The sequence below is a fragment of the Musca domestica genome, unplaced genomic scaffold (genome assembly GCF_030504385.1).
Source record: "Musca domestica strain aabys unplaced genomic scaffold, Musca_domestica.polishedcontigs.V.1.1 19, whole genome shotgun sequence".
Classification (NCBI taxonomy): domain Eukaryota; kingdom Metazoa; phylum Arthropoda; class Insecta; order Diptera; family Muscidae; genus Musca; species Musca domestica.
Window position 1 is genome coordinate 6,868,526 of NW_026712245.1, and position 62,997 is coordinate 6,931,522.

A 62,997-nucleotide genomic window follows, 5' to 3' on the forward strand; every position below is an offset into this window, starting at 1 on the left:
GTTCGGGGTAAAGCCATTGAATTTCAAAAATGTGCAAGAACTTACACCGCAACAGAAAGAAAATAGACTCAAAAGATCTATAGAGTTGCTTCGCTTGGCCGAAAGAAGTGAACGGCCGAATTTGGTTTTCTCCGCCTTCGATGAGAAAACATGTCCAGCAGTTTGTAAACAAACAAAATGATCGTGTTTACTTACCAAAGAGGTCAGCTGAAAATGTCCACTTTCGGTTTTCCACAAAAAAAAAAAAAAAAAAAATAAAATTATGGCGTTTGACTTTGTTGCAGTTTTTTTTTTATCTCACCCTGTACATACAAAGAGAACACAATAATCATCTAAATTATGGAGATTTATAATTCTTTTTATTGTCATTTCTTGTCTTGGGGTTTTTTGATCGTTTGGAACTTTTGCTACTTAAACGCGAATGATTTGTACAATTTTACAATTTGTTTTTGTTTTTTCTTGTTTGTTTGTTTAATAATAACAACAATAATAATAGTAATAATTTTTTAATAATTATAATAACAAATAAAAATAATTAACTTAATTAATTAAACAACAAAATCTAACACAACAATTACAAAAAACTTTAAGTATTTTTTTGTTAATTTTCTTTTCTTACATCTTAAATAGTACAAGAGATATAGGTTCTTTTGTTTTATTTTTATATATATATGGGTGTGGAGAGAAGGACTAATACAAAAAATGGAATGTAGTCTAGGGAATCGTTGTTGTTGCTGTTTTCTGTTTTGGAATTCGGTTCCTAATCTCTTGTGGAGATTTGGGGTGCTGCTTTTGGCTTGGCTTGCTTTTGTTTTTTTGGAGTTTATGCAGAGAATGTGGCGTGGGGGGAGGTGAGAAGTAAAGATAGTTGCTTTCTACAATTGCTAATGAGAATGAGATGGTGGTGGGGCTGGCCTGGCTAATCAGTTCAATTTCGAGCGGGTCAAACCAATTGCGTGGCAGCATCCATGCCAGATTGTATTTTAATCTCCGATTTCATGGGTTTTTCAATTAGAACTCTTTGGGCATTCTTATCGTTAGGTGTCTTAACTAAAAGATTCGTTGGTTTCGTTTGGTGGTGGTGGTGGTGGCCATAGCCAAAGCCCATGGAACGTTTCTTGCGTTCCCTTTCGAAATGTAGGCGTACATAGTGTATGGGTATATCGACACATTCACCGCCCACACCATCGGCATCCAAGTAAACACCACGCACCAAAATCGAATTGGAGCACTTGAGGGCGGCCAGAATCAGAAACGGAATGACATGGGTTAGCCAGTAACTCAAGATTAGATTATCTGTAAATAACAAAGTTTGTAAATTGAAATGAAATACCTATCTGGGAACACATCACACATACTCACCTGGATAAACATACACATCCAACAGATTCCATATGCCACGCCAGGCATTGACCGCCCCGAAAAACTCCGCAAAATAATACACATCGCAAAATATCAATTTGAAAATGCCATCTATACGCTTGCACACCCAACGGACAAAGGGATGCAGAACGAATGTAAAACCGACCGTAACATAACCCATTATCTACAAGGGAAATAGAGAGAGAGAAGGAGATAATCAATGATAAGCGTCTGGACATGTTTTTACTCCTTCTTACCAATGATGACCATGCCGATTTGGCCTTCTCGCCGGGATACACCGTTAAATCCATTATGCCCCACAGACCTCTCCATGCTATTACCACCAGTGTACCAATAACAAATATCGAAAATAATGTGTCCATAACATATAGGCCAGGTTGTTGAAAGCCCTGTTGGGGAACAAAATTCATATTCGATTAATAATTAGAGGGGAAATAGGATGTATATAAAAATGAGAAGAAAAAGAAAAACGAAAAACTGAATTGGATAGCTCTTTCAAGAAAGTCGAATAACTTACGATATCAAAAAATAAATAAAAACCCAGAAATCAATGATATATCAGATTTGAAATGTGTTCATGCACAAAAATAAACATTATAAATTATTGACATTTGGGCGCCACAAGAAGTCCTTGCCATGAATACTTAAACATAACCCCAAATAGAAATACCTCTGATTGATTTTGGATACCACACCTCAATCTTGATTCTTAGGAGCACTCAAGCCCAAAAAATATATATAACCTGTAGTAGCATCTGCGGCAACTGGTCGAAACTGGTCGAATCCCATTCAGATAAATTACCAGTCTGTTTTTCTTCTGACGATGTGACACCGCGGTTGGTCGCTATTGATTGAAGTCCTAACCAGATAGAAGTCAACTTTGTTTAATCTATTTAAACAATCTTTGCTCCATTGTTTCGTAAATCCCGATGAAAACTATAGTAGCTTCATCTAGTCAAAAAAACATTGTCCAAGGCTGTCAGGGGGATGCTGGAATCATAGCAAGTTTCAATCTCTACTCGAATTCGAGCAGAAGTACTCCTGTTAGCAAAAAAATATAAAACGCGCCTCACATAACACAAAAGAGAGTAAACTTACTCTTCGAGCACTCCCGCTCGCGAGTAAAAACAACTAATATGAATATCAGACAAGTAACAATATTGGGATTCCATACCTCAAGGTAACGTCGGAAAGTGGGAAGATTACAACCAACAAATGTTTCCAAGGCTGGCAGCTCTTTGGAGAACAATTCCAAAACGCTCTGCTAGAAGATACTAACATTAATGGGATGGAACACAGGTGGAAACGAAATGATTGTAACTCTTTCTGAGAGTTAAAGAAAAAGCGAACGGGAATTTTTGCTGTATAAAGCTGTGCTTTGATCCATGATTTAAAATACATAGAGAAAAGCTCTAAACTCTCAAGGGTATAGCGAGCTGCATATATTCTAATTGCAGGAGCACCAAAAAGTACCCTTCGCTTCGGTCGAACTTGGCATACAGTACAGGGTCACGCCAGTTTATATTTTAGGAACTAAAGTAAACTTTAGTCCTCATTGATTACATTTCTCTATCCATGAAGTTTGACAAATAGGATAACTCCAACGTCGAATACTGCAGGATGTGCCAAGATGCGGAAGAGAATGTGCCGTTTGAGTACATTTTATGCCACTGCCCCGCCTAATTAAGAGAGAGAGAGAGAGAGAGGGAAGAAAGAGAGTCTATGAATTATGGGTAAACACTCCATTCATGATCTCAGTGAGGATATGCATAATGATGGGAACTGTGCCTGGTAGGTCCATGCAGGAATTTGGCAAAATAGTGGGTAGGAACCACTGCACAATAAACACGTAAAAAAAGAGTAAGTTCGGCCCGGTCGAACTTTTAATACCCGCCACCAACTGGAACGAATTTGGAAATTTTCAAAAAATAAAATACGTTAAAAATTCTGTTAAAATCTTTAAAAAAACCGAATATATCCATTATATTGGGGTCTATACGAAGACCTGGACCTTTATAGGCAAATTTTGTCATAAGCCTTTACAACATTCAAAAAGGAAACTCGAAACAAAAAAATTCCGGTAAAGAATATAGCCGAATATAGGAAGGTACCGTTATATCGGGACTATATGAAGACCTGGACCTGCATAGACAATTTTCTGTCATTGACTGTAGTACCTATTAGGAAATTCAAATAGGAAATTTCAAACAATTTCGTTAAATGTTGTACCTAAAATCGTCAAAATACCGAATATAGGGAGGTACTGATATATGAGGCCAATACGAATACTTGGACCTGCACAGTCATAGAAAATTCGAAATATGAAACAACTCCGATGAACGTACAAATAACTAAAAGGGGGAGGGGGAGGGGGAGGGGATGGCTTCCATTGTATGTGGGCTATACGATATAGTGGACCTATACATTTTTCTTCCAGGGGGTAAAGTGCTTAAAAGAACTTGTAGTATGGATTTTTAGACAATTCCATTGAAAAATGTAGTGTCAAAATACTGAATATAGGGAGGTACCGTTATATGAGGGATATATATACTCTTATACTCTTTCGATGGATAAAGTACTCAGAATGAACTCCTTTTGTGAATTTTTAGTCAATTTCATTGAAAAATTTTGCTACAATCATCAAAATACCGAACTTGACCTGCCTGCAGACAAAAGACTGATCTGTGCAAAATTTTATAGACAGACGGACAGGGCTAAATCGTCTAAGAATTTTACGCTGATCAATTTGTCTACAATTATTATTTCGATGAGCTATACTATGTGTGGTCGAGGGTACAGAAATCGAACGTCAAGTTTTTTGCATATTTACGAGTAATTGTCTTCACATAGAACAATATATATTCTTCTTTTGGATGATCAGAAATAGGTTCATAGGAGAGACCATAAAGGTCTTCACAGTGAAAGCTCGGAAGATCTTCGTAGAGCTCTCCTTTTCCTCTGTCCCATGGACTAGTTGGCAGGTTGCCTTACTGACTGCTCACTGCCTATGCAACGGTTATTCAATGATGTGCTATTTTTTGTCACGTTTTTGCCTTGGTTCATAATTAATACCTCAAATATACTGGATGACGCAGCAGTTGTAGGAGGAGGAATGGGCCGGGGAAGTGTGTTTGTCGCCGTTCGATTTATTTGCAGTACTGCTTTATTGTTATTCTAAATTTTGATGGGCAAACGAAAACTCCTCTTGGAAAACTCGTACATCACCTAATATTTATTCAACATTAGTCTTCTTCGCATTAGAGGGGAAGGTAGGGTTTCTATAGGCAACTAAGGAGAACTACTTCGTCTTCTCATGGGTTACCTAGAATAGATAATATCGGAAGTCTGCGTAAAAGGTCTCAAAGGTCTCCCTTCTGATAGTAGACCTTAAGGTCTTCTCAAGTATGACATCGAATCGTTCAGAGGTCTTCACATACAAGACCAAGAAGCCCTAGGACGAGAGACCTAGAAGATCTTTGTACAGAACAATGGATGTTCTCCAAATAGGTTGTCCGAAAGGGGTTCATAAGGAAGACTCTAAGTGTTTCCAGAATACCAGAAAGGTCAGAAAAAAACCTGAAAGGCCTTTGTAGAGAAAATCTGCAAACTGTTTTTTAATATAAGACCTGGAAGATCTTCCAATAGAAGATCAGACAGATCAAAGTTAAAGTTTTCACATATCATAGTAACAACAAATATCCGATAGCCACTACTTACCGCAATCTTAAACATTGTCTCCACATCGAAATAATCACTCTTGTGATCCATTATCACCGAATACGGTGCAGCGCCCAGATTCCTCACCGTTCGTGTGGCAATCAGGAACAGTACCGCCACCGAGGTCACAATGCAAATGATTATCAACGAACTGGCACTGGTCAGCCAGTCGCAGAGGACCCATGACCCCCGCCACATGTTCACGCATACGATGCCGAACACAAAGGTGTAACAGCGTGAGATGACGTAGTACGTGAGACGATGTTTGTCCGGATGTATGTGATCGATGAAGAAGCGCTGCGTCAGCGTAAAGACAAAATGTCCAATGCCGCCAATGAGGAACGAGCAGAGGGCGGACAGCGGGATGTTTTGGGGAAATATCAGGACACCAATCAGTTCCCAGGTGCCGCGCCAATAGGCAATGACACAGGGCGCCACAACAAAGCAGGATAAGAGAACGTCTAGGGTTTCCAGGAGCAAATCATGGGAATTGCGTTCTTTCTTCTTTTTCGATGTGGCGGCTGGTAGTGGTAGTGATGTTGTTGTTACAGCTTGTGTTGTTGTCGACTGTGTTGGTGGCAATGCAGGTGTGGTGTGATGTGTCGGAACTATTTGAGCCTTCTGACAGCTGCTGGGCGGTGGCAGGCATGGCTCAGAATCTTCATTTTTACGATCGGCCTCATTGTGTAGCATCATAGTGATGGGGTATTGGTTCCCACTTGGGTCTTAAGAGAATATCTTGAATGGTTTCTTTTGCTGTTGTTGCTAGCTTAGAAAATATGGCAGCTCTGTGTGTGTGTGTGCGTGAGAGTGTTTCACAATCGGATTAAGCTTCAACCTTTAGCCTTGACCTTGAGCTTTATTTCCAAAACAAATATCATCTCAGGCCTGCATCATAGGGAAACATTTTCAGCGCTGATGGACCAACAAATGGCTGATAGGGCGGTGGTGGTGGTGGTGTTAAGGTGACCAGATTGTTTGTCGTAGTCGTTATCGTTGTTGTTGGCTTTTTCGACTGTATTTTGAGGCTAATTAGTGCCGATGCTGGGGGGTATTGGTCTTGTCAAATTCGCCTTGGGGACAATGAGAAATTTGCCGTTTCAAATGAGCAGCAGCCATACAACAACAGCAGCAGCAGCAACAACAATACTAATAATAACACAACAATAAATTTATGGCAATTATCAGGTACAATTATCACAAGGCGTTGTCGTTGACGTATGTTTTGCCTCAGTTCCTCCCCAGCAATAGTTGGTTTTGTTTTTGTTGGTCTCCTCTCCTTCTTACCTTTCACTTTTGGCCTCTCTCTTTCTCTCTCTCTCTCTCTGTCTCTGGATGAGGTGTAATTTTTACGTCATACTCATTACCACCTCCTTGCATCCATTCAATCTAATCCAATCTCTGATGTTGCAATCACTAATTTGCCGAGTCTCTTCTTCCCTCAGACTTGCTGGCTGACTGTCTCACTCTCGGCCCACTGTCTTCCTATGCAACAGTTATTCAATGATGTGCTAATTGTTGCCACGTTTTTGCCTTGTTTTATAATTAATTCCTCAAATATGGTTGGATGACAGAAAAATTGTGGATGGAGGAGGATATGGAGATGTATTTGTTGCTGTCTTATTTGCTTTGCATTTATTGTCGCTTATTTGTTGTTGTAAATTGTGATGGACAAACGATAATTCCTCTTTGTCAAACTGAGATATCACCAAAATCTGTATTCAAGATAAGCCAAGGGCTTTGCTATTCGTCAGGGGTTTAGTTTTATCGCTATTTGTTACATTTAGTTATGGGCCAATTATCTGATAATCTGCAAATAGAACAATGGAGTAAAACAAAACGATAACAAATTAAGATAATAATTTAATAAAGATATTGTAACAATTAAATCATTTATTTATAAATATTGACAAACAAACAAGTTGTTTTCGCAGAGGAAAGTATATGGGAAGTGAGAGGAGGTGATAATAGCTCAGTAACATGAAGTTCACAGACAGCGGGGTGGACGATATTAATAAATTATTGTACTCAGAGTGATTTTTAGGGTCAAAAAAGGGGATTTTTACAAAAAAAGGGAATATCGGAGGCACTTGTACGATGAGGACATTGCAAAACAATCACCAAATACGCAAAACTCTAGGAAAGTAGAAGTCACTGATTTAGCTTCATTCACTTTAAATTTAATCCATTATTAGGGAGAGGATAGTATCGGATGAATAGGTCCTTCGGATCATAACGATACATTGTTATACCCTCCAACAAAGTATATATACCCTCCATATTAAGTTTGTCATTCCGTTTGTAAGACCTCGGAATATACATTTTAGACCCCACAAAGTATATATATTCTTGATCAGCATAAAATTCTATGTCGATTTAGCATTGTCCGTTTTTTGTCCGTCTGTGGAAAACACTCTAGCTTCTGAACGAAATGAAGTAGGTTGATAAAATTTTACCCAAATGTATATTACGTCCGTAGGACTTTTGGTATTGAAAATGGGTGATGTAGGTCCACGCCTTCGTTTAGTCCCCCCATATAATGACATCTCCCGATATTCGGTATTTTGATGATTTTAGAGACAAAAATTCACCGGAACTGTTTCAAATTTGGTATTTCAAGTTTATAATCGATACTACAACCTATGACGGAAAATTGTCTATGAAGGTCTATGTCTTCGTATAGCACCAATATAACGATACCTTCCGATAATCGGTATTTTGAAGACATTATTCAGCGGAATTGTTTGAAATTTTGTATTTGAAAACCCTAATGGGAACTACAGCTTATGACAAAAAATTGCATATGTAGGTCCATAACTTCGTATAACCCCCATAGAACGACACCTCCCGATATTCGATATTTTGATGATATTAGCGACATTATTCAACGAAATCGTTTCAAATTTGGTATTTGAAGTTCGTAGTGGATACTACAGTCTATGACAGAAAATTATCTGTGCAGGTCCACCTTTTGGTATAGCCCCCATGTAATGGTAACTCCCTCTATTTGCGATTTTGATGATATTAGCGACATTATTCACCGGAATTCTTTCAAATTTCGTATTTGAAGTTCGGAATCGGTACTACAGCTTATTACTAAAAGTTACTTATTCAAGTCCACGTCTTCGTATAGCCCACGTTTATCATTAGGGCGGTATTTTTCGGCCAAATTTTCTTAAAATTTTCCAAGTTCCTTCCAAATGGTGGAGGGTATTAAAAGTTCGGCCCGGCCGAACTCAGCTGCTTTTTTACTTCATATAAGGCAAATTTTTTTATTTAAACACTTTGACCTTTTGTGAGATAGTTTCCAGAATGAGTGATCTAATTTTGCCCATATACGAACTTTAATATTACGATGTACTACATTTGGAGATATTTAGTTATAAGGCTAGCAGAGCTACAAACGAGGAAGTTTTGAAGCTTTATTTAACGGACAATATAAGCTATAAGTGTTAGGATTTTGAAGCTTCATTTGACGAACAAATTGAACTGTTAGCTTGGAAGTTTTGAAGCATAAACGGCGAGCTGAGTTATAAACGTAGATTTTTTTGAAGGACTAGTTGAACTATAAGCTGAGCTGTAAGAGGTGAATATATTAAGCTTTATTTGTAGGATTAGCTAAAGTAAAAACTTTAAAGATTTGAAGCCTGAGGAACTAGCTGAACTTGAAGCGTGAGCAATAAGCGTGAAAAAGTTGCAGAGCAATGAGCGTGAATTTTTTTAGATTTTTTAGATATAAACGCGAGAGTGTATTTGGAAGCTTTACTTATTTGACTATTTGAACTAAAAGCGTGGAGGTTTTGTAACTTTATTTGAAGGGCTAACTGAAATATTATCTAAAGGACTAGCTGGGCTATAAACCTGGAATTTTCGCAGATTTAGTTGCAGGACTTGGTACGTATTTTATTTGATTTATTTGGAACACTAAGTGATCTATAAGCGTGAAAGTTTTGAACATTTTTTAAAAAAAATACAGAACAGAAAGCGTGAAAGTTTTGAAGCTTTTTCTAAAGAACGAGCTGAGCTAAAAGCGATTTCGTGTCACTGCCTTTCATAAATTTATTTGAAGGGTTAGGATTAGGATTTAATTATTAGGATTTGGAGTTTTTTATACCCTCAGCCATATTGCTACAGAGAGTATATATCATTTGATACGGCCAAAACGTGCCTCATCGAAACAACGGTTTTAGACCCTAGGTCTCTTTGGACCAAATCCGTTTCAGGATATTTGTAGTCGATGTCCGTTTATCTGTCTATCTGGCTGGGTCGCTCTCATGATAACTCTTGAAGAGAGTTTCCGATTTGATCCAAACTTGGTATGTTGTAGTATTATTGTCACACTTAGATCGAGTTCGGAGATGAGCAATATCGGTCCTCTCCTTCTGGTACCTCCCACACAAAATGTCAAAATGTTCAAAGAAAATAATTTATTGCACAGAAAGAGAAAGGATAATCCGATTTTGCTCCAACTTTTCAAATCCTAATATTTTCATCAGTGCTAGGTCTGGTCTGCGAAAATGGACAATATCGTTCCACTTCATCCAGTACTTCCCTCACAAAGGGTCAAAATTTTGAATAATTATAACTCTTATAAAATGCGATATAAGTGTCCGATTATCTTAAAATTACATACATCTCAATGTTTTTATTAACCCAAGGTCCGGTGTGAAGATGGAATACATATTACCATTCCTTTTGGTACCTGTCCTACAAAGGGTCAAAGTTTAGAATATCCAAAACTATTATAAAATCCGAAATAAGCTTCAGGTTCTCTTCAAATTGCACACATCAAAATATTGTTATTAACGCAAAGTCTGGTGTTAAGATGGAATATATCTGTCCAATCCATCTGGTACCTCCCCCACAAAAGGTCGACATTTTGAATAACGTTAAAGCTCATACAACGCGAAATTAACATCCGATTCCATTCAGATTAGGCATTATAATTTCCATCAACACAAGATCTGTTATAAAGATGGTAGAGATCGGACCATTTAGTCTGGTACCTCCCCCACAAAGGGTCAAAATTTTGAATAACCAAAACGATCATAAAATCCTAAATTAGTTTCCGGTTTTCTTTAAATTACACACATCACAATATTGTTATTAACGCAAGGTCTGGTGTGAAGATGGAATATAACGGTCTACACCTTCTGGTACCTCACTCACAAAAGGTCAAAATTTTGGGTATCCATGAAGCTCATAAACCGTGGAATTAACTTCCGATTCCATTCAGACCTGGCACATCTCAATATTTCCATCCACGCAAGATCTGTTATAACGATTGTAGAGGTCGGGCCATTTTTTCTGGTACCTCCTTCACATAGGGTTCATAATTTTGAAAAAAAACAAAACGCTCAAAGAAAGCGAAATAAGCATCCAACTCTCTTCAACTTCCACACATCCACATATTTTTGATAACGCTAGATCTTTTGTGAAGATGACATACATCTGCCAACCCGTTCTGGGATCTCACCCACAAAGGGTCACAATTTCCAGTACTTATATCTGTCATAACTTTGCTATATCTAAATATTTCTTTTAGTCAGAAATCTGTCAGAATTTGTATTTTATCAAAACTTTTTATTTCGCATAAAATTGGATATAACAATTCGATTTACTTCAAATTTTTTACATACCAATATTTTGATCTGTATTAGATGAAGTATTAAAATGGAATAGTTCCCTATATCTGGCACCTCACGCATATTTCCATATTTTCCAAAAATTATCACATATCTCATATAAAACGAAGGAAGTATTAGATATTGGTCGATGGTTTGGCACGTTGTAATATTAATATAAGCCTTAGGTCAGATACGAATTGGTCAATATTGGCAACTGCTTCGGAACTTCCCCCATAAAGGGTCAACAGTTTGACCATCTGTCGGCAAAACCGAAATACTATTTTACGTGTTTTATTTCGTGATTACTGCAGAAGGCTATTCCGTAAAATTTTCCAAGTTCATACCTTTTTATAGTATTTTACCAAGTACTTGTTTTTAATAACCGGAAACCGGAAAGTGTATTTTAAAAATATTTTTAAAGCAACAGCATAATAAATTTTTTGATTTTTTTAAGATTTGTGTGTGAAAGACTAGCTGTGGGCCACTAACAAACCAATTAATTTTTACAACATATTTTTCAAGAATCCCTTTGAAAAATTACCTCAAATCGGTTCAAGTGTCTTAACCCGTCATCTTAGGTCGTCGAACAAATTAGTTTTCAAACTTGTGATTTCTGGAAAAAAAATTCTCCGAATAAAGAGCGAATAGACGATCAGCTGAGTTTTAACGCTGGCTATAACCTTTTAGATTTTCCTTAAAAAGCGTTTGCTTCAAGTTAATATTTTATGAGATTATTGTCTAACAATTGTATGGTCATCAGTCGTAATGGTCACAGATTTGTTGGATGATAGGAGGTAAGATACAGTGGTGTGAATGGTTAAAAACATGCACATCTTAATAATATCACCCTGCACCTGATCCAATTTAAAGTAACCATTTACATTACAATGGGCACTAAAAGAATGCATCATCAATATTGAGTACAAAACTCTGCAATTTCACAGTGCCCCGTCACATTGTCACACTTTATTTTTGTGAAGTGACGGCAAGAGCCATTGTTAAGTCGTTAAGTGTGTCCTCAAGTGTGTTGTTGTTGCTGCTGCTGTCTCTATATCATTTGTTTAATCAGACGAATTGTCCGGCCATTATTCCTCGAATGCAGGCAAACAGAGCAGCTCCGCCGTCGAATGTCATTTATCTCTCCGGCTAATCTGCAATGTTCATTTGTCAGATTTGTTCAATTCTTATCAACGGGGAAATATAATGGGAGAAATATTTCATATGCGGCGGACCATTCGAAACAAAAAAAATGCATCTCTTCTGGCCGTTTGCACTTGAAGTGATTTCGATTCGTTTCGACGACACCAGAGAAAATAAATAATTGGAAATGATGATAATTATTTTCTTACAAACAACAGTAACTGCAACTTCAACAACAACAATCATAATTATGTTAATCAAACAAAGGAAAAATTTGTTGCTGTTACTGTTGTTGTTTAATTAATACAGGCATTGCTTGTCTCTCTGAGTGCAGTACAAACGTACACATAAATTCATACATACATATGTGTGTTTGTGTGCTGTCAGTCTAATTATATCAGTTAAATTTTAAGCCAAAGAAATGCAGTTCGATGCAGTTTAAAGGCGAGTGGGCGAGATAATCGGTTAAGACAAAAAATGTGAATACGAAAATAACAATAAACAAAAAAAAGGGTTATAAGTGGACAGAGGATGATAACAACAAACAAACTTAAATATTTTATTAAAATTAGTTGTATTATTAATGCGCATAAAAAATCTGCCACACTTGGTTAATGGTTTTATTGTTTTTCATGAGAAAAATATATTTTAAAAAAATTTTTCAAGTTCAAATCTAATGGCTTATCAGAGCGGCAAATCAAGATATTTTTCAAATAAATTTGATGTACTAATGAAACCAGACATTTCAGTAGGTTTTAATAATTTTTTTGGAGTATAGTAGATTAAAAACGACTTTTTAAAGATTTTTTTTTGGGACTACCCATGTAACTGTTTAGGCTTATTTAAGCGTATTCTTTGAAGGACCGTCAGAGTTCATTTCTTGAATTTTTGAGTTACTATTTAAGTAAAAAAATGCGGATTGTTTCTAGTGAGGGTATATATCATTTGATACGGCCAAAATATGCCTACGAAATAACGGTTTTAGACTCTAGGTCTCTTTGGACCGAATCCGTTTCAGGACATTTGAAGTCGATCTGGGGATATCCGTCCTTCCGTCCGTCTGTCCGTCTGGCTGGCGCGCCCGATTACTCTCAAAGGCAGTATTCGATTTGATCCAAACTTGGTACATAGTAATATTACAGGGTGAGATAAAAAAAAATGCAACAAAGTCAAACGCCATAATTTTTAAATTTTATTGAATGAAAGCAAAAAAGGTCGGAAATTTTAGAATAAGTTTAAATTCGTTCGAATTGGTCACCTTTGGCACGAATTATGGCCTTCAAACGGCCAATGGAACCGTTACACGCTGCCCGAATTCCCGGCTAAGCGCTTTCTTGCTTTCCAAAATACTTCAGATACAATAGTCTAACGGATTGGTATCCGGAGATTTTGGTGGCAATTGTGCGCTGGAAATGAAGCGTGGAACCTCATTTTGTAACCATTCTTGGGTGGCGAGTGCTGAGTGTCATGGTGCTGAGAACTGATGGAATGTTCAAGGTCTGCGGCGAAAATGTTTGCGTGCCCAAGCCTTTAATACACCCTCCACAATATTTTCGCGATAATTTTCGGCATTTATTCTGATGTTACGGTCCATCAATACGAGCGGAGAGCGACCATCGACTGTTATGGCGGCCCACACCATCACCATGGCCGGCGTTTAAGTTCTGGTGGCCAACCGTAAGTTCACATTTTCAGCTAACCTCTTTTGGCAAGTAAAAACCCGTTTGTTGTTTACAAACTGCTGGACAACGAATGTTTTCTAATCGGAGACGGAGAAAACAAAATTCGGCATTTCACCACTTTCGGCCATGCGAAGTAACTCTTTAGCTCTTTTGAGTCTATTTTCTTTCTGTTGCGGTGTAAGTTCTTGTACTATTTGGAATTTCAATGGCCTTACTCCGAGCTCTCTTTTCAATATTTGCCGAATGGAATATTGCGATATGTTCAGCTCACGAGCCTAGTCCGATTTGTCGGACGAGGGGCTTAGAAATGACAGCAGTCTGAAATTGTTTTTTTTTTCATCTCGAGTTCGGATATGGGCAATATCGGTCCAACCCTTCTGGTATCTCCCCCAGAAGGGTAGAAATTTTCAAAAAAAAAAAAAAAAATTACACAGAAGGAGAGAGTATGATTCGATTTTGCTCCAACTTTGCAAAACCTAATTTTTGCATCAGTGCTATATCAGGTGCGAAAATGGACAATATTAGTTCACTCCATCAAGAACCTCCCTCACAAAGGGTCAACATTTTGTCTTTAAATTACACACATCACAATATTTTTATTAATCCAATATCTGGTGGGAAGACAGAATATATCGGTCCACTTCTTCTGATATCTCCCCCACAAAAGGTCAACATTTTGAAGAACAATGAAGCTCAGAAACCGGAAAATTTACATCGGATTCCATTCAGTCTTGGTACATCTCAAAGCTTGGATCAACTAAAGATCTGTTATAAAAATGGTGGACCATTCCTTCTGGTACCTCCTCCATAAATTGTATAAGTTTTGAACAACCAAAACGATTATAAAATCCGAATTAAGCATTTGGTTATCTTCAAATTTTACACACCCCATTATTTTTACTAACACAAGATCTGCTCTGAAGATGGAATATATCGGTCCAATCCTTCCGGTACCTGCCCCACAAAGGGGTCAAAATTTTGAAGAACCATGAAACTTATAAACCAGAAAATTAACATTCCATTCAATTCATACTTCGCACATCTCAATATTTCCATCAAGACAAGATCTGGCGCGTTGCAATATTTATATCAGTTTTAGGTCAGATATGAATTGGTCAATATTTGCCAACTGCTTCGGAACCTCATCCATAAAGGCGGAATAACATAACTTAAGCCCGGGCGTATAAATGTGTCCGCAAAACCGACTGATTCTATTTTATTTTAAAATAGTAGAACATTTAAGTTTTATGCCATTATTATTTACCCCAATCCAATTGCTAGTAACCTTACCACTGTTCATGGGTGTTAAACGCAATTTATTTAAATAAGATAAGCAACTGGCTCTATAATAAATGGTAATAAATAAAAAACGAATAATATATGCATCGACAACTAATCACAAATATTTCATTTACAAACGTAAATATTCAGGAAGAATAAAGAATTTTAATATTTTTTTCATTTTTATACCCTCCATCTTGGAAAGGAGGGTATATTAACTTTGTCATTCCGTTTGTAACATCCTTAAATATTCGTCTTAGACCCCATAAAGTATATATATTCATAATCAGCATAAAATTCTAAGTCGATTTAACGATGTCCGTCTGTCTGTCTGTCTGTCTGTCTGTCTGTCTGTCTGTCTGTCTGTCTGTCCGTCTGTCTGTCTGTCTGTCCGTCTGTCTGTTGAAATCACGATACAGCCCACATTATTTGACGTAGAGCTCCAAAATTTAGCAGAGCTATTTGCATTGTGTCTAGGATGGTTGGTATTGAAAATGAGATATATCGGTCCACGTTCTGGTATAGTCCCCATATAACGGTACCTCCCGATATTCGGTATTTTGATGATTTATGCCACGTTTTTTCACGGATTTGTCTTAAAATTGGTATTTGTAGGTCATAACAGGTCCCTGAGCGTGTGGCAAAACATTGCATGTATGGGTCCAAAATTTGGTATAGCCCCCATATAACGGTACCTCCAGATATTCGGTAATTTGATGATTTTTGCAAAATTTTTTTACGGATTTGTCTGAAAATCGGTATTTGTTGGTCATAATGGGTTCCAGCTCCGGTGGCGAAACATTGCATGTATGGGTCCGTGATTTGGTATAGCCCCCATATAACGGTACCTCCCGATATTCGGTATTTTGATGGTTTTTGCCACATTTTTTCACTGATTTGCCTAAAAATTGGTATTTGTGGGTCATAATGGGTCCTAGTTCGTGTGGCGAAACATTGTAATTATAGGTCCACGTTTTGGTATAGCCCCCATATAACGGGACCTCCCGATATTCGGTAATTTGATGATTTTTGCCACATTTTTTTCACGGATTTGTCTGAAATTTGGTATTTGTTGGTCATAATTGGTTCCAGCTTCGGTGGCGAAACATTACATGCATGGGTCCATTATTTGATATAGCCCCCATATAAAGGTACCTCCCGATATTCGGTATTTTGATGGTTTTTGCCACATTTTTTCACTGATTTGTCTAAAAATTGGTATTTGTGGGCCATAATGGGTCCTAGTTCGTGTGGCGAAATATTGTAATTATAGGTCCACGTTTTGGTGTAGCCCCACATTACGGTACCTCCCCATAATCGGCATTTTAATGGTTTTTGCCACATTTCTTCTAATGTTTATTTTACCCTAAGGTGGAGGGTATTAAAAGTTTGGCCCGACCGAACTTAATGTTTTTTTACTTGCTTTTTTTGCTTTAGAACAAACAACGTTTCACAGATAATTCAATTCGAAATAAATTGTTGTCGTTTAATCGATGACAGTTGTGTTGTAGCAACAAAACACACAGCACACATACGCAGTAATAGCTCGCAAGACCAAGCAAGCAAGAAAACCTGTCTGCCGGTCCGCTGCCAATGCATATACATCAAGTTGGTGTTTTGTTTAGATTACAACGCATTTTCCAAACATCGAAGAATTCAATTGAATTTATTGACTTGGACACTTTACCTCCAACGCCTCAGTGGATGGATAATGTGATCGCTATTGATTTGGATAATGTAGCGAAGGAATTGACATAATTTGCCATTGATCTTGAAATGCTATTTATGTGTGGAGTGTGGAAGGTCATGGAAATGACAGGTATGACGAAATACAGGTGTTTTCATTGATCATGAAAAATTCAATATAGCAAATAGTTAAATTATATTATAAATTATGGCAGCTACAATCATTTATAACTCTTTCAAAATTCAATGTTAAAGCTCTGTTAAATCTTGAAAAAAAGAAATAATTTGAATAATCCAAAAATGGGTCTGATAGTTCCTGAATGAAATTACAAAAATTCGCTATTATATCTCTTATAATCCTTGAAAAAATATGATTTAAAAAATTCACGATTATACCTTTGATAGTCCTTCAAAAACGAATTTGAGAATCCACCATTAAAACTCTAATATTCCTTGATTGTCCGTGAAAAAAAATCTTTAGAAATCCATGCAAATCCGTGCGATTAAACCTCCGATACTCATAGAAAAAATGAAATAAAAAATCAACGGTCAAATAGTCCTTAAGAAATATTTAATCCTAGATTATGGATTAAAAAAAAAGGTAAATATAAATCCTTCAAAAAAGAAAAATTTAAAAACAAGTAAAAAAGCAGCTAAGTTCGGCGGGTCGAACTTTTAATACCCTCTATCATTTCAAAGAACTTGAATTTTTTCAAATAACTTCCGGAAACTACCACTTAAATGAAAACTGTGATATGGAGACTATACGAAGACGTGGATCTGCTTACGAAAATTTTTGTCATAGGCTGTAGTAACCATTACGAACTTCAAATTCCCAATTCGAAACAATTCCGGTGAATAATGTCGCACAAATCATAAAAATACCGAGTAACGGGAGGTAATGTTATACAAAGAGGTGGACCTGAATACAAAAATTTTTGTCATAGGATGTACTACCCATTACAAACTTTAAATACCAAATTCGAAACAATTCCGGTGAAAAATGTCGCACAAATCATAAAAATACCGAGTATCGGGAGGTACCGTTATACGAAGAGGTGGACCTGAATACAAAAATTTTTGTCATAGGCTGTAGCACCCATTACGACCTTCAGATATGAAATTTGAAATATTTCCGGTAAATAATGTCGCTAAAATCATGAAAATACCGAATATCGGGAGGTACTGTTATATAGGCGATATACGAAGACGTGGACCTTCATACGATTTTTTTCCATAGGTTGTAGTAACCATTAAGATCTTCTAATACGAAATTTGAAACCGTTCCGGTGAATAATGTTACTGAAATCATCAAAATACCAAATATCGGGAGATACCGTTATATGGCGGCTATACGAAGACCTGCACAGACAATCTCCTGTCATAGGCTGTAACATCCATTTGGGACTTCCAGTACCAAATTTGAAACAATTCCGGTGATTAATGTCGCTAAAATCAACAAAAAAGTCGAATATCGGGAGGTACCGTTATATGAAGGCTATACGAAGACGGGGATCTGCCCAGACAATTTTCTGTCTTAGGCTGTAGCATCCAATTCGAACTTCAAATACCAAATTTGAAACAATTCCGGTGAATAATGTCTCTAAAAAAACATCAAAATACCGAATATCGGGAGGTACCGTTATATGGTGGCTATACCAAAACGTGGACCTACATGGCCCATAATACCAAAAGTCCTGCAGATATAATATACATTTGAGTAAAATTTTATCAATCTACCTTATTTCGTTCGGAAGCTAGAGTGATTTCCACAGACGCACTATGGGTAAAAAGCATGATTTTTTGGCATAAAGTCATTTTTTTTTTGGTTTCATATTTTGAAATTTAACTGATTTCCTAAATGTAGATACCCACATTAGAAAAAAAAATGTTTAATATCAATACGGGTGGCAACCCTTTTTTGCTGGCGAGCTTTTAAAGTCAGCTGTTTGAAAGTCACTTTGATTTGGTACAACTGGCGGTAAAGATCAGCTAAGTTCAAGTACTTCTGATTTGACAAAATTGAAAAAAATAAAATGTGTAATTATGGAAAACGTTAGTGCAGGTATGTACAATTAAGACGAGGTGCCCTTTTTGTCATAATTGTCTGTTGTTGTAATACTGTGAATTGTTTCGTTTATGTATAGCTTTATATAAAATCTATAAATTGTAGTTGTGTTCCGTGGAGTGTAACTTGTGAATGGCAAAGCATTGCAAAAAGGTATAAATGCCAAGTTATTAACAAAAGTGTGTTAATTAATGAGTAACTAGCCTTTTTTGTTCTATTTTGTGCCAACACGTGTTTTGCAGATAAACATGTGTTTGTCCATGCAGCGCTTATTGAAATTTGGAGAAGCAACAATCGCTCAGAAGATGCACTTGTGAAATATGTGTTACAGAATATCAATAATATCAGTTTAAATGAAGACCAAATGCGTTTGATATCAAAACAAGTGAAAGATTTTGTTAATTATATAAAAAAGCATTTGCCAAAGTGCATCCGTAAACTAGAGCGATTTAAAACTAAACATTCAAAATGGCTTAGCAAAAGTATAATTATTGTAATGAATGAGCAGTATGTTTCTCCAAATCATCATAGCCGATCGGCCAGATCGGCTATATAGCAGCTACATGAAATAGTGCCCCAAATCATATGAAAATTCGTAGGTCATCTTGGGAGAATAAAAAATGTATACCAAACAAATTTCACTTCAACAGCTTCATAAATAAAAAAGTTGGGTCAAATAGGCCAAATCGGCTATATAGCAGCTATATGAAATAGTGCCCCAAATCATATGAAAATTCGTAAGTCATCTTTGGGGTATAAAAAATTAATACAAACCAAATTTCACTTCAATAGCTTCATAAACAAAAAAGTTGGGTCAAATCGGCCAGATCGGCTATATAGCAGCTATATGAAATAGTGCCCCAAATCATATGAAAATTCGTAAGTCATCTTTGGGGTATAAAAAATTAATACAAACCAAATTTCACTTCAATAGCTTCGTAAACAAAAAAGTTGGGTCAAATCGGCCAGATCGGCTATATAGCAGCTATATGAAATAGTGCCCCAAATCATATGAAAATTCGTAAGTCATCTTTGGGGTATAAAAAATTAATACAAACCAAATTTCACTTCAATAGCTTCATAAACAAAAAAGTTGGGTCAAATCGGCCAGATCGGCTATATAGCAGCTATATGAAATAGTGCCCCAAATCATATGAAAATTGGTAGGTCATCTTGGAAGCATAAAAAATGCATACAAACCAAATTTCAATTCAATAGCTTTGAAATTAGAGTTTATGCCAAAATAAACGTAAAAAAACCCATAGTGAGACGGATAGGCGGACGGACATCGCTAAATCGACATAGAATTTTATGCTGATCACGAATATATACATATATACTTTGTTGGGTCTAAAATGTATATTTCGAGGTGTTACAAACGGAAATACAAACTTAATATACCCTCCATACTATGGTGGAGGGTATAAAAAGCAGTTAGTTCCGCCGGGACGATCTTTGAATATCCTCCACCATTTGTGACGAATTTGGAAATTTTCAAAAAAAAAAAAAAAAAAATGAAGTCTATTAAAAATTATGTTGAAATCTTAAAAATACCAAATCCATTACGAACTTCAAATACCAAATCTGATAGTCCTTGAAAAAATACTTTTTAATAATCCACGATTATAACTCTGTTAATCCTCGATTCCATGATTATAGCCTTGCAGGGCCTTCAACAAATTTATTATAAAAAAAATATTGAATTATAATCATTGAAAATGAAAAAATCGAGATCTCTGATAGTCCTTGAGGAAAGTCAATTAAAAATCACGATTATAGCTCTGATAGTCCTTAAAAAAATAAATATTTATTGAAAAATCTACGATTATTAGTCTGATAGTCTGACAGTTTCTTTAAAAAAAAACTTCGATAATAGATCTGATAGTCCTTGAATTTGTTTACGTAAAGAATCCAGTATTATTTTTTTGAAAGCCCGTATTGTTCCGTTCTGCTTGTCCTCAAAAAAATAATAAATAAAGAAAATAAAAACATTTTAACTCTGTTTGTCCTTGAAAATATTTTTTTTCAAAAATTCAAGATATTTTCAAAAATCTTAAAAAAACGACTATTCCTCTGATATTCCTGAAAATATTCTTAAAATCCACTCATAAGGCTCTCACAGTCCTTGAATTTTTTTTTAAATTTTTTTTAAAAAAATATTATTTTAAAATGTAAAACTTAAAAAAAAAACAAATACAATGACGTGTTAAGTGCGGCCGGGCCGAATATTATGTTAATATACCATATCCATAGTAGGTAGTAGTAGTAGTGGGTCAAGGGTATAAATATATTTTTTTTTCAAAATGCATATCCAAAAATAAAAATACAAATATAGGACATTTTCTATAACCATCCAATTAGAACTTTGATTATATTTTAAAAATCCACGATTTAGGTGTGATTGTACTTAAAAAAAAATGAAAATATCCAAAACATTATTAAATTATTGTGAATCCCCGCTGCTTTCATTTCACAGTTGACATAGAGGCATTGAATTTTTCTACAAATTAAATTGCGGAAACCGATAGCACGTCTTAAAAATATAGTTCATGGCTGAGAAACGTGCATAGTTAGTTCGCCAGTCGAACTTGACGCCGTTTTGTTTTGTTTAATTTGTTCTTTTTTTTCTATTCCAATAGCAGTAGCAACAAGTTCTTGACAAACTGCCTGACAAATGACCAAATGACAAATGATATGCAGTTCAGTCAGCCTCCACAATATCACGACTATAATATATATACTATCTAAATATCTAACAGACTAGCTGACTGACCATCTAATCAAGGAAGTCTTGCTGCGTTTGCTGTAGTTTTTTTATATTTCAATTTTCTGCACAAAGGTTGGAGAACAGCAGTTGGTCTTGTTGTTGTCTATTTATTTATTATTGATCGTACTTGGGAATCGTTGGCGTTGTCGTTACAACAAATGCATACTGCATTGTCCATTTGGCATTTGTTGTACGAATGCCATTATATTCGAACATGTATGACAACAATGGTCAGGGTAGTTTTCATTTGTATCTTTTGCTGGAGAGAAATTTGTTTTTTGCTTTTTTTCTGATATTTTGGAAAGTGTCGAGGCTATTTTGAGGGATTTGAAATATGTATCATGATCAAAGGTCAAACATAATATGTTAGTGTAATAATATGTTAGTGTAATTTTTAATAAGTTTAATTTTTTGAAGGTAACTTTTTCTATGTCAATTTTAAGGTCGCAATAAATTTAAAACTGGGTCACCAATACATCTCGAGAAAACTTTTGGTTAATGTAAGGAAGAGTTGAAATATTTATTGTAAAATTTGATTAATTATGTAATTGTATTAAAATTGTGCAGAGAGTATAATCGAAGTTATACAATCGCAGCAAAAACATAAGAGCCGAATAACCCAAAACAAATTACCAAAAGGATGTAAAAATTGGTTGTTGATGATTTTAGTCTTCCACAACGATATCGACATTTCGATTTTCATATTTTTCTAACCAGCGACTTTTGAACCAAAGTCGATTTCGATTTCAGGGCTTTTTATGTGTAGCTTTGTCAAAAAGATGATAAGATCGATGTTTAGACTTTTTGGTGGACTCCTCGTTAACAAGCTCGAGAGGAAATGAAGACAAAATTCAGAATCTTAAATTTGAGAATCGATTACAAAATTCGATTTAGCCATTCCCGGTTACGAAAGGTCCTAAAATGGTACTTAACTTCGAAAATGATACCATTTGGTATTATGTGAATGGGTAGAGTTTGAAACATTCTGTACTAAATGGTACTAATTTGGAACAATTCCAGAATGAAACTGGAATTTTGAAATTTTGTATTGGGGTCTCTGTTGGTGATAGGTTTTTGATAAAAAGGTGGTTTTGGAAATGTGTACTACAAATGCACGAAAAGTACTTAATAGTTAATAGAAAGTTATTGGGTGAACAGATAGTGCTTGAAATCTGAAATTTGATATTAGGGTCGCTGTTCATGTGTATGGAGGTGATTTCGGATATCTTCAAATATGATACTTAGGTGGTTTCCGAAATGTGTACTATAATTGCACTAAAAGTACTGAATTTGATATTTGGATTACTGGTGATATCTGTGTTTCAGATTTGACAGTGGTGTGGAAATGCGTCCTATATTTTTGTGAAAAGTACTAAAATGTACTAAATTTGGTATTTGGTGAAGGGATAGAGCTAGAGTCCCGAAATGTGATTTTGTGGTTTCTGTTGGTATCTGGGAGAGGGTTTTGAAAATATTTACTATAATTGTTAAAAAGTTGAATCCTGAAATTTAATATAGATGTCTCTTTTGGTGTCTGTGGTTGAGAGAAGGAGCTGGTTTTGGACATCCGTAGTATAACTGTACGTAAAGCATGGTAATTTAATTGGCATTGGGTCTTAGGAAAGATAATTCTGAAATTTGATATAGAGGTTACTGTTGGTATATATTGTTATACCCTTCATCATAGAATGGAGGGTATGTTAAGTATGTCATTCCGTTGGTAACACCTCGAAATATACATTTTAAACCACACAAAGTATATATATTCTTGATCAGCATAAAACTCTATTAGCGATGTCTCGATTTAGCGGTGTCCGTCCGCTTGTGGATATCACTCTAGCTTCCAAACGAATTGAAGTAGATTGGTAAAATTTTACTCAAATGTATATTATGTCTGTAGGACTTTTGGTATGGAAAATGGAAAAATGGAAAATGGCCATGTAGGTCCACGTTTTGGTATAGCCCCCATATAACGGTAACACCCGATATTCGGTAGTTTGATGTTTTTAGCGACATTATTCACCGGAATTGTTTCAAATTTGGTATTTTAAGTTCGTAAAGGATACAAAAGCATATGCCAGGAGCCCCCATATAGCGGTAACCCCCGATATTCGGTACTTTGTTGATTTTAGCGACGTTATTCACCGGAATTGTTTCAAATTTGGTATTTGATGTTCGTAATGGATGCTACAGCCTATGACAGGATATTGTCTGTGCAGGTCCACGTCTTCGTATAGCCCCATATAACGGTACCTCCCGATAGTCGGTACTTTGTTGATTTTAGCGACATTATTCACCGGAATTGTTTTAAATTCGGTATTTGAAGTTCATAATCGATACTGCACCCTAAGACAGAAAATTGTCTGTGTAGGTCCACGTCTTTGTATAGCCCCCATATAACGGTACCTCAAGATATTCGATATTTTGATGGTTTTTGTGACATTATTCACGATTTTTTTGAGTTTCGCATTTAAATATTGTATTGGCTTATGCCAAAAGTTACCTACGCAGGTCAATGTCGTCGTATAGACCGTAATATAACAGCTACATTCGGTATTTTTAAGATTATAACAGAATTTTAACGGATTTTATATTATTCAAAGTTCGGCCCGGCCGAACTTACAGCTTTTTTGGGGTTTACAAATGTAGACGTTGAAATAGTTTTGGACAGAAAAATTAAATGTGGATCTTTACTAATATCCTCCTATGTAAACTTAAAAATGAAAGATTTTGAAGACTTGTTGGTGTTAAAGGTGAACATTTTACTAATAGTCTTTCCGAAAAAGGGAAAACTTAAATGATATAAAAAATTTGAAATTCTGAAAATTTAGTACGACGTATGAAATTTTGTCAAACTGAGCAAAATGTGCATTTTGATTACTACAAAGGCCCAACACGAACCGTTGGAACGAATCTAAATTATTCGGGCGGATTTTTCGCTAACGAATTAGGATTGTATTTAACGGACCTTTAGCTCCTGGTACCTCCCACAAAGAATGGTTAACATTAAAAAAAACACATATCATATTTAGTATACTGAAGCATCCGATTTGGTTGAAACTTTGCACAACAAATCTCGGAATCAGAATTGGAAAATTAACTTTTCCCTATAAAATGTTAAAAATGAGACATCGACTATGGCCCAAATCCCCTGTGTCCTCAACTTGCATACGTCCTGGCGAAGATGCTTTCCATTCTAGCTTCACCACGCATTTTCTTATTACTGAGTCAAAGTCATATTTACACAACTTCAGAATGTTTCATTCTGAGGGCCCTCATGACCCAGTGGTACCGAATTGTGTACCTTTTAGTATTTCTTTACTCCCAGAATACACATTTTCTAAAAGGATTTCTTCTTGTATGACCACTTCACACTAAGGATTGATCCCAAGAAAATTTTCATTATTTTGTGGATTTGTAATCGGGATCTTTGAAAATTACCCAAAATTTCGTTTCTCTCCACTAGAGTGGAATTTGGATATTTTTCAAACCCTCCCAATATCATTCTATATCCTCACAATATAGCAAAAGATGGTACAAACTACCCCATGAATGGCCTTTTGGCATGTACCCTTTCATATTACTATTCCGCTTTTTTTTTGCTGCTTCTCTTCGTGTGACGTTTGCCCGGTTTCAATCATTGACATCCTCTTGGAATTAATGTAATTTACGATCTCATTAATTGGAAACAGCTTCTTTTGTTTTATAGCAGTTTTTTCCACATTGTTGTTGTATTCAGTTATTGTTTTTGTTCTCTTCTGTTCGTGTGGTGATGGCGTTTCACATCTTTTTTTATTGGCTTTTTGTGCTTTGAATTCATAATTTAACATTGATCTAATTAAAACTATAAACAGACGATGGCAGCGGCGGAGGCAGACTACGGCCGTAAGGTAAAACAACAACAATAATGGTAGCCAACAACATTTATCACCACCCATCAGCGCCACCGCCACCACCGCCGCCAAAATCAGAAAAGTCCACAACAGCCTCATCATAATCGCCACTAAATACCTCCGATCTCGCCTGATTTGAATTCTGCTAATTTGCTTAAAATGACCATAAATTTCAAATTAGCACATGACGACGTGTGCTGATGTGTGAATGCGAGAGGGAGGGGAGGGGGTCGAGGGAAGCTGGAGGAACAAATGTACAGATGGACAGACATAGGCCCAACATGTGTTGTGTGCAGTTTAAATCTGAACAAGTGGTATTTATTGGAATCATTTGTTTTAAGGGAAAATTTCACGCTGTGAAGGGATGTGTGGAGTTAATTCGGAAATTGAAAGAATTATGAGTACAAAATCGCAATCTTTGTGTGCGACATTTTTATATCGACTTCAAATATTCTGGAATATAATTCTTACAAACGTATGTGGAATCTTAAACCATTATTGCATTTCATAACATGTCTCTATGAATGCAGCCTCAAATATCGACCTGCGTAACATAAAGTGAATATATGTGTTTAAGTTAGAATTGCAAATTGCCAAACGATCCAGAGAGCCTACGTTCGCTTAGTACGGACCGTAGAGAGATGCATTCTTGGGCTAAAAGGTTGCCTGCAACTTCCCCTTGGAGCCTACGTTCGCTTGGCTCGGACCGTAGGGAGAAAGCCTTCCTAGTCTGAAGATTTTCCCTACAACTCTCCTTGGGGCCTACGTTCGCACAGCTCGGACCGTAGGCAGCTTTTCCAAGTCATTTCTCTACAACTCTCTCTGGGTACTCTCTCAGCCCGTGTTGCTGTTAGAGATTTCCTGGAAGCATCGGTGCTTCCAGCCACCTCGATGCATTGCGACTTGGCATTCATAGTAACTCTCTTGCTAGCTACGGAGCTAACCGCATAAAAAAGGTAATCTGTCAACTCGGGTTGACAAACTCTCACAACAATAAACGGTCATTTATATTATATTAATACTAATCCCCCTTGGTTTTATTTATCTTTTTATTTCTATACGGTCACGATTTGTATGCCTGAGAGAACATCAACGTCTCATACGGAGAGAAACATTTGGTCCTTCGAGCCGGATTTCTCATCAGTGCCTTTCCCTTTGCTTTCTCCAGGCATTACATACGGAAAATCATCCCCCCGCATCCACATACAGTCCACATCACATCATACACACCATAAACAACAACATCATCTTCATCGATCATCACATAAACAAACAGGTACGTGAAATCATTTTCTTAAAGTGAGCGAAAAAAAAAATATTAATAATAAAAAACGAAAACCAAAAGTCGCGAGTGCCTTTTCGGAAATTGTTGCAATAAATATTTATTTGCTGGCCGTCCGTCCGTCACCCTACTCTCCGCAACATCTATTACTTTTTTTTATTTTTTCATACATGCATTGGCTGATTAACTAGTGTTTATTACATAGTGGTGTTCTACTTCGTTTCGATCAGTCGCTAACCAACCTATTCCTATTTTTTATTGTTAGACTCTCATTGCAAGGCACTCATTGTTTCACTGCATATCTGCATTAACAAAAACAATACTTCTTCTTTTGGCATCGGTAACCCAAGAACCAAACGAAAAGAAAAAAAATCGATTTGGTAGTCCGTTCCGTTGTTGTGAGAGCTTGCATTTACTTCTTTATTTTGTTCTAACAACAACACAGTCAGTTGTTGCTGCTCTGCCGCTTGACCGCTTGCTTATGCACCACCACAGGCACGTTGACTACGCTGTCGACGTCGCTTGTGTTTTATTTCGTTTTGTCTGCTTTCGTTATTTCGCTGCACAGTGGGTCGCAGGTGAAAAAATTCGTAATTTATTTTTAAATAAATTTATGAAAATAGACATTTGGTGTTTTTTCTAAATTTTATTACTTTTTTGCTACCAACGAGATTTTTTGGACATTTGCACCCTACTGCCAGCCACATATGTCAAATTGTGATATTTTTGTAGGAAGTAAATACAGTTAATTTCTATATATTTATACAAAAAATTTGATTGGCTAGGTTGTTATTACTATATTATATTATTTTGTATTTTTATTAAACTTGAGTTAATTGCCCTGCATACCCTACATTCGGTCATATTGGTATTTAAAAATAAAATTTATTTTTCTTGGAAAATTTATTGGAATTTTTATGTCGCTTTAGAATATTAAAGGTTTGATATTTCTTCGAGTTTGTTTTTTCTTCTCGCTGCAAACGGTCTTATTGAAACGTAGAAAATATAATTAGTGGGATTATTTTTCGAAAACTTATATCCTAGTTGCATACCAAATATTTATTTTTGGATACTAGTCTATTATCAATTGCTCTTTTCTTGCATTTTGGAGGAAGATTTAATCTTCAGTGATTTAATTCTTTTTTTTTTTTTTGGGTTGCAATACTTATTCACCATGCCATTCACACCTATGGACATGTTTATTAGAGCTTCGGATGCTCTCATTAAATTTGATGCACATTTCAATTTGGTGCGCGATGAGGATATAGATGAGTTTGAACTAGAGGTTCGCTGCGCTGAAATCGAGAAATTGTGGGCTAAAGTTCAGGAAATGTTTGATAAATGCCTGGACTATTTGATGACATCGGTAGATTCACAAAAAGAGGATATCGATTCAGTAGACAGTAAATATGAGGTATCGCATCAGACATATATTAAATGTCTTTCGGCCATTAAGCGGAGACTCACCAAATATCGGAAACTCCCATCGTCACCTTCTAATTCTATCTTAAATGGTTCTATTGTGTCATTAGTTGAAACTTCGGAAAACGCAGTTCCCAATTTAAGTTCGTCGTCCCGAACATCTAAGGATATGGGAACGCAGGTCGATACAATTGCTTCTGAAGTTGATTCAATGAAAAGTGCTAGAAACAACGTCTCGGGTTGGTTTCCTTCGGATAATGTTCACTCTCTTACCCTTCCTCCGTGCGATATTGAGGTTTTCAGAGGAGATTTTCTTTCATGGCCGACTTTCCGGGATTTGTTTACTACGGTTTTCATAAACAATGCCCGCTTAAGTGATATAGAGAAACTTTGCCATTTAGTGCAAAAAACATCCGGGGAAGCTAGGGAAATCGTAAACAAATTTCCTCTTACTCACCGAAGTTTCACTTTAGCTTGGACCGCTTTAAAAAACACATATGACAATAAACGAGTCATTGTAAATAGTCATCTGAAGATTTTATTTGACCTTCCCGCTGTAGATCGAGAATCTAGTTCCAATTTAAAAATAATTCAACGGGGCATAAACACTTGTTTGTCGGCTATGGCAGTTTATGATATTCCAACGGATCAATGGGATCCTATTTTAGTCTTTTTGTGCATTCAACGTTTGCCTAGGTTAACGGTCACCTTGTGGGAGCAAAGTATACGGGATAAATCAGCAATATCTTTGTGGTTAGATTTAGATGCATTTTTGACAGAGAGAATTCAGACTCTTGATTGTTTACGGGACATTAAGGGACCTGATTCACATACCAGATCTAATCAGGCCAGGGTTCAGCCTCACTTCACTAGCGCTTCGGCGAATGTTCACGCAAAATCCACTTCGGAATTCTTTTGTTTCCTCTGCCCTAGACAAAACCATTCTCTTCGGTCATGTCCTAAGTTCCGAACATTGTCGATAGGTAAGAAATTGTCTGTTGTCCAAACACAAGGATGTTGTTGGAACTGTCTGTCTCGGGGACATTCAGTTAAAGAGTGCAAAAGTTCTAATCGGTGTAGTATTTGCAAAGGCACTCATCACTCTTTAATTCATCGTCCAAGCAGTAATACTCGGGTATCAAATAGCTCATCCTCTTCATCCCCCCACTCGGTTGCACTGTCAGGTTCTAACGTCGCCTCCACTTCTACTGGTTCTAATCCCACTATCACCAATACGCAAGTTTTTCACACTTCGCAGAGTAGAAATGTCTTACTGGGTACAGCTATGGTAAATATCATTCATCAGGGTGCCTCTTATCCAGTACGGGCTCTAATTGATCCTGGATCTGAGGCGTCCTTCATTACTGATCGCATTAAAAAGCAACTTCGGTTACCAGTACGTACGGTAGATGCTACGGTTTCTGGTGTTAACGGTTCAGTTTCTGCCACAGTAAGGAAAAATTGTTCGATTTGCCTTGGTTCTAACCACGTTCCTTCTGTTAAGCTTGAGACCGTCGCTTTCATTCTCCCTCAGATTTCGGAAAACTTGCCTTCATTTGCTGTTCGGTCTAATCTTTTTGATCAATTGCCCAAGCTACCATTAGCTGATCCTCACCTCTTTGACAGTCGTCCGGTAGATTTGTTGATAGGTGCTGATTTGTATCCCCAGATAGTGTTAGAGGGAGCTCATCAAAAGGTTTTAGGGTCACTTGTAGCTCAAAATACGGTATTCGGTTGGATCCTAACGGGTCCATTGTTAGCAAAACACATGCAAGTTTTTAGTTCTAGGCTGCATTTCGAAAAAAAGGAAAATCTTTTAGGCGATTCAATATTGTCTCCTCCGATTAAAAGATTTCGCAGAGGTTCAGCTGTACCTCAATCGTTTTGTAATAGAAAACGGGAAGAAAACTCACAAAATTTGGCATGGAGGCTAGATCGAGTTGTTAAGGTTCACCCCGGCGATAATGGAATGGTTCGGCTAATTGACGTAAAGACATCACAAGGGCCAATAACAAAGCGCGTCGTTCTCGACAATTAAATTATGCTACTTTCTCTTGGTTTTATTATTTATGCCACAATATACGGTTTTTGGATGGATAATTTTAAGCTCATGCACTCGTTAAAAATTTGCAAATGAATTACAATACAAAATATGAAATACGCTCACTAGAAACTGATCTCACGTCTTCTTACTATTAAGTTACTTTGATTAAGTTCTTAACTTGTTGATTCCATTTAATTTATGGTCAAAGGGATCTCGGGATCCGTCGAATTACATTGCTTGCTACCATAAATTAAATGGCCAATACGAATTATATTGAATCCACGCAATTTGGTACAAACGAATACGAGTATAATTAATATTGCAAACTAATTTATATTTATAATTATTGTAACATTGTCCAATGTTTCAAGGTGGGCGGCAATGTTTAAGTTAGAATTGCAAATTGCCAAACGATCCAGAGAGCCTACGTTCGCTTAGTACGGACCGTAGAGAGATGCATTCTTGGGCTAAAAGGTTGCCTGCAACTTCCCCTTGGAGCCTACGTTCGCTTGGCTCGGACCGTAGGGAGAAAGCCTTCCTAGTCTGAAGATTTTCCCTACAACTCTCCTTGGGGCCTACGTTCGCACAGCTCGGACCGTAGGCAGCTTTTCCAAGTCATTTCTCTACAACTCTCTCTGGGTACTCTCTCAGCCCGTGTTGCTGTTAGAGATTTCCTGGAAGCATCGGTGCTTCCAGCCACCTCGATGCATTGCGACTTGGCATTCATAGTAACTCTCTTGCTAGCTACGGAGCTAACCGCATAAAAAAGGTAATCTGTCAACTCGGGTTGACAAACTCTCACAACAATAAACGGTCATTTATATTATATTAATACTAATCCCCCTTGGTTTTATTTATCTTTTTATTTCTATACGGTCACGATTTGTATGCCTGAGAGAACATCAACGTCTCATACGGAGAGAAACAATATGTGTACATTCTCCTTTTTCAATAATTATCGTTCATATTTATGGCTTTTAAATGAGCTACTTAAAATCCGCTCTCCATATATATAGTCCACTAAATTCTTATCTATTTAAATCAATTATCACTTTCAATGTCATCACAAAATGCGGAACCTTATCAAAATCTTTGGCGTGCGTGGAAACCGCAATTTGCTGCGAAAGAAAGTGGTCAATGACTGTGCGTTACTAATACTATGTCACACATGTTTCTGCTATCAGTCACTAATTAGAACTAAAACTTTGACATTAGAAAGTGTCTCGGAACGAAGTACCAAGGAAGATTTTGTCAAAGGTAACATTTTTAAAAATAATCATAAATATATGACTGCATGAGATTACCCTCTAAATTCTACCATGGGTTTATTGACAACATTTAAGAATAATTCAAAATCTGAATTATTTTTACTTTGGTGTATTTATTGAGCGAACTAGTTAAATTTAGCGATAAACTGGAAATTCGTGAAACGGCGAACGAACTAATCATATAGGTAAAAGAACGAAAAAAAACAAGTAAAATGACATTAAGTTCGAAGCCGGGCCGAACTTCCAAAACCCTCCGCCATTAGGTAAAGAAAACATTTGTATACAAAAGTATCTGGATTCAAACGTGTTCCACTTTAACTTACAAACACCAGTGAGATCGGTGGGAGAATGCAGTCAAAGTTTTCAATATAGTGGTTGGAGTTGGGCGTCATTCCAAAACGTGAGCCTATTCTACACTGTTTGACTCCGGCTGTAGAACCCATTATGAAGTACAAAGAGCAAATTTAACACAATTCTATTAGAAAATAAGTCTTAAATCGTCAATATCCGAAGGTACCATTATATAAGCGCTATAGGACAACATCGATCTAGATATTCAATGTTCCGCCACCGGAGCTAGAACCCATTATGGCCTACAAATACCAAGTTTTAGACAAATTCGTGGAAAAATCTGGCTTCAACCATAAAAATACAGAATATCGGGAGCTACCATTATATGAGCGCTATAGGAAAACGTGGACCTATATTTATAATGTTCCTCCATCGGAGATAGAGCCCATTACGAACTACAAATACTTTTATTTAGACAAATCCATGGAAAAATGTGGCAAAAATCATCAAAATACCGAATATCGGGAGGTAACCTTATACAGGGGCTATACGAAAACGTGGACCTAAATGTACAATGTTCCGCCAACAGAGCCAGATCCCATAATGAACTATTAATATGAATTTAAATATGTCTAAAACCATACAAATACCGAATATCAGGGCTATACGAAAACGTGGACCTATACATACAATTTTCCGCCAGCGGAGCTAGAAACCACTACAAATACCAATTTTTAGACAAATCCGTTTAAAAATGTGGCGAAAATCATCAAAACACCGACTATCTTAAGGTGCCGTTTTATGGGGGCTATACCAAAACCTGGACCTACATTACAATGTTCCGCCACAGGACCAAGTACCCATTACGAATTACAAACCTGCAGAAAATGTGGCAAAAACCATCAAAATACTGAATATCGGGAGGTAACCTTATACAGGGGCTATACGAAAACGTGGACCTAAATGTACAATGTTCCGCCAACAGAGCCAGATCCCATAATGAACTATTAATATGAATTTAAATGTGTCTAAAACCATACAAATACCGAATATCAGGGCTATACGAAAACGTGGACCTATACATACAATTTTCCGCCACCGGAGCTAGAACCCACTACAAATACCAATTTTTAGACAAATCCGTTTAAAAATATGGCGAAAATCAACAAAACACCGACTATCTTAAGGTGCCGTTTTATGGGGGCTATACCATTATACATTACCATGTTCCGCCACAGGAGCAAGTACCCATTACGAATTACAAACCTGCAGAAAAAGTGGCAAAAACCATCAAAATACTGAATCTGGGGAGGTACCTATATACGCAATGTTCCGCCACCGGAGCTAGAACCTATAACGAACTATAAATACCAATTTTTAGACAAATCCCTGGATAAATGTGCCTAAAACCATTAAAATACGAATATCGGAAGCTACCGCTATATGAGGACTATCCCTAACCTCCACGTTAAATAATGTGTATCGTTTGTAGCTGTATCGTGATTTCAACGACAGACAGACGGACCTAAGGACATCGTTAAATCGTCTGCCTGCCCGTCTGTGGAAATAACTCTAGCCTCCGAACGAATTGAAGTATGTTGATAAAATTTTACTCAAATTTTTTGGTCTGCAGGACTTTTGGTATTGAAAATGGACTATATAGGTCCACGTTTAGGTACATATGATTTCAGCGAAATTGTTTCATATTTCGTGTTTCCTAAGAGGTACTACAGTGCATAACAGAAAATTATCTATGCCAGTCCAGGTCTTCGTATAGCCCCTAAATATCGGTACCTCCTGATATTCGGTATTTTGATGATTTTAGCGACTTTATTTATGGGAATTGTTTCAAATTTAGTATTTGAAGTTTCTAATGAGAACCACAGCCTGTGACAGAAAGTTGTCTATGCAAGTCCAGGTCTTCGTATAGTCCCTAAATATCGCTACCTCCCTATATTCGGTATTTTGATGATTTTAACTACATTATTCACCGAAATTGTTAAAATTTCGTATTTGCACTTCATAATGTGTACTACAGCCTTTGACAGAAAATTGCAGGTCCACGTCTTCGTATAGACCCTAAAACAACGGTATCTCCCTATATACGGTATTTTTAAGATTTTAACATAATTTATAAAGAATTCTATTTTTATTTACTTATTTTTATTTATTTATTTATTTATTTATTTATTTTTTTTTTTTTTTAATTGCCAAATGGTGGAGGGCAGCCGAACTTACTGCTTTTACACTTGTTTTATAAAAAATGCTCGATTAATTAAACCTTAACCCTTCACTTGTTTTACATAATATTTTGCTACAATTGTTTCAAAATCCATTGGTTGTTGCGGGTTTAGCAGAAAAGTCAAGAGAAAATCTTAGTGGCGAAGTAAAAGCTATTATTTAGGATGTTTGGCAAGGCTCAGATTTACAATCGTTTGGAACATGTACGGCAGATATCCAGTGCAACATGGTTCGAATTTAGGTAATTATGCTTGCCGCTGTCTTCATATTACCGACCCTCCACGATTCCCATCGTACTTTAGAGGTATACAGATATATTTCTCTTTTAAAGCTATTTCACTATAGATGTTACTCTCATTCTACAAAAGTGATTCCGATTCTTCAATTTTAATAACGTGGCAAATGTGTCGTCATTATTAATGAAATTTCAAACCAAGATTTATTCAAATGTTATTAAGATTTAAACACTTGAACTTCTGTACATATATAGTTCGGGTTGAAGATTCCCCCTTTAGTTTTTGCAAAATGGTCTGGCTTTATCCCTTTATTGTTGTTTTTATAAAAACAACGTTTGTTTATTAGTGGAGAACGATGGTAATGTTTACCAGGGGGTAAGGCAGGGAATACCTAGGTTTCGGAAAGAGCCACCAATCCTCATCAGTTCCCTTGTTTTTGCCTGGGATATTCTCCCTAGAAGTTATTTTAAAAATAACTTCTATGACAAAAAAACATTTTTTACCCAAGTGACGAGATCGTAAGCTCAATAGAAGAGGAACCAGAGGAGGCTGAACGAAAGCTTAACAAGTGGAGAAAGATGTAAATGTTTATAAGTGCGGTTGTAAGATTTAGAAGACCTTCCAAGAGAATTTTAGTTTTATTTAATTCTTTGGTTCCTCTTCTATTGAGCTTACGATCTCGTCACTTGGATAAAAAATGTTTTTTTTGTCATAGAAGTTATTTTTAAAATAACTTCTAGGGAGAATATCCCAGGCAAAAACAAGGGAACTGATGAGGATTGGTGGCTCTTTCCGAAACCTAGGTATTCCCTGCCTTACCCCCTGGTAAACATTACCATCGTTCTCCACTAATAAACAAACGTTGTTTTTATAAAAACAACAATAAAGGGATAAAGCCAGACCATTTTGCAAAAACAAAATACTACGGTATCCCGAACAAACAAGCCACACGATTCCCCCTTTATATTTCAATGATATCACAATAGATTCACTCGAATTACATCAAAGAACTAAAAACAATGCAAATTTTGTGCCAGTTAATCTATCGATTCTAGCGCATTTTTTAGTTCTATTTTAGTTACTTGTACCATCGGGGGCACACAAATTTAGTTAAATATTCTCACAAAAAGAAAAAAAAAATGTCTCGGAAGAAAAGATCAGCGCACTTAAATTAACTCTGATTTAAATTTAGAATTTATTAGAAGTCTCCACGGCAGCGACAACAGCAGCTTCATTCATTTATTCGTTTTCCAGTCTATTCGTTAATGTGATGAAGAGGAGGCATCAAATATTTCAAATGAATCTTCGTGTTTCCAATGCGCTCATCTCAAAATTAGCCTCTGATAAACCCGAGACAATTTCTTCGTGTGTAGATTAGTTTTGCCACAGTTCATTGACTTTTGATACGATTTTGAGATAGGTCAAGGTAAATTTGTGACGAAATCAGGAAGACAAGTTTATATGGCAAAAAATAGGAAGTCTGCCAATGTATAAATCGTGGCTTATAAGTTATAGATATTTCGTTTCATCCTTGAGCTCTATTTTAAAACATAAACATATTATAAATATACAAAACATAGAAAAAAAAAGAAGAAATATTTATATTAAAAGTTTCAAATAACTTTTGAAGTCCGTTAAATAAATCTCTAAAACTCACAACTTTTTGTAGAAGTCAAATTAAAAACGACAATCTGCCCGAATTGACTAACCAAACAAGTAAAATTGTCAGACATGTCGATGGTAAGGAAAATGTACAGGACATCAGTAGTAGAAGTTTCTTACCGATTGATAGACAAATGTCCATTTTGTTGTACTACTTGAAAGGTTTAAGTGTAAAAAATTTAGGAAATGGACGATTCAAAGCAATGCCGAAATGTGCATATATAATATGATGGGATATCGGATACCTTTTGACTTGACCTCGAGAAACCCAATTAAACAGGGGCTTTAGAAATTCGTACTGGAAATTTGTGAGAGCTAAGTTTGAGAAACAATTCTACACTTTAAGGACTAGAATCTTCAAAATTTCACATGTAGCTTACTCTTAACACGATGAGACATTTGGTAGGAAGATATTTTTGCTCATTCGTACTTAGACTAAAATTCTATACTTTAAGAGCTACTAAAAACAGTACAAGATATTATGCTTTTCGAGCCAGGGTTCTAATTTGTTTAGCTTTGTCTGACAATGCATTCAATTGCTGCCAAAATCGTATATAATTGGTACTAAAGAATACCAAAATGTACTAAAAATTAGAAGGACGATCTATAATTCTTAAATCTATCATGGAATCACTTCTGGTGAGGAGGAATCATAAATTGTAAAAAAACTCCTTGCTTCTAGACTAAGAATTTTGCCATTTCGTACTAATACGTACTGAAAAGGTACCAATATTACAAATTCGAAGGAGTTAAGCAAGAATCTTAAAATTTTTGGCACTTAAATGTAAATAAATATTTTGTGTCGTGTACCATCGTTACCGTGATACTGGTAGTGTAGCCGACGACAAGGAAGAAAACAGCAACATCGGCAGAAATGGTTCGAAATATAAAGAAGCGGCTTGATCGAAACCCGCGTCGCAGTGGCCGAAAAATGGCTCGAGAGCTGAACATATCGCACTATTCCATTCGGCAAATATTGAAACAGAACAGAAACAAAATAGACTCAAAAGAGCTAAAGAGTGCTTCGCTTGACCAAAAGTGGTGAACTGCCGAATTTGGTTTTCTCCGATGAGAAAACATTCGTTGTCCAGCAGTTTGTGAACAAATCGCGCTTCGCCGGAAATGGACCAAAATACCGCAGAGCAACATTCGGGCAGCGTGTGATGGTTTCGTTGACCGTTTGAATGCCATAACTCGTGCCAAAGGTGACCAAATCTAAACTTATTCCAAAATTTGATGCTACTTCCGTTTGAATGCCATAACTCGTGCAAAGGTGACCAAATCCGTCATTTTTTGCTTTCATTTTCAATATAATTAAAAAAATGTAAAAATGATGGAGTTTGACTTTGTTGCAGTTATTTTTAGCCCACCTTGTATTTTTAATCCTGGCGAAAATACACAAATACACAAATACATTAAAAGGTAATTTCTGACCATTAAGGTGATGCTGATAACCAAGAAATCCGATTTATAGCAAAATAGGTAGAATATATATTTAAAAGAAATAGATCCTATTTATTCTGCTTATAAGTAAAAAACCGCTGGGCCGATTTATACAATTCATCATCAATTCGAAAAGGTCTCTTACCAGAAAAGAATAAAATCTAAGAATACCGCGAAAAAATTCCAATAAAAAAGAGAGTATCTTGTGTTCCATTTTTTTTCAATTTTTCTCATATTTTTTACCACTTGCGATTTTTTCAATTTGACTTACAATTTTGAATCGTAAATTTTCTAAATTTTTACACCCCGCAACACTACGTTTTGAGGGTATTACATACAATTATCGTCGATCCTCACGAAATTTTGCATGGGGGTAGCGTTATGTTCAGATTTAAAGCCTATTGTTTTTTAAAATGTATGTTTAGGGGTTCAAATGGACCAAAAATTCAAACTTTCCTGATCTTGCAGTGGCTCTACACGTCACAATTCGAAAACCAATCGAAACGGAATTATGCCTGAGAAAAGAAATGCCTGAGGGAGAAAGTCTAGCATTTTGCATGACAACACGACGAAGTGAGTAGATATTGGGCAAATGCCCTCCGTCAAAATACTAAGGGTACCATCTGGACGGGGTTCTATGACATAATTTCCAAAACGAAATCTTCCAAAATGGATTTGGACATAAGAGGGCTTCCAACATATTGTAGTGTTGTAGGGCATCACATGGTCGGCCCCGCACGACTATAGCCTTTGCCTCCTTTTTATAACCTCCACCATAGTATGGAGGGTATACTAAATTTGTCATTCCGTTTGTAACACTTCGAAATATACAATTTAGACCCCACAAAGTATATATATTCTTGATCAGCATAAAATTCTATGTCGATTTAGCGATTTCCTTCCGTCTGTCTGCCTGTCCGTCTGTGGAAATCACTCTAGCTTCCGAACGAAATGAAGTAGATTGATTGATTTGGTATTGAAAGTAGGTCCACGTTTTGGTATAGCCCACATATAGCGGTACCTCCCGATATTCGGTACTTTGTTAATTTTAGCGACATTATTCACCGGAATTGTTTCAAATTTGGTATTTGAAGTTCAAAATGGATAATACAGCCTAAGACAGGAAATTGTCTGGGCAGGTCCACGTCTTCGTACAGCCCCCATATAACGGTACCTCCCGATATTCGGTATTTTAATGATTTTATGGACATTATTCACCGGAATTGTTTCAAATTTGGTATTTGAAGTTTGTAATGGATACTACAGGATATGAAAAAAATGTCTGTGCAGGTCTACGTCTTCGTATAGCCCCCATATAACGGTACCTCCCGATATTCGACATTATTCACCGGAATTGTTTCAACGTGGTATTTGGAGTTCGTAGCCTATGCAGGCCAATGTCTTCGCATGACCCCCTCCCCCCATATATCGATACCTCCCTATATTTGGTATTTTGATGATTTAAGCGACATTATCAATCGAAATTGTGACAAATTTGGTATTTAAAGTACCTCCCGATATTCGGTATTTTGATGATTTTAGCGACATTATTCACCGGAATTGTTTCAAATTTCGTATTTGAAGTTCGTAATGAATACTATAGCCTATGACAGACAAGTGTCTGTGCAGGTCCACATTTTGGTATATCCCCCATATAATAGTACCTCCCTATATTTATGATTTTAGCTACATTATTCACCGATTTTTTTCAAGATTCGCATTTGAATATTGTAATGACTTATGACAAAAGTTGCCTATGCAGGTCCACGTCGTCATTTAGACCCTAATATGACGGCTGCGTTTGGTATTTTTAAGATTATAAAAGAATTTCAACGTATTTTATTTATTTAATCTTATTATTATTTTTTTTTTTGAAAATTCGTTCTAAATGGTGAAGGGTATTCAAAGCTTAGCCCGGACGAACTTACAGTTTTTTACTTGTTTTATTTTTTTAGAGATTTTTTTCTTTGGTTACTTATAGTGAAATTTGATGAAGACTAATTTTATCTTTTACGTCATCTTTTTGAGTACGGCTTTAAATCAAAAATGTTTGTGAATTCCTGACGTTTAGGTAAATTTAGACTTTTGATGCATTCTGGGTCCTATAGTATAATATTTTGATTTATCCCCTTTGAAGTATGTTTTAAGCATAATTAAAAAAATAATATAATTATGATAAGATTTGTAACATAGAAGTCAGTCAAAGTTTTAAAAATCAAATCAAATTCTTGAAAAAATTACATGAAGAAGAGATTTTGAAACTATAATTATTTTTATCTTGAAGTATAATGATATTACCTTGTTTTTTTTTATTTTTATATTTCTTAGTTGTGCGCCTCACAGTAGTCTCTCTCGTAAAACGTGTTTCGTCTAAAAACTTCTATTATTTTACAATTAACAACTTTGTTTGTGTTGAATATTTAGCTTGTCATTGTTTTTATTTTTCTATAAATATGATGATTGGCCATAGATCATATTTATCTTTATCAATAATATTACAATGTTTTATTAACACCTTTTTAAGAAAAAACAATTCACAATTCGAAAAATCTACAAGTGATAAATTTAATATAAATGTTTAAAAAATACGCTAAGTTTCAAAATAATACTACAAATGTGAATGGAGTGACACAGTTTCGCCGTTATTGTTTGGCACAGTAATTTTTTTTTTTGTGATTCTGGTTTTTATTTTGTTCTGGTGCACCTTTCTTCTTGTTCCGCTTTGTTATTCAATTTTTTTATTTATTATTTTATTTTCTTTTTTATTCAAATGTAACAAAAAAATTATGACTACCACACACTCTTACACGCACAGAATTAAGTTTGGATCCACACTAAAAACATACACACACACTCTTGCAAAGGCTTTCACTGCGTCCGATTATGTAGGGGCTGATGCGTTTAATTTCGTTTTTTTTTTTTTTTTGGAATTTTTATTTCAAAAATTGCTATGGAAAGGTGTGTTTATTTGATTTTTGTTTTTATTTCTATTTCGCTTTTTTATTTCCTTTTATTAAACGTACCGGAAGTTGTTTTTCTTTTAATTTCCTATATGCGAAAGGATAATCCTCGTTCGTACAATATCCGTTTTACAAAATCACAAAGTGTCGTTTCGCTATCTGTTGTTGTTTTTTTTTTTTTTGCTTCTTGTTGTTCCAGTTCTTATAGCAACTCGTTCGAATGGTTAAAAGTAAAATTTGCAACTGATCAGATAGCGCCTAGCCATAATCCATAGGTGCTGCCGTACCATTTGAAAAATTCAACTCAAATTCTCAACTCAGTAAAGACGGCAACAACAAAAACAACAACATCATCATCATCAATGGAAGAAAAATTGTTTTTCACTCTCAGCCAGTGGCTGTTCCGTTACTTAGTTCTGCAGCAACAATAACAACAACAACAACATCAGTATATAGCAGAATTGATATATCTCTAAGCAGCAGCGACTCACAATATGAACTAAAACTGATTTCAAAGCTCACACAACGATAATCCATCCATCCATCTATCCGTCCACCCAACCAAACAGGCAGGCAGCCAGCCAGCCAGTCATCCCTCCATTCATTTCTCACACACAAAGCAAATAAGCGAGCGAGCGGGCGAGCAAGCCAGACAGCGAACAAAACAACCTAGACCACCTAGCTGGTGGCTCTGGCTGGCTAAGCGACGAGCAAGCGAGCTACAATTCAGTCACTATCATTCGGATCATTTTGTTTGTTTGCTTGTTAAAGTAGTGGAAGAATATCTGCTCGCCATATGCGTAGCCTCTCTCACTCTCTATCTCACACATAATGCCGCTCTCTCTAACTCTCTCTCAAATCTTATCACAGTTTATGGCTGTACGGATAAAAATCACTCAATAAAAATTAGCAGAGATAATACCAGACACTAAGTTTTACGGTTACGGTTGTTGTTCTTGTGTTTTTATTAGTTTGGGGATTTTATTTTGTTTACACGCACCCACACACACGCACACTCGCATCCATTTATATTGATATTCATTCATATTTACAAATAAGGGCCATAGGCGATGTGGTCGATCGGTTGTTACCCTACACATTAGACGTAGAGCTTCAAAATTTTGCAGAACAATTTGTATTGTGTCTAGGATGGTTGGTATTGAAAATGAGATATGTCGGTCCACAGTTTGGTACAGCCGCCATATGACGGTAACTTCCGATATTCGGTATTTTGAAGATTTTCGCCAAACTTTTCCACGGATTTGTCCAAAAATTGGTATATGTAGTTCGCAATAGGTTCTAGCTCAGGTGGGAGAAGATAGTATGTATAAGTCCACGTTTTCGTATAGCCCCCATGTAACGGTACCTCCCAATGTTCGGTATTTTGACGACTTCGCCACATTTTTTTACGGATTTATCTAGAAATTGGTATTTGTAAGTCATAATGGATTCTAGCTCCGGTGGCGGAACATAGTATTTTACGGTACCTTCCGATATTCGGTATTTTCATGATTTTTGCCACATTTGTCCATGGATTTGTGTAAAAATTGGTATTTGCAATTCGCAATGGGTTCTAGCTCCGGTGGCGGAACATAGTTGTATAGGTTCGGGTTTTGGTATAGCCTCCATGTAACGATACCTCGTTTTTTTTTATTTTCGCCACATTTTTCCACGGATTTGTCTAAACATTGGTATCTGTAGGTCATAATGGGTTCTAGCTCCGGTGGCAACACATTGTATGTATAGGTCCATGTTTTTGTATAGCCCCCAAATAACGGTACCTTCCGATATTCGGTATTTTCATGATTTTTGCAACATTTTTCCATGGATTTGTCTGAAAATTGGTATTTGTATTTCACAATGGGTTCTAGCTCCGGTGACGGAACATAGTATGTATAGTTTCACGTTTTTTATAGCCCCCATGTAACGGTACCTCGGCATTTTGTTGATTTTTGCCACATACTTTTACGGATTTATCTTAAAATTGGTATTTGTAGGACCTTTGGACCAAATCCGTTTTAGGATATTTGGAGTCGATTTAGCAATGATCGTCCATTCGTATGTCTGTCTTTCTGGCTGACTGGTGCGCACGAAGGAAGTATCCGATTTGAACCAAACTTGGTACATCGTAATATTATTATCAACCTAGATCGAGTTCGGAGATGAGCAATATCGGTCCACTCCTTTTGGTACCTTCCCCACAAAATGTTAACATTTTCAAAGAAAATATTTTACGGCACAGAAAGAAAAAGGATAATTCGATTTTGCTCCATCTTTGAAAAATACTAATATTTGCATCAGTGCTAGGTCAGGTGCCAAAATGGACAATACCGGTTATTGAATAATTATATAACTTATAATTTGCGAAAAAAGCATCCGATTCTCTTTAAATTTCACACATGCCAATATTTTTGTCAACACATGATCTGGTATTAATATGGAATATATCGGTCGACCCCTTCTGGTACTTCCCCTACAAAGGGCCAACATTTGGGATATTCATAAAGCTCATAAAACGCGAAATTAACATCCGATTCCATTCAAACTTGGTACGTCTCAATATTTCGATCAACACATGATCTGTTAGAGATCTGTGGAGATCGGTCCACTCCTTCTGGTACTTCCCCCACAAAATGTCGAAATTTTGAATATTCATTAAGCTCATAAAACGCGAAATAAAATCCGATTCCATTTAGACTTGGCACATCTGAATATTTCTATCGACTCAGGATCTGCTATAAAGGCGGTATGGACCATTCCTTCTTGTACCTTCCCCACAAAGGGTCGAAGTTTTGAATAACCAAAACGATCATTAATTCCGAAATTTTTACAAACACAAAAAATTTTGTGAAGATGGGATATATCGGTCCACTTCTTCCCATACCTCTCTCACAAAGGGTCAAAATATAGAATATCCATGAAGCTCATAAAACGCGAAATTAACATTCGATTCCATTCAGACTTGGTACATCTCAATATTTCCGCCAACACAAGATCTGTTTTAAAGATGGTACAGATTGGACCGTTTCTTCCCACATAGGGTTCAAGATTTGTGAAAAAAAAAACTCAAAAAAAATATGCCCCTTGTCTCACCCACAGTGACCCTTATGGAACAAATTCATAAGCTCAGTTCTATTCTTACACTATATGTATATCAAATTTAGTACTTTTCGTACACTATAAATTACGAATTTTCAAATCCACCTCCATACCTTAACCATTTACACTCACAGTGCTCCTAACCATTTTATGCCCCATCATCATTCCTACAGTCTATGCCAAAAATCTGAATGCTACACCAGCAGAGTGATCTCTTTACCATATACCAAAGCTAGCACCATTTAGTTTTAGACGCTTTTAGACTATTTTTGTGGGGTTATGTTGAAGCTCATGTCTATACAGACGAACCCGCTTCAATTAACACATTGGAAGAAAACATTGAAGAATTTATTCGTGTAATACCGGCCCAAATGTAGGAAAGACATTAAACTAAGGGGATGGACAATTTAAAGATAGGTCGCTGTTAAAATTTGGATGAAATAACCTTCATAAATTAAAAAAAAAAAATCAGCATTTTTGTAAATTTTATGTTTTAAACTTTTCCATAGCGCTCATAAAATCACTCATTATTTCATTTCCTATTAAATTTACACAAAAGCCAAATAAAAAGTTTGCGACCGCAACTACTTCTGCTAAGGATTCAGAATGATTTAGGGTGTTGTAATGGATACTGGACCCGCTCTCTATGATTCTTCCCTTTTACATTCTCACATACTTTACATAAATACAAAATTTGCAAGATGGGGTTAGTATCTTTAGCATTTTGTATTTATTATTTATTTTTTTGTTATTATTATAATTTCTTTTTTAATTTCTTCTAATAACATATTGTTCTAAATAACTTCTTAAAAAATATTCCAACGGCAACACTGATCAACATCCCCCATTGATTATTTCCTTTTGTTGTTGTTGTTCTTGTTGTTTTCACACAGCACGTTTTTGTGTGCTTCATTTGTTTTCTCTCACAACATTCAAATACACACATGTACGCACATACATTTGCATGTTAACATAACACACACACACTCAACTCTTTTCTCCACTCAAGCATCATCCGCTCAAAATCATGTCTGCGGATGTTTGGGTGGGTACAGGTGAGCGTATGAGTGATATTTGCTTGGAATCCAACGAAAGAATACAATTTTTGTTTTTTTTTTTGCACATGTGGGTTTTATTATTTATTTACTATTTGTATTATTGGTTTTATCTTTTTTTACACAATTATTTAAGTTATTGTTTATTTTATTGACATTCACATAAAGTTAATAATATTATTTTGTTTTTGGATTGTTTTTTTTATCAACGTTTATCTTTGCATCTATGAACGTAGGAATGTTAATCAACGCGATCAACGGCTATGACTAAACTAACTCAGGTCTGCTTCTTCTTCTTCTTCTACGGCACAACAGATGACATTTGACATCAAGTGAAAGAGAAAGTGAAATGAGGATTTGTCATCATTTTGTTTTGATGGGTTGTATTTTTGATGAGATTTGAAAGAATTTGAAAATTGGCGAATGTGTGAATGTGGATTGAGGAACATGTGATGTTTAAGAATGTAAAGTAAAGAAGATTGGAGCAGTGTTGACATTTATTTGTTGGGATACCGTGTTTTTATATCCTACACCACATCGTTGTAAGAGTATTATGTCTTTGTGCATTTGTTTGTAACATGGAGAAGGAGACGAGATTGGCCCATAGTTACTTTTGAGGATATTCAGAGAATCACTTTTTGAGTCGATTTATGTTTATGATTTAAACAAAATGCAGGTCGCATTTATTATCCGATTGGATGAAATTTTGCAAACAATATTTATTTGGCCCAAGGTGGAATCCTATTGAAATTGGAGATAATCTGTCAAAATTTAAAAATATGCGTTTTATTGTGGACCAAACGTGTAATATTAGGCCAAATTGGATGGAATTTGGTACATATAGGGTGAGATGAAAAAACTGTAACCAACTTCAGACTACTGTAATTTCTAACTCACTCGTCCGACTCAAATATACTCAAAAGAGCTAAAGAGTTGCTTCGCTTGGCCGAAAGTGGTGAACCTCCCGAATTTGGTTTTCTCCGTCTCCGATGAAAAAACATTCGTTGTCCAGCAGTTTGTAAACAAACAAAATGATCGTGTTTACTCGCCAAAGAGGTCAGCTGAAAATGTGCACCTTCGGATGGCGACCAGAACTCAAGGGCCAGCCATGGTGATGGTGTGGGCCGCCATAACAGCCGATGGTTGCTCTCCGCTTGTATTAATCGACCGTGGCGTCGAAATAAATGTCGAATATTATCGCGAAAATATTCTTGAGGGTGTTCTAAAGTCTTGGGCACGCAAATATTTTGGCCGCAGACCTTAGACAACAACAGGATTCAACACCATCGCACTCACCACGCGCCAACCAAGAATGGTTACAAAATGAGGTTCCTCGCTTCACTTCCAGGATGCTTTTTCCGATATTTTTTGCTTTCATTCAATAAAATTAAAAAAAAAAATGTAAAAATTATGTCTTATGACATTGTTACAGTTTTTTTTTTATCTTATCCTGTATATCTTTAACCGATTTCGGGTTAATTGTGACCAAATGGCCAATATCAGTCCAAAAGTCCTGAATTTTGTCTAGAAGGAAGCACATTAAATTTGGTGAAAATCGGTTCAGATATAGCTTTAACTCCCATATATATGTTGCATCCGATTTGGCGTTTAAGTCCCTCACATTCGTAATATGCATCCGACAACAATGATATTTCGTACCAGATATCTTATAGAGCTCGAAAATACCTTTGCCAAATTTTATCGAGATCGACTAAGATTTGGATATAGTTCCCATATGTATCTTTAAGCCGATTTCTGGTTTATTGTGCAAATAATGGCTAATATCAGCAAAACGGGGGGAATTTTGAGACACGAACGGCTCCGATTTATATTTGTTTTTAATATAATCCTTCTCGAAGTGATATCCTTCACTCTACAGCAATGTTATTTGGTATAAAAGATTAAAATGCCTTCGTCATTTTTAGTGAAAATTCATTCAGAATTGGATATGCCTCCCACATCTTTGTTCCCTCTGAAACCAAACTATACTGCTCTAAAGTTAAATGTTGATAGGTGGTATGGTCTACTTCAAATAAATTCTTTTGTTACGAGAGCTCTACTAAATCTGCATAGTGGTGTAGGTTATCATATAGACCCCCGCCTCGCCCGACTTTGGACTTTCCCTTACTGGTTTTGTTTTTATAAAAATAACAATAACTGGATTTTGTAACAACAAAAAAAGTAAACAAATAAAGCAGAATAAATATAACTGAAATTTTGATGAATTAAAAATTGTTATCTCTCCAGTCCTAACTAAGACCTTATTCCTATTTTGAAATTAAAATTCAATCCCACATTAAATTTTCGTTAAAAAAAGTATACAATTTTATACACATCTTTCGTTATATGCAAATTTCAAAATCCATATTCATTGCCTTGACTTGTGCTAGCTATGAAAACACTTCCTGACATCCATTTTCATATCTGCTAAGTGCTAAAATTATGAAATTATCCCATTTCATGTGACCCTAATCGAAACAAAAATTCCAAAATACCAAACAAAAAGTTCATAACAATTTCTATAAATAAAAAAAAATTATTTTACTTATTAATGGCTTTTAAAAGATTTCATTTCGAACAATAGGCTTTTGGGCCAGACACTGTCCATAATGTGCTAATCGACCCTTTTCACTGACTTTTGTTATATTTGTTCAGCTTTAGATTTAAACAATCAATCGTCGCTATTATATTCCCCGCTTGAGTGGGAAAATATTGGACTGAGGCAGTGGGTGGGGGTAATGGAACATAAAGTGATACACGTTTACGCGGCTTATTGTGACTGACGTCAAAATACCAAGAATTTGAATAAAATTCTTGATAGTTCTTTTCAAGTATTTTAATTTGAAATATTTTAGGAAAGTTTTCAATATTATCTGTTATAATAAAAATATATAAATAATAATTAATCTCCATTACACAGGAAATGATTAATTTGTTAAAGTGGATTGCATTATAATTCGCAATTTACCTGACGGTGTTTAAAATTACACAGTGCTGCAACAGTTGATGTCTTACTAAAGGTGTTCTACGCAGAAGGAGCTGTTTAAAACACACAAGACCTTTTTTTAAGCTCCCCAATTATTTAAGATATTCTAGATAATCGTTACATTGAAGAACATCTAACGGAAGACCTTCTTATGGTCTGCTATCTATAGAAGGCCTCCCTTTTAATTTGTAACAACAGCTTACTTAAGAATTATAAAATACATAGTGCTGCACTATTTGACATCTTTCTGATAATTTTCTATGCATAAGGACCTTTCTAGGGCATACTAGATCTTCAAGGAAATAAATGAAATAAACTCTCTTATACTACCATAGAAGACTATCTAATAGATGGCCTTCTATGGGTCTCTTAACTAAACCAGGCTTCCAAAGGTCTTTCTCTTGAAGATTTTCAAAGATCTACTCTTTATAGGAGACTCTATATTTTGCTTCTCTAAATAGAACCCGTTCAAATGTCTCCTCGTTGTATAAACCTTCTTAAGGTCTTATCCCTGCAGAAGATCTACTGAAGGTTTTCTGTAAATAGAAGACCTTTTAAAGATCTTTTCTGTAGAGAGACCTTCAAAAGGAGTTCCACTTAAAAGTCAGTCTTAAAGGATCTTTTCTATATAGTCCTTCTAAGGCGTTCTAATTAAGTTATTTTTTAAATTTTGTTGACAAATTTTAAAAATCGTTGACAAAATGGTTGAATGACCAAATGGAAGAGGTCCTTCATGAGATCTGGTTAAAAATTCACGATTTTTTTTAATTTACAAATTTTTGTCAGGGGATAAAAAATCTTGAATTTTTTGTATTTAAAAAAAAAATTGTCAATTTTTTTAAAATTAAATTTTTGTCTTTTTTCCGTGAAAAAAGATTAATATATCTTCTAAGTTTTCTTAGGAGGTCTTTCAAAAAATATTGTTTAAAAAAATAAAATTAAAATTATAAAAATTTAATAATTTTGTTCAAAAATACACAATATTTTTTTAAAATTCGAAATTTTTTAAATCCACCGGATTGTCAGATTTTTTTGAAGAATCCACAATTATTGACATATAATTTTTTATTAAAAAAATTAATCCCTAAAATTTTCCCAGGAGTAGCTTGAAAAAAAAATTGATAAGAAACCCACAATTTTCTATCAGAAGGTCGTTGAAGTAAATTTTGTAGGAAAAAAAATTTTCTCAGAAGGTCCTTGGAAAAAAATGCTAAAAAATCTCAACAAAATCTCAAAAACTCCTGGGAAGTTCAGAGGTCAAAACGATCTTGAAAATTTGATTTGTAAAAAATTCAAATTATATTGTCTAGAAAAAGAAATATCTAGAAATGTTTCCTAGATGAACGTTTTGATGTGGTTGCTCTGTTCTTTCAGGTGGTCTTGCTACAAAATTTGTCGAAATATAAACCCACCGAAATTTATTAAATCACCGAATTGTCAGGAAAAAATTAGAAGAAAAATCGCAATTATCTGTCAAAAAACTCTAAAATTGTCACAGGAGTTGCTTAAAGAAAAAAATGATAAGAAATTCACAATTCACTGTCAGAAGGTCCTTGAAGTATCTTTTTTTTTTTAGAAAATTAACGATTTTTTCAGGAGGTCGGTTCAAAAATTTTTAAAAAATCCCAAAAAGAAAAAATCTAAGGAGTTCTTTAATATCCACAACTTGAAAACATATCTAATAACAAAATAAAATATCCAACATTTTCCTTAAGATGTGTTTGAAAACAATACCAAAGGCCAGGTTTGTTGTTTACATTTTCTGAATATAATGTCGTTTAAATCCAGAGATTTGTCAGGAGCCTCCATGATTGAATTTAACTTTAAAAGTCCAGAGGTCAGAATGTCCTTGAAAATTTGATTTGTAAAATAATCCAAAATATCTTGTCAGAGGGTTCATGGTCATGGAGGTCCATGGTTTTTTGTTTGCAGTTCCGCGAAGAAAATTTTGTTAGGAAATAAACGGTTTTCTGTCAGAAGGTCCTTGGGGATTTTTTTTTAAATTCAAAACATTTAATAGAGTTCCCTTGACGTAATTTTTGCTAGAATATAAAATATTTCATCCTTGAATAATTTATCTACAAAATCCAAAATTTTCTGCCAAAAAGTTCATAAGAGGTCCTTGAAATATTTATCTTTATTTTTTTTCTTTAAGAAGTCCTTGAATAATTCTACTACAAAATCCAAAATTTTCTACCGGAGATTCAAGGAAAAAGTTCTTTGAAAATCTACATATTTTTGTTAAGACTTCATTAACCAAAAAAAACCCACAATTTTTGGTGGGATGTTCTTAAATGTGACATTTGTCTGGAATTATTTGAAAAAAAATTGTCAAGAAATTCGTAAAATTTTGTACGGTCCTTATTTTTTAATCCCAATTTAGGAGGATTTTTTTAAACAAGGTTGACGTTAAAACAAGGTTGTTAGAATTCAATTTACAAGTAGGCAATTCAAAAATTTGTTGAAAAATCCACAATGCTTTTTCGTCAAAAAATTCTAAGTTTTACTGTGGAAGGACCTTGAAGAATGTTAATTGTTGTTAATTAATTAATTGTTGTTGAAGAATGTTAATTGTTTTTTTTTTTGGTAAAAAAATCCACAATTTTTAAGGAAAAGTTTTCTTAAAAATCCAAAAATTTTTATCAGAAAATTGTTATTAAAATATCCACGGTTTTATGATCTCCAGATCAAACAAATTTCCTATCATAGAACATTTTATAGGGCCCCGACCTACTAATGGAAGACTTTAAAAAATCAAATCTTATCTCTAAAAAAGGCCTTCTGAAGGGATTCTCTACATAGAAGAGGTCTTCTTAAGGTCTTTCCATATAAATACCCTCAATTTGTCTTCTGCATATAGAAAATCTTAAAAAATCATCTCTATGTAGAAGATCTTCTAAAGGTCAACTCCACATAAAGGGCATTCTGCAAGACCCTCTGACAGGTAAGTTAAGAAACTGATGCGGGGAGCATAGCTTAATTCCAGATACCAACAGAGACCTTAATATCAAATTTAAAGATTCCAGTCCTATCCCTTCACCCAATTCCAATCAGTACTTTTCCTAAAAATACAGTACACATTTCCATATGACCGGCTACACATGAGCGGTGGCCCTTATACCAAATGTCAAATTTCAGACATTTCTCATTCTTAAATTGAACGCGATACAAATTTTGCAAACGCAGCACAGTGTTATCTAATAATTATTACGCTAATGCAAATCGACAGAATGATTAAGCTTTTAAAAAGCCATTCAAATTGTTTATAAGATAATTAATTAATGGTCTGGGTGTAAAAACTATTAACCCCTGCCATAAAAAGGTACCGCAAATCATGGGTCTGTCACTTGCAATCTATATTCAGGGGTTATTAAAATAATCTCTTTATTATTGTTTGCTGTTTTTTTTTCTTGTTTTGTTTTCGCTTTAAAATGCACTCGAGATTTATTGCTGCCCAAGAGAGATTAGATTTTAAGGCAAAATTAAATAAAAGGTTTAAATCGTTTTGTGACTGGTAACACCTTGCAGTTGGAGGAGTGTTGGGTTGGGTTGTTTTTTTTTTTTTTTATTTTCTCAAAGAGAAATCACAACACCTTGACATTGGTAGGTGAAGAAATTTTAAGGAGAGGAATTTCAGAAGAAAAGTACCGTTTGATATTACCCTTGCGAAAGAAAGTTATGTTTTGGTTTTTTGGTTTTTTTATCAACATGTTTGTTAATCGCTGCAATAGACGGCAGCACGTTTGATTATCTCTCTTTTTTTGGTTAATGCCCGATTATCAGCTGAGTAAGCGAGTGCGAGAGGGTTCTCCACACTGTGCGACATAAAAAGAAATAATTATAAGGAAAACGAGAGTAGATTGCGAAAAAGTTTCTAATCAAAACAAAATACAAGGTGAGGGTGAGAAAACAGCAACAAAAGCAAATGCCATAATTTTTAAATTTTCTTTTAAATTTTATTGAATGAAAGCAAAAAATGTCGGAAATAGCATAAAATTTAAGAATAAGTTTAGACGGCCAATGAAACCGTCACACGCTGCCCGAATGTTGCTCTGCGGTATTTTGGTCCATTCCCGGCGAAGCGCTTGCTTGAGGTGATCGACACTTAAGTATTTTTTAGTGCCAACCTTGCTTTCCAAAATACTCCAGACACAATAGTCCAACGGATTGGTATCCCGAGATTTTGGGGGCCATTGAAGCGAGGAACCTCATTTTGAAACCATTTTTGGGCGGCGCGTGCTGAGTGCGATGGTGCTGAGTCCTGTTGGAATGTCCAAGGTCTGCGGCCAAAATGTTTGCGTACCCAAAGCTTTAATACACCCTCTAGAATATTTTTGCGACAATTTTCGGAACTTATTCTGATGCCACGGTCGATTAATAGGAGCGGAGAGCGACCATCACCATGGCCGGCGCTTGAGTTCTGGTTTCAGCTGACCTTGACCTTGAGTTCTGGTTTCAGCTGACCTCTATGGCAAGTAAACACGATAATTTTGTTTGTTTACAAACAACAACAAATGTTTTCTCATCGGAGAAAACCAAATTCGGCAGTTCACCAATTTCGGCCAATCGAAGCAACTCTTTAGCTCTTTTGAGCCTATTTTCTCTCTGTTGGGGTGTAAATTCTTGCACTTTTAAGAATTTCAATGGCTTTACCCCGAGCTCATTTTTCAGTATTTGCCGAATGGAATATTGTGATATGTTCAGCTCAAAGCTTAAATCTAGTATTATTTGTTACAATTCGCACACTGAGTACACACTTCCAAAACCACCCTTACAATATCAAACTTACTTTCCAAATTTCATGTTTTTCGCTTTTATTTTAGAAGTTTAGTACCATTTTAGAACTTTTTGTAACCTTAAAGTCCAATTTCCAAAAACCCTTTGAAACATCTATCCAGCTCTCCATCAGTGACTCTCATTTAAAATTTTTGTGTTTCAGCACTATTTCTCCACCAAATACCAGAATTAGTACTTTTCGTACAAATATAGTACACTTTTCTGAACCATAACTGTACGAACTTTGGTTAAAGCTCTTCTATCCATAGAAGAGCTTACAAAGGTCTTCCATCCATAGACGGGCTGTTAAAGCTCTTCCATCAATAGAAGAGCTAATAAAGCTCTTCCAACCATAGAAGAGTTGTTGAAGCTCTTCCATCTATAGAAGAGCGATTAAAGCACTTCCATACATAGAAGAGCTGTTAAAGCTCTTCTATCTATAGAAGAGCTGTTAAAACTCTTCTATCTATAAAAGAGCTGTTAACGAACTTCTATCTAAAGAAGAGCTTTTGCAGCTCTTCTATCCATATAAGAACTGTGAAACATCCTCTATCTATAAAAAACTGTGAAAGCTCCTCTATCTCTATTTTAGAAGTTTAGTACCATTTAATAATTTTCGAAACATTCTATTCTGTACTCTATTCCAAATTTCAGAACTCTAGCTTATTCCGTCTGTTCTGTTTTTTTTTCGTACCCCTTTATTACGAATTTCCAAAAAACCCAGCCTAATAACACGCCTACGCTCCAAGACTAACCCTCGTGCTAAATTTCAAGATTCTATCCTCTGCTGTTTCATCTGGGCAATTATTCTCAGTCAGTCAGTTACTTCTCTACTCTTTTGTAGATATAGCTAACGCTGAGGATATACGAGTGTGTCAGTCGAAACACCGACTGAAACTTTCTAACTTGGTTTTTCTTCATTTGCCGATGTTGAATCCCGAACTCTCAGACCTTGGTTTGTGATGGGAAGAATAAGCTATTATTTTGATGCTAATGGTAATGCAGAAGGTAGGTTTCTTACATTACCTTGTAATTAGTTAAACTTATCCATTTGCTGATTCTGAAGCAGTCACGTAATATCACCTTCCACAAATTAACATTTGAAAAATTAATTTTTTTTTTGGCATAAACCTTAAATTTTGAAATCACAGCAATGTTTTACAGTCGAGGAATGCATCCGCAGCCGGTGCTTAAGGCCGTATCGCGGAATTATTTATCGCTCGATATTTACTGGTTTTGATGATGAATTCTGGGTGCAAAGTTTAAACCATCGCCACTTGTTTCGTTTTTGTTTTTTTTTCGATCTTCTCCGGTAGGTGGTTCGTTAGTTTGGTTTTATGCTAAGCGCCGGCAATAATTAATTCAAATACCGAAATCGTAAATAGTGGCAATCCGACTGAAACGATTTGTTTACTTTATGGGGGGCGAACATTGTTTAGAAAAAAATTTGCAAATTTTCGATTTTTTTTCTTTTTTTGTTTTAAATTCCAAAATTTATTTATGTGTAACAATGCCACCGAATATTAATTGCCACTTAAACAGATATCGAAATAAAACTCGTTTCCGATTTTTTGATATTTTTTTATAATGATTTAGGATGATAGGCGCCAGCCACCGTTATTGTTGTTATAAGGAGTTTGAATTTATAAAAATTGTATAGCTTGTCGGTTTTAAAATATTTTTTCTTACAAAAGACGATTCGAAGCGCTTTGAAACTTTTTAATATTAAAAAAATATTGAAATGTAAATTTAACGTAAATCCTCAAAAATTTTACTTGGGTTTCGCCGATGATGATAGGTTATCAGTTAGCCGATTCTGAAATACCCACACACACAAATAATGTATTATATTAAAATTGAATTTACACATGTACAAACATAAATATGTATGAGCTCGATGTTGTTCTGTTATTTGATTTAATCTTTTGCCATGTCTGCTGCTGCGACAAGGCACAATAAATCGATTACAAACGCAAAATACATACACATAAAACCTCTAAGGGAAAGTCACAAGTCGGGCGGGGCCGACTATATGTCACCCTACACCACTATGCATATTTAGTAGAGCTCCCGTAACAAAGGAATTTATTTGAAGTAGATCATACCACCTATCAACATTTGGATATGGAAGCCAAATCCAATTCTGAATCGATTTTCACTAAATTTGATGGAGACATTTTAATCTTTTATCCGAAATAACATTGCCATAGGTTGCATGGTATCACTTCGAGAAGGATTTTATTAAAAAATATATATCAGAGCTGAGTTCCGCTAAATGGAAATGTACGTCCCGCAATTCACTTCATTTGGGCTGATATTGGCCATTATTTGCACAATAAACCTGAAATAGGATTAAAGATATATATGGGAGCTATATCCAAATCGATAAAATTTGGTATAGGTATTTCCGAGCTCTATTGGATATCTGTTACCAAATATCATTGTTGTCGAATGCATATTACGGATGTAGGGGACTTAAACACCAAATCGGATGGAACCGATTCTCACCAAATTTGATTTACCTACTTCTAGACTATTTCTTTTGGACTGAAGATATACAGGGTGAAATGAAAAAAACTGCAACCAATTTCAGACTGCTGTCATTTCCAAGCCACTCGTCCAAAAGCTGTTAAAATTATTCCAGTGACAGTTCATTATATTGTCTACAAGCGTACACAAGCATTTTGGTGAGAATTTTCCAGAACAAAAGTTATTCGCGATGGAATTCAAGCGTGATAGTGTGATTTCTTTATATTTGGCTGGAAAACCACAAATGGCTATCGTTAGAGCACTCCAGCATTTAAATGTGAAAAAATCTTTCGTCTTGTTTCGTACCATCGCTCGTTACCGTGATACTGGTAGCGTCCACTTCTGTCGTCAAAGAAGTGGACGGAAGAAAACAGCAACATCAACATCAAATAGTTCGAAAAGTAAAGAAGCGACTTGATCGAAACCCGTGTCGCAGTGGCCGAAAATATGGCTCGTGAGCAGAACATACAGGGTTGCCCATATTCGACGGACCCATCTGGCAACGCCATAACTTTTGACAGAGATGTCACATCGCTTAATGATATACCGCGTTTGAAGCGTCAGTCCAAGCAAATTTTTACCATGAACCAATACACGCCACGCGAGCGCTCTGAAATAGTTGAAATTTACAAGAAGTCAATTGTGAAAACTCAACCTGCTTTTAAAGCATTAAAAAATGTGAGAAGTGCGCCTTCTAAGAACACCATTAAGCGTTTATACGAAAAATTTTCGACTGGTAATGCTCTTTCTAATCCGAAGAGGCCATAAAAAAGTCGACCAAGGCGATCGGCCGAGAATATCGCTGCCGTACCAGCCAGTGTTGAGAGAGCGCCGGCTATGGTGATGCTGTGGGCCACCATAACAGTCGATGGTCGCTCTCCGCTCGTATTAATTTATGGTGGCATCAGAATAAATGCCGAATATTATCGCGAAAATATTCTGGAGGGTGTATTAAAGCCTTGGGCATGCAAACATTTTGGCCGCAGACCTTGGGCATTTCAACAGGACTCAGCAAGCGCCACCCAAGAATGGTTACAAAATGAGGTTTCTCGCTTCATATCCAGCGCACAATAGCCACCAAAATCTCCGTATACCAATCCGTTGAACTATTGTGCCTGGAGTATTTTGGAAAGCAAGGTTGGCACTAAAAAATACCAAAGTGTCGATCACCTGAAGCAAGCGCTTCGCCGGGAATGGGCCAAAATACCACAGAGACACATTCGGGCAGGGTGTGACGGTTTCATTGGCCGTTTGAAGGCCATAACTCGTGCCCAATGTGACCGAACTTATTCTAAAATTTGATGCTATTTCCAACATTTTTGCTTTCATTCAATAAAATTAAAAAAAATGTAAATATTATGACGTTTGACTTTGTTGCAGTTTTTTATCTCACCCTGTAGAAGAAAGAAAAAACAGAGTATATCGGCTCTCATTGTTTATGCTTCTTCTTATTGGGAGAAAAAAAGCTTGTAGACAGTAAGTCAGTAGTTGTTGAATGTAGACATTTCCCCCTTGGGTAAATACTGGTATAGGGATCCGTAGATCGATTATTACTTTTAGTTGTAAAAAGTTTAGTTGTAAAAGTGTTGTGTTAAAAACCACAAAATCAACTTTTAGTAACTGCAGATTAAAATCTATTTTTTTAAATCTAAAGTTACAAATTATCCCCATTTTGGGATAAATTGTCAAATAATTTAACCCCAATAAAGATAAGGCAATCCACAATCCAATCCCTTCGAAATAAATCGAGCAAAAATTCTCTAAAATATTCCAATCAAATATTGACAAATTGGTTTGACTCAAACACGATTGCATCTTTGTTTGAGTAACGCACGGAAAATTACAAAAACTAAAAATCTAATCATCATCGCTTTACTGGGGAATTAATTATTCTATTTTTTTTCTGATAAGAACCGTCGCAGCTTGGCTTCCTCCATAGTTTAGAAACTAAACTGAGCTACTTTTCCATAGGTATGCGCCAGGCGCTCTCTTTTTTCGCTTAACTTCACAACTTGGAATATGTCAATATTTGTTGTTGTAATTTGAATTACTACGTTGTTACATATATTTAGTTATTTATACATTAATTTATTTATTTATATTTTGTTGTTGATTCATCGCTGTGTTTAATTGGAAAGATAATTAGAAGCGTTCTTAGCGAGCTGAATGGAGGAGAGATAGAATTTTTTCAAAACAGGTTGTAGCGATGTTAACGGAAAACTTTGCCGCTCATTGGGTCATTGAATTTCAAATATTTATTTTTGTTGTGACTAAATATTTTTGCATTTAAATTAGAAATCGGTTTTATGAATTGAATATTTCTTTTTTGAATTAACAATGTTGGGATTTAATTGGGTAATGTTGTTGTTGTTGTGTAAATGTAATTCAAAATCTGTAATTCTAAATCTGTATAAATTAAGAATAATTTAGCTAAAACATATTTTTGATTCTACAGGATTGTAATGTAGGGTAGTGCATGGTCGCTTTGAACGCTCAAAGCCTTTCCCATATTTATATCCTACATCACATATGGGGTAAGGGTATGATATCTTTGTGCATTTGTTTGTAAGATGGGGAAAAGCGAAATAGACCCATAGTTACTTTTGAGGATCTTCATAGAATCACTTTCTGAGTCGATTTATGCATGTCTGTCCGACCATCCTTCCGTCTGTCCATGTATTCTTGTGAACAGCATGCAGGTCGCACTTATTATCCGATTGAGATGAAATTTTCCAAGCAATATAGGTTTGACCCAAGGGCGAAGACTATTAAAATTGGTGATAATCGGATCAGACCTAGATATAGATCCCATGTATATCTTCAACCGATTTCGGGTTAATTGTGCACCAAATGCCAAATATAAGTCCAAATGAGCTAAATTTTGATACATTCAATCGAACTCAGTCTAGAAGCAAGTAATCGGTTCAGATATGGCTATAGCTCCCATATCTATGTTTCATCCGATTTGGTGTTTAAGTCCCCCACATTCGTAATATGCACCTCGCGAAAATATTCTGGAGGGTGTATTAAAGTCTTGGGCATGCAAACATTTTGGCCGCACCCCTTGGACGTTCCAACAAAACTCAGAACCATCGCACTCCGCACGCGCCACCCAAGTATGGTTACAAAATGAGGTTCCTCGCTTCATTTCCAGCGCACAATGGCCAGCAAAATCTCCGGATACCAATCCGTTGGACTATTGTGGCTGGAGTATTTTGGAAAGCAAGTTGGCACTGAAAAATACCAAAGGGTCGAACATCTCCAGCAAGCGCTTCGCCGAGAATGGGCCATTGGCCGTTTGAAGAACATAATTCGTTCCAAAGGTGACCAATTCGAACAAATGTAAATTTGTTCTAAAATTTGATGCTATTTCCGACATTTTTGCTTACATTTAAAAAAATTTAAAAAAAAGTAAAAATTATGACTTTGACTTTGTTGCAGTTTTTTTATCGCACCCTGTAAGAAATTGAGGGGGAAATAATTTGCTTATATGGCAACGGTAATGGGTGTTTTTCGTATCTCGTGTATCTTGTATGTAGTGCAAATTATATATTCTGATATATTCTTGATCAGGGTAAAATTCCGCCTGTTATAATCACGCTAGAATAAAGATAGATGGATAGATAAATTTTGCACCGATCTGTCTTTTGTCTGCAGGCTGGTCAAGTTCGAAGATGGGTTATATTGGTCCACGATATCGTATAGCCCCCATATAACGGTACGCCCGAAATTCGGTATTTTGATGATTTCAACCACATTTGGCATTGTCTGAAACTCTACACAAGGATTTCTTCTCAAGGACAACTCCCTTTATTCGGTATTTTGATGATATCAGCAAAATTATTCACCGAAATTGTTTCGAATTTCGTATTTGAAGTTCGGAATCGCTACTGCAGCCTATGACAAAAAATTGCTTATCCAGTACCAAGTCTTCGTATAACTCCCATATAAAGGTTTTTATTTGAGCGGTATTTTTCGACGGAGTTTTTTTTGAAAATGTTCAGGTTCCTTCCGAATGGTGGAGGGTATAAAGTAGCTGCTTTTATAATTTTCTTCATTGCATTGTTAACAAATACCAATATTAGGGTTGGAATATTTGGATCTTGTGTTGAATGTTGATAAGTCTGTGAATCAACGCAGATGGTTGGAAATCTGGTCTAGATCGACCAATTTTACCAATATTTAAATCAAATATTAAAATAAAATACCGAAATAATTTCAAAATATGTAAATTTGAGTAACTAATTAAAAAAATGGAGTATAAATTATTGTTTTTCAAAATTAAAAAAAAAAATCCCTATTTCATCTGTTGCAAATATCTTCATCCCAAATTAGTTTTGTAGAAAATAGTAAGTTTTGGATTGAGAGCCTTTGAAACAGCATATTTCCGGTTTGCGCCGCATTCGTTTAGATTTGTTTTTATTATTAAACATATTTATGTTTCTACGTCTCAACAATTTTGAGATTGTGTTTAAATCTCTCAAAAATTTAACCTTGGAATGAATGTCAAGCAGGAATGTCGTCGATAAAACTCAAAATAAACATAGTTCAAAAGAAACGTCACTATTTGTGTTTTAACTTCCGAGCAAACCCCCCAAAAAAAATAACCAAACTCCTTAACCATAATTTTCTTCATTGCAAACCATATTTCATTCATTCACCAGCCGGAGAAAGATTAATGTCCATTTTATTCAGTTAGAAATTCCAATCCAAATATTTTGCACAAAATACAAATAATCTGATTTGAATTTGGAATCAAAATTGAAGGTCAGATTAAGCTGGCAATTATAATCGGCGTCTTTTCTAATGATGGTGATAAGCGTTTTTTTTTTCTGATGACATTTAAAAAAAAACTATGGAATGGAAACTTGTTACGAGCCACGAGAGCCACGTGAATTGCATGTGTGTGAGTGAGTGAGATACTCAATGTTCACTTGAATACATCAAATTCATATTTTCCGGAATCTGTTGCTTATCATTTATTTCTTTTTCGAGTCAAATCAAAATATGGGGTGTGAAAAGTGTTTAAAAAAATATGTAATGTTTATTTCTTTGGGCTTGCGGGTCAATAACCTGAAAATTTTTCGAAAAATATCAATATTTTGCACATAAAATCGGTAAGGCACAGTGGATGAAATTAATAAAAAATGTATTACATTCTGTGTTTATATCCTCCATCATTCTATGGAGGGTATATTAGCTTTGTCATCCCGTTTGTAACTTCTCGAAATATTCATGATAGACCCTACAAAGTACATATATTCTGGATCAGCGTAAAATTCTAAAACGATTTAGCGACGTCCGTCTGTCTGTCTGTTGTAATTTTTCGAACGAATTGAGATAGAAGGCTTAAATTTTGCACACATGTGTATTTTGCCAGTAGGTATGTTAAGTTCATAAATAGGACATGTCGGTCCACGTTTTCTTATAGCCCCCATATAATGGTATCTTCCGATATTTGGTTTATGATGGTTTTAGCGACATTATTCACCCGAGTTGTTTTAAATTTCGTATTGGAAGTTTGTAATGGGTAGTACAACCTAAGCAGGTCCACGGCTTCTTATATCACTCATATAGCGGTACACCCCTTTATTCGATATTTCTATGATTTAAGCGACATTATTCACCAGAATTGTTTCAAATTTTGCATTCCAAGTTCGTAACGGGTACTACTGCCTATGCTTAAAACATTCGTATGCAGATCCACGTCTTTGTATAGCCCCATATGACGGTGCCTGCCGATATTTGGTATTTTGATCATTTTAGCGACATTATTCGCCGGAATTGTTTCAAATTTCTTATTCCAACTTTGTAATAGGCAGCACAACCTATGCCTAAAAAATTCGTAAGCAGGTCCACGTCTTCGTATAGCCTCCATATAACGGTACCTCCCGATATTGGGTATTTTGATGATATTAGCGACATCATTCACCCGAATTGTTTCAAATTTCGTATTCAAAGTTCGTAATGGATAGTACAGCCTATGTCTAAAAATTTCGTATCCAGATCCCCGTCTTCGTATACCCCCCATATAACTATACCTACCGATATTCGGTATTTTGTTGATTTTAGCGACATCATTCACCCGAATTGTGTCAAATTCCGTATTCAAAGTTCGTAATGGGTGCTGCAGCCTATGCCTAAAAATTTCGTATACAGATCCACGCCTTCGTATAGCTCCCATATAACGGCACCTCCCGATATTCGGTATTTTGACGATTTTAGCGACATCATTCACCCGAATTGTGTCAAATTCCGTATTCAAAGTTCGTAATGGGTGCTGCAGCCTATGCCTAAAAATTTCGTATACAGATCCACGCCTTCGTATAGCTCCCGTATAACGGCACCTCCCGATATTCGGTATTTTGACGATTTTAGCGACATCATTCACCCGAATTGTGTCAAATTCCGTATTCAAAGTTCGTAATGGGTGCTGCAGCCTATGCCTAAAAATTTCGTATACAAATCCACGCCTTCGTATAGCTCCCGTATAACGGCACCTCCCGATATTCGGTATTTTGACGATTTTAGCGGCATAATTTACCCGAATTGTTTCAAGTTTCGTATTCGAAATTCGTAATGGGTACTACAGCCTGTGACAAAAATTTACTTATGCATGTCTACGTCTTCGTATAGCCCCCGCATAAAAGATCATAATTTAAAGGGCATTTTTCGAAATGTTTTGAAAATTTTCTAGCTTTTTGTGGGTGGTATTAAAAGCTACTTTTTTACTTGTTGTTGTTATTTTCTACAGGCTAAAAAAATTCCTAGCAATGGAAATCGTACATTATTTGAGTGCCTTTGTATTTTCCATTAAAAATACTACTCGCCCGTGTTCAACATGTAAAAATTTATTATCGATATAATTGCATGGAAACCTTATCGCTTCCAAAAGGGCAAATCTGGGGAAAATTTCCATTTCAAGCTATTTTTTTCCAAATAAATTTGGTTTTTATTTATTTGCAAAGATAAAACTATGTCCCACCCATTAAAATTGTCATTAAAGTGAAATAAAAAAAATTGAGCAAATTTAAAATTGATTTAAAAAAGGGATTGGTTTAATACTACCCAAAAAGTAAAAGTGAAATTTCATATCATTGTTATTCTAGGTTAGGTTTATGGCCTTTTAATGGCAGTAATATTCACACGTCGATGCGTGCGTTTTATTTGGTGTACGTATGAATGTTTGCAAATCATTGCTTATGACAGATCTTTAAATGCCATTCCTACTTGTTATTTTAACAAATTAACAAGCCTTACAATGTTTAAAATGCATCATTTAAAATTAGTATAAAAATCGAAAATTTTATTCGTATTAGGGAGAGAGAAAGGAAGAGGAATAGATAGAAAGAGAGAGTGAGATAGAGATAACGAGAAAGGGGAAGGGAGGAAGACAGAGAGAAAGAGTAAGAGGAGAGAGAAAGAGAGAAAAGGTCATTGAGCACATTTCAAAGTCATTGAAATGGGGTCAATGACCTCTTGAAATGGTCATTGACCCTCTCTCTCTATCTCTCCCTCTTTCCCTCTCTCTTTATCCCTCTCTCTTTATCTCTCTGTTTCCCTCTCTTTCTCCATCACTCCCTCTTTCCCTATCTCTCTATCACTCCCTTTTTCTCTCTCTCTGTCTCTCCCTCTTTCCCTCCCTCCGTCTCCCTGTTTCTCTCCTACTCCATCTTTCTCTCTCTCCTTCCCTCATTTAGCTTGGCCCCATGTCAACAGGTTTTTTACCCCATGTCAAAAGATCATTGACCCAATGTCATTCATTCTTTCTCCCTTCCTCCTTCTCCCTCTCTCTCTCTCTCTTTCTCCCTCTCTCCCTACCTCTTTTTCTCTCCCTCTTTTTCTCTCCTTCTTTCTATCTCTCCTTTATCCCTCCCTCCTTATTCCTCACTCTCATTCCCTTATTCTCTCTCTCCTTCTCCCTTCCGACCTCATGTCAGGAGGTCATTGACCCAATGTCAAAAGGTCATTGACCCCATTTCAGGAGGTCATTGACCGCATGTCAGGAAGTCATTGGCTCCTGTCAGGAGGTCATTGACCCCATGTCAATAGTTCATTGACCTCATGTCAATAGGTCATTGAAATTCCTTTCCGAACTCTATTCAGTTTTTCAAGTGAGATTTTTCTGGAGGAAAATACAATTTTGATTGCATTTGTGATTTTTCGCAAGGTTAACAAACTTGATTCATTATCAAATCCAGTGGGTTAACCTTCAATACTGTAAACGTACTTTACAGCCTTAATCGCCCGTCTGAGTGACCTTATTATTAAATTGGCAAATATGAAAATCACTTTTGTTTAGCTTACCTTAACAAGCATATGGTTTTAAATGTAGTTTTTTTTACTTTGGTATATGTAGACTATACTGAGGGTACAATCCAGGCCAAGAGCCAATTTTAACTAAACTTTTGGATTTTTACTGCTAACATCAAACAAACAAAAACCTTTCTTCTTGTTTA

General features: G+C 35.8%; 1 protein-coding gene across 2 annotated transcripts; it reads right to left on the minus strand.

Annotated features, from left to right (window-relative positions):
* Positions 1-333: 333 nt before the first annotated feature.
* LOC101888447 (uncharacterized) lies at positions 334-53,694 on the minus strand. 2 transcript variants are annotated; one of them, XM_059121202.1, is made up of 5 exons: positions 53,036-53,694; positions 5,101-6,910; positions 1,620-1,772; positions 1,363-1,546; positions 334-1,296 (listed from the first exon to the last, which is right to left on the minus strand). In XM_059121202.1, the coding sequence occupies exons 2-5, from the start codon at positions 5,794-5,796 to the stop codon at positions 944-946; spliced, it is 1,386 nt and encodes a 461-aa protein (XP_058977185.1). In that variant the 5' UTR covers positions 5,797-6,910; positions 53,036-53,694; the 3' UTR covers positions 334-943. The 2 variants fall into 2 exon arrangements, with proteins under 2 accessions (XP_058977185.1, XP_005189398.2); XM_005189341.4 differs by lacking the exon at positions 53,036-53,694 and adding an exon at positions 39,432-40,761.
* Between the last annotated feature and the right edge of the window lie 9,303 nt (positions 53,695-62,997).

Bases quoted from the DNA above. Each gene is read 5' to 3' on its own strand.
- LOC101888447 (XM_059121202.1), bottom strand. From the start codon at position 5,796: ATGATGCTACACAATGAGGCCGATCGTAAAAATGAAGATTCTGAGCCA. The intron at 1,773-5,100 runs GTAAGTAGTGGC...GTTCCCCAACAG, and splicing joins AGACAATGTTTAAGATTGCG to GGCTTTCAACAACCTGGCCT. The intron at 1,297-1,362 runs GTGAGTATGTGT...TGTTATTTACAG, and splicing joins GGATGTGTATGTTTATCCAG to ATAATCTAATCTTGAGTTAC.